The sequence below is a fragment of the Humulus lupulus genome, chromosome 2 (genome assembly GCF_963169125.1).
Source record: "Humulus lupulus chromosome 2, drHumLupu1.1, whole genome shotgun sequence".
Taxonomy (NCBI): Eukaryota; Viridiplantae; Streptophyta; class Magnoliopsida; order Rosales; family Cannabaceae; genus Humulus; species Humulus lupulus.
This window is the reverse complement of record NC_084794.1, coordinates 18,833,084-18,905,172: the sequence shown is the minus strand read 5'-3', so window position 1 is coordinate 18,905,172 and position 72,089 is coordinate 18,833,084. Positions and strand designations below refer to the sequence as shown.

Genomic DNA, 72,089 nt, shown 5'->3' with positions numbered 1-72,089 from the left:
CTATGATCGTTGTTGATATTATATCATGTTCTATTATGTTTTCTTGCTGGGCCTTGGCTCATGGGTGCTATGTGGTGCAGGTAAAGGAAAGGAAAAGCTTGGCCAGCCTTGAGTGGGGAGCTTGGGCGGTGTGATGTACATACAGGGCCGCTTGACCGCCACGGTCAAGGAGTTCTCAGAGGGACTAGGGGTTTACCCTATTTTTGCCGCTTAGGCCGGCGGAGTTTGTAAATTTGGAACTGTAGCGACTATTTTGTATTACAAACCACTTGTAAACATTTTGAAAGGCTCATGAGCAGTTTATTTACTCAATGAAATGTACCCTTTCCTTTTTACTGGTTTTCTACCTTAACCTGATAATAACACTTAGATCACGTTTTTAACCAAAGGACTCGGGTAGCAGGTCAAATTTCCGGTTCACCGTAACTGTTCTGGGGTAACCAGGGCGTTACATGTTTTGTCTCAGACAATAGATCATAATTATTAGATGCAAGCAGGATGTCGTCAACATACAATACTAGAAAAATAAAGTTGCTCCCACTGACCTTCATGTATATACATTGATCTACTACATTCTCATTGAAGACATTTGCAGTGACAATCATATCAAACTTGAGATACCACTGCCTTGATGTTTGTTTAAGCCCATAGATAGACTTCTTGAGCTTGCAAACCATGTGTTCTTTGCCAGACATCTCAAAACCAACAGGTTGAGTCATGTAAATATCTTTAGACATGTCCCCATTCAAGAAGGCGGTCCTCACATCCATTTGATTGAGTTTTAGATCAAAATGAGCCACTATAGCCATAATGATTCGCATGGAATCTTTGGTAGAAACAGGTGAAAAAGTTTCTTTGAAATCAATACCTTCTCTCTGGCTATAGCCTTTAGCCACAAGCCTAGCCTTATACCTTTCCACTTGGCCATTTGAGTCACGTTTGATATTATACACACATTTGCATCCAATGGGTCTGCAACCTGGTAGTTCAACCAACTCCTAAGCTTCATTTTGTGACATAGAACTCAATTCTTTTTTCATTGCATCATCCACAACACAGATTTAGGACTACTCATGGCTTCTTGATAAGTGATGGCTCAGAAGTGTCTCCCACATCAAACTCATGTTCTTGCATATAGATAAGGTAATCATCAGGAATAACAGACTTGTGGGTTCTCTGTGATCTTCTCACCATAACTTCATCATCCCCATCATCAATATTTTCACCTTGTTCTTGATTATGAGGTTCATCATGAGTTTCTACTGGCATCTATTCAATCATAGGGTCATCAATAGGATCAGAAGTGACATATACATGGATAAAAATGTGTTCTTCCCTGAAAACAATTTCTCTTGGCCCTTGACTTGAACCATATTCATCTTCAAAATAGACAGCTCTATCTGATTCTATAGCCACTAATGGTTTTTAGATCAAGTTTCTTAGATTGTGGATTGTAGGGCTTCTGCTTTGCAACCCCAAACATGAACATGACGCAAGCTTGGTTTTTAATTAGACCATAGCTCATAAGGCGTCTTTGGGACAAACTTGTTGGGTACTTGATTCAAGATATAAGTTGTAGTCTTTAATGCCTCACCCCATAGCAAACTAGAATGGATCAACATGCATCGCACCATGTCAAGAAGAATGTGATTTCTCCTTTCAGTAATTCCATCTTGTTGGGGTGTTCCTGGCATTGTATATTTTGCATCAATCCCACATTCCTGTAAGTAACTAGCGAAAGGCCCGGGGTTCCTTCCATTTTCATCATAACGCCCACATTCCTGTAAGTAACTAGCGAAAGGCCCGGGGTTCCTTCCATTTTCATCATACTCTCCACTTCTATCAGAATTAACTGCCTTGATCTTCTTCCCCTTTTGAAGCTCAAAATTTGTCTTAAAAATCTTAAATGCGACAAAAGATTCAAAATTTTCATGAATGAGCTCTACATGACCATACTAGAAAAATTCATCAATAAAGGTGATGGAGTATTTATAACCACCCATGGCAGGTGGAATGAATGGTCCACATATATCAATGTGAATCAACTCCAACAATCATGTGCACCTATCTGTTTTACTCTTTCTAACCTTGGTAGTTAACTTTCCTTTAATGCAATCAACACAGGTAGTGAAATCTGAAAAATCCAAATCTTGAAGTACCCCATCTTTGACCAACCTTTCCATTCAGCCTCTACAGATATGGCCTAAACATTTGTGCCACAACATAGAAGATTTCAAATCTAATCTTGCACGTTTAGAACCAACAACATCATTTAGAAAAGAAGTAGAAGCAACAAGAGCAACATCATGCAAAACAAGTTTATATACATTTCCTCATGAAGTTCCATTTCCAACCAAAAGAGAGTCACGATACAAAATAAGTTTTCCAGTTCCAAAAAGAAGACTACAACCTAGTCTATCCAAAATAGATGCAGAAATCAATTTCCTCCTAATAGAGGGAATGTATGCAACATCCTGTAACTCCAAAAAATGTCATGTATTCAACTGTAACCTAATTTTTCCCAAAAATTCAACTTGGATTTTTGTATCGTCTCCCATATACACATGCTGCTCCAAACTGCTCGGTCTTCTTCAATTTGTCACTGCCTGCAAGGAATTCGTAACATGAATTGTGGCTCTAGTATCTAACCACCAAGAATTTGAGGGCACATGAGTAATATTGGACTCTAAACAAACCATCACAAGGAAATTACCTTTCTTCTCTATGTGAGCTTTGAGCTTTCGAAAATCAGCTTTCTTGTGCCCAAAATTCTGGCAAAAGTTTCACTTCCCTTTGAAAAACTCATTCTTATGACCAGTTGAGGATGAGCCTAGCTGTCCATTCCCTTTAGGACTAAATTCTTTCTTCTTGGGAGGCTTTTGATCACTAGAGTTATTGGGAGTGACCTTTCTCTTGTGAGGATTGCTTGGATTGTTAGGATTTTTCACCATAAAGATGCTTCTTACCCTACCTTTTCTCATGTTCTCCTCTTCCATGGCAAGAATAGTAGCATCTCCCCAACAGTTCATTGCTCTTTCTTAGCATTGTAGCTTGATCTGATTTCATCAAAATGGGATGGAATGGTCTCCATCACCAACCATACCATGTAATCCTCACCAAGGTCCATACCCATAGCTTTAAGTTTGTGATAATAGCCCATGAGCTTGTGAATAAGAGCCCTGATGTCACTTGAACCATCATAAATGGTGTGATGAAGCACGCTCAAGTGTTCATTCTTCTCATTCTTTGAGAATTTCTTATACTTTTCATTAATGGCAGCAAGAAAATCCTTTGCATTTTCAGACTTATGAATACTATCACGAATGGATTCATCCATGTGACATCTCATGAGCATCAAGCAACAACGATTGGAGTGTACCCAATCCTCATAAAATTTCTTATCCTTCTCAGCAGGCTTAGATGGTGCATCAATTGTCAAGGCCAAGTCCACTTTCATGAAAGTCAAGTTCCTCGTGATAGATTCAACCCACTGCTTGTGGTTGGTTGCATTCAGTGTCCAGACAGCGGAGGCTCTAGGATAGCTTAGAGCTGAATGAGAAACAAGAGCAATAACTAATAAATGCATGTTATAAAAAAATCATGTCATTTGTGCTCTTTTCTCATAAATGATCGCAAGATAACAAATGATCATTATGTATGCTAGAGTTCTTAAATAAACAAAAGATAGAACTCATTCACAAGTAATAACAATATATTAAGAATTATAACCAAATACTTGAATTTACTATCTAGAGGATAGACAAATTGTGGTTCATAAAATTCAATAGATTTTCTTCACCATATTAAGCATCCTTACCAAGCAATTATTATCAACATGATAATTAATTATTCATTTGTCTTTTTAAATTTTGGAGGAAAAAAACACAAAATTTTAAAAAATAAATACTAAAATATTCCTCATCACTAAACAATTTACATGCTTACAAAAAGCAAGAAAATAAGCAATAATTGTTGTCAATAAATAATTGGATTTATGCCACAAAAGATTAAACACAAATAGAATTATAAAATAAAATTCATAGGTTAATCTTGTGCATAATCATATAGAAAAGATAGAGTATTAAAATTGAGTATAATGATGGAAAAAGGGTCTAAATAAGACCTTACACGCGCCCCGACATGCCTTAATTTATTTATTATTATTTTTCTTTGGTCCAGAAAACATGTCGTTTTACAAAAACGATGGGACCTCTCCCCATGGCAAACGACATGTTGTTTGCGCGAAGGTCACCCCTGACCTTGAACCGGGTGCGCGGGTCGACTAACTAAGTCGGCGAGACCGAATCAGAACCTACTGGGAATGATGCCTTCGACCACCATTTAAGCCGTCGTCGACTTGGTTTTCACCCTCTTACCATCGCCTATCACCCTACCATCTTTATTCTACTCATTTTAATCCAAAATAGCAAAACAACCATGAAACCCGAAAATGGGCTTCCTCCATTTTTGAGCTTCAAGAAAAGCTCGGTTTTCACATCAAAATACATGATTTTTTTTGTCCAAAGTATAGTTAAAACCCAACACTCATTATCAAACCCGATTTCCACATCAATATAGCATTATTTCGAAATTATTTCTGCCAAAAAATCAAAATTGAAAAAATGGGTTTATGTCAAAATTAAGCCCAAAAATCAAATAACCTGGATCTGATACCAATTGTTGGATTATAAACACAACATGAGCATCATAAATGCACAAAACAGATTCTACACAATCAATAGATGCTGACAATCAATCCAAGAATACATTCTATTTAGGGCATTTAGGCAATAATGATAACATACCTCCCATATTGTTCATCCCATCTTAAGCCATTTCCACACTTTGAAATCTTCCAAAATCACACACAATACACAAGATCAAGTGCAATGGTTTATAGAAGACCAATGGAGAACAACCCTTACGAAAATACCACCGTATTCCTAATTACCACTATATACACCATATATCTCATGCCCTCTTGCCCTAAAGGGTATTAGTGAGCTAATTGGGCTCATTGTGATAGAGGTGGTGGACTATAGTTTAATGGGTCAACACATATTCATTAGGGTGCCACCATGTGTCTTTAATGCAATTAGTAAGTGTGAACCATCCCATTATGGTTATTCACAATTAATAGGAACTTTAGTTAATGTTTGTGATCATATTAGTCCATATAATAATTCTAACAGAACATTTTTTATTTGTATCAAATGTTATATAAATACAAGGCATCAGCTCGGAAAACTTTTAGTTGAGAAAATCATTTTTACAGTATTTTTGTTTTTTCTTGCTCGCTATCAGAGCATTTTTAATGTGTGCCATAAATGTCTACTAAGGAAGCAACCAGTACAGCTTCCTTAGAAGGTAATGGTGTTCCTCCGCCCTTCACAGCTCCTAGTGCCGCTTCTGGCAGTGCTCTGTCTCTTTTCGCTCTTGGGTTCTTCTCTTCCTCTATTATGACAACTCATACACTACCATTTGTCCTCACGTTGGATCATAACAACTTCTCATTGTGGAAGACGATGGTCACGACCATTATTCGTGGTCATTGTCTTGATGGATACCTTCTCAGTACCTAACCCCGACCATCTGAATATTTTTCATTTGAATCTTCCACTCCGCTTCCCACCTCTAGTGTTTAGTCAAGTTTTATCTCCAGTGTTCAGTTAGTCAACCAAGCTTTTGAAACTTGGATCGTGCATGACCAGCTTCTCCTTGGATGGCTTTATGGGTCCATGACTGAAAGTTTTGCCACCAAAGTGATGGGTTGCGCCTCCTCAGATGGTCTCTGGCGTGCCTTGGAGGCTCTTTACGACGCCTATTCAAAGTCCAAGACGGATTAATTTTGTACTCAGATTCAGACGACACGGAAGGGAAGCTCCTCCATGGCTGATTATCTCTGTCAAAAGAAACAATGGGTCGATGTTCTTGCCCTAGCAGGTGACCCATATCCCAAATGTCATCTTGTTGCTAATTTCTTGCCTGGTTTAAATGCAGAATACTTTCCTATTATTGTGTTGATTGAGGCTCGTTCTTATACCTCTTGGGCTGAGCTACAAGACATCCTCCTTAGCTATGACAGTAAGATGGATAGACTCAATGCCCTCACTAGCACAAGCAAGCTCTTGAACACCACTCCCCTTCCTATAGAAAATTTTACTCATCGACCTTCATCTTCTGGCCCTAATCATGGCAGTGTTTCCTTTCATTTTGGTCACAACTCGCGCGACACTCATAATCCTTATTGTGGCCACCATAATCATTCTCATGGTGGTCGAACTGCTCAAGGAAATGCAAAGCCCATTTTCCAAGTTTGTGGGCGGTATGGACACTCCTCTGCTCATTGCTACAATTGTTTTGATGTTCCTACATGGGTTCCATTCCGTTTGTTGCTGCTGGCCAGAAAGGTTCTCAAAGCCCCACCAATAATTCTTGTGCCTCTGCCTTTGTTGCCACTCCATATATGGTTGATGATGCCACTTGGTATGTTGATAGTGGGGAAAGTAATCACCTCATAGCTGAAGTCAATAATCTAGCTCAGAAAATGCAGTATACTGGTGAGGACAAGTTGATTGTGGGAAATGGTACAAAGCTTTAGATTGCTAATGTTGATTTGGGTTCTCTCTTATCCAACAACCAAACACCTCTGTTTTTGAAAGACTTCTTCATGTACCTGAAATTACTAAGAATCTTATTAGTGTTTCACGTTTTACTCTTGATAACAATGTATTAATTGAATTTTTCCCTCAATGTTGTTTTGTGAAGGAATTGGAGAACAAATAGGTGGTGCTTCAAGGAATGCTTAAGGAAGGGCTCTATCAACTTCATCATGTGCATCCACCATCTCTCACTTGTGTCTCTAAACAACTGCTAAACACTCATTGTTTCTCTAGTGTCACAACTAAGTCTAAGTCTAATGAAAGCCAGCTTGTTGCTGAGCCCTCTTTTAATTCAATCAAAGATGTATGGCATAGGAGGTTAGGCCATCCTTCTAGCAAGGTCTTACAAAGAGTCTTGAGTCATATCAATGTCAACTCTTCAAAGAATGAAATAGAACACTTTTGTGAAGCTTTCCAATTTGGTAAATCTCATGCTTTGCCTTTTTATACTAATCCAACGAGTTTAGCATCCCTTAGACTTGATTCATATCGATGTGTGGGGACCTACCCCGGTCCTTTTTCACACCAATTTTCGGTTCTATATTCATTTTGTAGATGATTATAGTCATTATACATGGATATACCCCTTAAAAGCAAAATCAGATGTCTTGAATTCTTTCATTCAGTTTAAGCTTTTGGTGGAAAATAGGTTTGACGGGAAGATTGGGGTGGTGAGTTTTGGTTCTTTCCTGAAGTTTTTACCAAAAATGGGATAGATTTCCAACACTCTTGTCCACACACTTAAGCCCAAAATGGTCAAGCTGAATGTAAACATCGCCTCATTGTGGAGATGGGTCTCACTCTCCTAGCACAAGCCCATATGCCTCTTAATTTTTTGTGGGATTCCTTTCAAACCTCAGTTTACCTTATTAATTGTCTACCACAGGTAGGTGGCATATCTCAAGGCATGTCACAAAAACTTGTTGATCCCAAAAGAGGGTGTTTTAATATTTAAACTCGCAAGTGCACGAATCGTTTCAGAATATAATGTTCATGTAAGTACGAGGTCGAACCCATGGGAGTTGACTAACATCAAAAGAAACTATTTCAAACAAAGCAAGAAAATTCTAACCTAGTTCCAAATATTTGATGAGATTGTGTTTTAGAAAAATAAAAGACAAGTAATAAAAAGATTAATGATTAAATAGAAAAATGGTTTTCAAATGAGATATGTAAAATAAGATTATTAAGATATTAGAATCCACAAAATGCAAGTTCTAAGCATTAGTTGTGTTACAACCTAATGAAACTACAAAAAATCAAAGAGATTATGTTTAGGCAAAATATGATACTTATGCTCTAAGAATTAGATGTGAACAATTTAATGAAAAACATTTAATCAAAGAATATCATATTTTTGCATAATGAAGAACTAAGTGTAATATGCTTTAACAATCAATAATAGATGAAAAATGCATATCTTTGATAGAAAAATCCATAAACAATGTTGTACAAATGGGAAATCAACATACAACAAAAAATACTATCTAGTTACATTTTGCTTCATCATCATCTTAATAACCTTTGAAAAAGATTAAAAGCTCATAACTAGATAAAAATTACAAAATAACATATTTGACATGCTCTTCAAAAGATGAAAATGGTAGAGAGAAAGAAAAGAGAAAAATATGTGTATAAGATGTTGAAAAGATGAAGAAGAAGAGCTCCCCAAATGGTCTTACAAGACTTTATTTATAGGCAAAATATGGAGATTAAATTAATCAAATTAAAATAAATAAATTGATTAATTTAATTGTGTTGGGAAGTGGTAGGATAAATAGAGTAAGTGTAAGAGTATGGGAAAGATGAAATGTTTGGTTGGGTAAAATATTAGTGAAAAGTTAGGGTAAAAAAATGAATTAGGAATGTTTATTTAGGTAAGAAAAATAGGGAAGAGTGAATTGATATTTGAGTGAAAAATATTGGGAAGGAAAAAACATGATTTTTGGCATTTTTTTTGTGGCTGTGTTGGCATTTGGGGACAGCTAAGATGGTGTTGGGCCTGGGCCCAAATTGCTGGAGTGATTCGGTTGTGTAATGGAGTTGGCTGGAAATGGGTAGCCTTGGGCGTGAGGTGCTATATGCTGAGTTGGGGAGCTCCTTGGTGGCGACAGCTGGCGGGGGACTTGGGAGCATTTGACTAAAGCAAATGGCTGAAGGTAACGCCTGGGAGGATGCAAACGGCATTGATGAAGGCAGTGGCAAGTGCACGGCTGGGCTTGATGAGGAGCTGAAAGAGGCAGGCGTGGGCCTTGGACTGCTGGTGGGCCTTGGAGCTTGGGCCTTTAGCTTTTCAGAAATACCAAAATGTCTTCATTTCTTTCAGCTTTAACTCTTGAAAATACCACATTTCCTTCATTTTTCTTTCTTTTTAAGAGCATACATTCCCTACAAAATAAATATAAAATAAATCATAATACAATATTTTCAACTATAAAATAAATCGATTTAATTCTTTGAAAATATTAATTATAACTTAATTTATATTTTACATTTAAGTTCAATAATACAACATTTTTTTTACCACTAACTTAACAATAATAATTCTAAATAATTAAGCCATAACATTTTACAATAATATAACAATAAAAATACACAAAAATCTATAAAATTAAATTAAGCCTAATAAATTCAAAATTACTTAAAAACTTAATAAATCAATTAAAAACTCAAGAATTAAGCAACAATTAGCACATAAAAAGTGGTAAAATAACTCTATTTTGTAGAGTTATCACATGTCATTTTTAATGAAGCTGATTTTCCTTTTAAATCAGGTTTTCTTAATACTTCTCAACGTGAGCAACCTGTCACTGTTGTGGTTCCCTCATAGGTTTGCTCCTCTTCCTGTCCCAATGTCTCATTCTGCACGTGTTGATGATGCCCAGCCAACAGCTTCTCATGATCGCTCATCACCACCTGGGTCCTCCACTCCTCAGCCTGCTGAGGTAACCTCTTCTACTATTTCTCCTATCACTTCTAATTCACCTTGTGAGTATGTTTCTGTAACGCCCTACTTCCTTAGAGCCGTTACTAAGTGAGTTTTGAAGGCGAAATAGTGTGCAATGAACTCGCTAACCGAGGTTTTGAGCAAAAGTGTGACTAATTAAAAGTTAAGGCTGTAATCTTTGAAAATGCATCGTTTCATTAAAACTTCTATCATTAAACATTTGGGATCCCAAAATAAGGTTTGAAAACTGATTACATCTTGAAATAAGGTTACAGTTAAGAAATTATAAAATCATAGATTATTACAGCCATTTTCGAATAAACCCCCAACCAAAGCAGTCGGGCAGGCCAAACATGTACGCGCCGCTTCACGCTCTCCATACTCATGGTTGGTTGATTTAGTCATTGCCCTTACCTGCAACACAGAGCACCCGTGAGCCGAAGCCCAGCAAGAAAACTCATGCAGAACATAACATATGCAATGTATACAGTTTATCATAACAGATAATCCACAATAAACAAGTCAATCATTAGACTAAGCAAACACAGCCAAGCCGCCCCAGAGCCTTACCGAAGCCTGGGGTATCGGTTCTCACCGCGAGGATAACTCATGTATCCCTTGGGTCCCACCCTGAACATAGCATAACACATGTATCCACCGGGCCCCGCCCTGATTATAGCATCCCATGTGCTAGGTGTTACTTTCGGCCCACGGTCGCCCCGGCTTACGCCGTACTCGGCCCACGGCCGCCCCGGCTTACGCCGTACTCGGCCCACGGCCGCCCCGGCTTACGCCGTACTCGGCCCTTGCCGCTCATTTCATCATAATCACACATATAGTACATTTGAAATAATCATTCACACACATCATGATTCATTTAAGGTTAAACATTTGCACATAATACAATCTGGGGCCATGCCCTAACCTCGGGTGTTATAGTTTTCTTACCTGTATTCCGTGCTTCCCGATGCACCACGATCACGAGCACGGTCCACTAGCATGAGCCCCTCCGAAATCCTAGTCACAACACACATAAAACACTTTCAATACTAACCAAGCCTAGAACCACTTCCCGGGACCAATTCCGCACTCCTGGGACCTCTAAATCCATAAAGCGAAGTATCGGACCCATCCCCCGAGTCCCCGGGCAAAAGCCCTAAAAACCAGAATTTTGGGTGTCAAAATTGGCCTAGGGCCGCGGCACTCCATTCAAGGGCCGCGGCGCCCAGCGACTTGGCCTCCTCCTGATGCAACCTCGCGCCGCGGCGCCCAAGAACAGGGTCGCGGCGCTCATACGCGAACCCAGAAAATCTGGGTTTTCTCTTGCGTTTTTCCCGAACTTAAACCTTCCAAATCACACCAAACCAATACCCAAACCCCAAAATCAAATTAAAACTTCAAATGGACCATCTAACAACCCATAAACACTAGATTCAAGCTCAAAACACAATCACACTCACAAATCCACCCAATTGATTTCAACTTCAACAACTTAAACCCATAAGCCAAAAACACAAACCCAAGCTTGAAAAACCTAAACCATACCTCAAAATCTTAAACCACAACAGATAAAATTCTTAAAATTGCATAGAACCTTACCTTAAATGAAGAATCCAACCTTAAGCTTCCTTGGCTCATCCCCTAAGTCCTCAAGTTTTCAGCTCCCTTCTTCTTCTTCATGCCCTAGCTTTTTCCCTCTCCTTTTCCTTCTCTTCAAATATCAAAGCATCAAATGGCTAAGTCCCCAAACCGTGTACCCCTAAATCCCAGCTGCAAAATGCCTATAACCCTTGCCAAATGACCAATTTGCCCTTCCTTGCCTATCCTTTCCCAACTAAACCTCAAGGGCACTTAAGTCCTTTTACTTCTATTTCATTTCTACCATTTTTCTATCTAGAACTTGTTACTCCCAGCAGTAACTAATGGTTACCCAGGTTACTAAATCTCCAATAACCATTACCCGCTAAATCTCAACTTAACCATAAAATTCCCGAGGTACCCCTAGGCTCCTCCCGAGCCGGGTACAGAATCCCGTTGTGACTCTGAAGTTAACTAGCTCTCTAGGACCGTCTCGGCACGTGCATCACAATAATACAACCACACCCACGTGGTACAATTCACAGAATACAATTATCACATATATGCCCTCAGCGGGCTAAAATTACCAGTTTACCCCTATCATGCAAACGGGGTCCACATGCGTAATTATTTCACCTAACATGCATACTAACCACGTAGTCATGCATCTCAATGTTCAATTAGTCATATAACATGCTTTAAATCATAACCATGCATTTAACTCATAAAATCACACATAAATCCCATCGTGCCCTCCTGACATGCTAATCAAGGCCCTTAAGCCTTATTAGCGAATTTGGGGTCGTTACAGTTTCCATCCCTGGTTCATCTGCTCTTGCTGTTACTGCTATCTCGCCCACACCAGCACCTCCTTTCCATCCCATGGTTACCTGAAGCAAGGCTGGCATCTTTAAGAAGAAGGTATATGTTGGCCAATCTGAATGCACAACAGATTTCATCGAACCAACATCTGTTACTGAAGCTCTCAAGCATGCTGGTTGGAAGAAGGCTACGATGGATGAATTGCTAGCTCTTCAAAACAACCACACATGGACTTTGGTACCTTCTCGGTCAGGGATGAATATTGTTGGGAACCGCTGGGTTTTTAAGGCCAAAACAAATTCTGATGGCTCTTTCCAGCACTTCAAAGCTCACTTGGTGGCCAAAGATTTTAACCAGCGGCCTAATATTGATTTTGGTGAAACTTATAGTCCTGTTATTAAGGCTTCCACGGTCCGCATTGTGCTTTCTATTGCAGTAGCCTACTGTTGGGATGTTTGCCAGTTGGATATTCATAATACCTTTATAAATGGCACTCTTGAAGAAGATATTTTCATGTCTCAACCTCAAGGTTTTGAAGACCCACACCAACTTGATTATGTGTGTAAACTTGCTAAATCACTCTATGGCTTGAAACAAGCTCCAAGAGCTTGGTTTGATAAACTAAAGTCTACCTTGATCAGTCGAAGTTTCAAAATTCTAAGGCAGATTCTTCATTGTTCTTCTACAAGCACTCCAATACCATTATTCTTGTCCTCATCCACGTCGATGATATCATTGTTATCGGTAATAATACTTCACAGTTACAATATTTCATCATGAAACTCCATTAGTTTTTTGCTCTGAAAGATCTTGCACCCTTCAATTTTTTCTTGGGCATTGAAGTTCATAGAGATGATACTGGTATGTACCTCACCCCAAGCAAAATATGTTGTTGATCTCTTAGCTCTGCATAATATGCTTCATTTGAAACCATACCCCACACTGATGGTTGTTAGCAAGCCATTCTCCAATCTTGATGGTGAACGACTTGACAATCCTACTTCCTATAGAAGTCTTATTGGTGGCCTGTAATATCTTACTAACACAAGATCGGATCTATGCTTTTCCATTAACAAGCTTAGTCAATTTCTTTCAGCACCTACCACCACTCATTGGAGGGCAACCAAGTGTGTTCTAAGGTATCTTAAGGCACTTTACATCATGGTCTTCATATCAAATACTCAACTCGCCTCAATCTCACTGGTTTCTTGGATGTCGATTGGGCTTGTTGACCAGATGATCAAAAGTGTATCACTAGGTACTGTGTTTATCTTGGAGATACCTTAGTATCTTGGTCGTCAAAGAAACAAGTTGTTGTCTCTCGCACTAGTACTAAATCTGAGTATCACGCACGTGCTCACGTTGTTGTCAAAATCTCATGGATTGAGTCACTTCTCCAAGAACATGAGTTCCCATTGTCTAGCACTCATGTCGCATGGTGTGATAACTTAGGTGCTAATGCCCTTGCTGCCAATCTAGTCTATCACACCTGAACCAGGCATATTGAACTCGATGTTCATTTTGTTCGTGACAAAGTGCTCAAGAAACTGCTAGACATCCAATATATCCCTTCATATGATCAAGTTGTTGACTGTCTTACCAAAGGCCTTACTCGTTCTCGTTTTCAATTTATGGTAAAAAAACTAGGTGTGGTTGAGACCCCACTTAGTTTAAGGGGGAATGTTAAGAAATGACTTTCTAGTGTATGCCTCACTCAGGACCTTTTTAGCATCCTTGGTACAGGTGTCATTACACCTTAGTGATCCCTGGTAACAAATTCATCCCCTAGCATAATTCTCTTAGGATATTTTTTATTTTTTGCCTTTTCGTTATTTTGCTAATCATTATGTAAAAAGGCTGAGAGTAGAACATTCTTTATTTGTACCAAATGTTATATAAATACAAGGCGTCAGCTCAGAAAAACTTTGAGCTGAGAAAATCATTTTTATAGTATTTCTGTTTTTTCTTGCTATGAATCACTCGATAATTGAAAATTTGCAACCAATTAGTATTATTGTTAAAAAAAAGAACCAATAGAGCAAAGCACCAATATGTTCAATAACAAAGAACTAAATAATTGAAGAATTAGTAATCGGCTACTTATGTTGCTAGATTGGAAAGAATTAAAAATGCTAATTTGAACTCAAAATAAAAAAGAATCAGTAATTAAGAACTATTTAATTACTAAAAAATTACTAATATTTCTAAAAGAACAAAAGATTGTGCAACAAAGTAAAAAAAGAAGAGCAAGAAAATTTAGGTTCAACAACTAAGAACCACTTAGTAACTGCAAAATTAGTAATTAGTTATTAATATTGTTAAAAAGAACCAAAGAGTGTGTGACAAAGCAAAAAAACCAATAGAGCTAGTAACCCAAACCACTCATTAGTTGAAATACATTAGTAACTAATAACAATTGCTAATTAGAACTAAGGAGTGTGTAATAAAACAAAAAATCGAGTAAATTAGTAACTAGTTACTAAAATAGCAACCAATAACTACTTTGTAAATAAATCACAAGTAATAATCAGTTGGAAAATTGCTAAAAAACACAAAGGATATGCAATAAAAAGCCAACAACAAAAAATAGTGCAATCAGTAACCAATAATTAGTGATTAACTTAAATGGCTTGTTCAGTAATTATTATTAAAACAATTTTTCATTTCTTTAATTAAAAATCTGATAATAAATTTAGAAAGTTTGTTCAGTAAGTCTATTTTCATTTTTACTTTTTTAAATTTTCATTAAATTTTATCAAAATTTGAAAACACCTTTTTAATTTTCCTCTTCAACCAGATAACTTTGGGCTTCTTTCCTCTTCTGGCATCAATGACTTCCAAAAATATTTACCAATTATATAAGTTATCAAACACATTTTTTTTTTGTTTTTAAAAATAAAAAACAAAAGTAGTTACCATATACATTTTTATTTTTAAGAAATAAAAAAACAAAATGAAATATTTCTATTTTTATGTTTCAGAAAATAAAAAATAAAATTTTTACTAAATGCAACCAAAGTGAGTAACCAATAACTAAAGGAAAAAAAATTGAAATCACATTAATGGTGGCAAAATTTTGTGAGCAAAAGGGAAACTTAAGTTGAGGTATAAGTTTCTAAATATAATTAAGATATAAAAAAGGCAAGAACTAATCAAGGAAAAAATTTGAAAATACTTGCAAAATGTAGAGCCTGTTCGGTAATTATTAATTTACATCCTGTACAATTTTTATCAAATTATTTAAAAAAATAACGTGTATAAAAATATTTACATTTATACCATTTTTCTTATACAGTATATAAATTAAATTTGTCTTATACTCTCTCTATATATATACAAGTCTACGGTATATAAATTTAAAGTACCATTTTTTTTAAGTTTCTTTATTTCTCTCTTTTCTCCTTAACTTTAAAATTTTTTTTTCGGCCACACCGCTAGTCGGTTGGGCTCAAGAGTGGTACCATCACTGTCTACTCTTCAAGATGATCATTTTAATGTGTACAAAACATATGTTTTTTCTCCGTTGTCGGAGAAGATGACTAAAATAAAAAACAATCTTTTAGTTTCTTTTTCATATTTTATTAACCAAAAAGTAACTAAACTTTAAACTTAACCAAAATTTAGTATACCAAAATTTGTATTCTTATTTTATATTTAAAAGATATCATATGGTATTCTAAACAACTTTAAAGCTATTTTAAAAATATTTCAAGTAAATTTTTTAAAATATATTCTTTAGGATATTGTTTGGTAACTTTTAAATAGAACATAAGAAGACTATTTTTGGTAACTCACTAAGTTTATTGGTTGCTTTAAATTTGTGGCATACTAAACAATTTAGTCATATATTAAAAGGTAACCAATTTGTATCTTAAATGATTTTAAAAGCAACGAAAATGTAGCTTTTAAAAGTAACTATGCAGTATAGTAAATAATATCATTTTCTAATAAGCTATTCATGATAACTTGGAATTATAGGAGTAACTTTGTATACTATATAATAACTAATTAGTTTCTAAAATAGACTCAAAGGTAACATAAAAGTATCTTAAATAATAAAACATATAAATTACATGAGTAACTAAAAAAGTCTATTAAAAGTTACCGTGTAGTATACTAAATTAATTTTTATTAATAAACTATATGGTAACTTATTATACTAAATGACAACTCATTAGTTTCTGAAATAAGCTTAAATGTTACCAAAATGTATCTTAAATAATAAGATATCATAATATAACATAAAAATAACTAATTGGTATATTAAGATGTCTACAAATGAGTTTTAGAAGTAACCAAAAGGTAGTGAAATAATATGATCTAAAAATAAAACTTTTAATAAAAAAAATGACCAATTTATATCTTATCGATATCGTAAGCAACCAAAAGGTAACTTTTTACAATCCAGAAAAAACAAAAAAAAATCGGGAAGCGGGAAGCGGGATCTCCCAATTTTTTTTTTCAAAATCCGATATATATGCTATGCTAACATGACACCGATATTTGTGTAAATAATTTGGTTGAAGATATTTTTATAAATAGTTTAGATTCTATGTATATAATTGTAAAATTCTAAAATAAAACACAAAATTATGTTCGGTAACTTTATTTTTATTTTTTACTTTTTCTAAATTTAATTTAAATTTATTAAATTCTGAAAACTAAATATATTTTTTACTTTTCTTTCATATTAAACAGTGTTTTTTTCCTTCTTCACGTGATGATGAGCTCCTCTCTTCCTCTATGTGAGCTTCTTTTCCTTCTTGCCATCTCTATTTGTCTCACTCTAACTCTCTTTTTCTATCAACTTTGATTTCAATATCTCTTCTTCTAAAGGATTTTGCATTTTTACAAGAATTACATGACAAACGGATTAGGTTTTTAGAGTTAGATTAATATGCTATTTAGGTATATGGATGTTAATTATTTTTTAAAATTTATTTGGGTTTATGTGATAGGTATTTATGAATAATTTTAATTAGATCTCCATAGTTAAAGTATGATTTTAATTATTTTGTTTGTGTTGAGATGATTAGTAATGAAAAATGCATATTTATTGATTTTATTGGTCAAAATAAATTACGTTTAATTAATATTCATAGAATTAATATAATTTATTTTATAAATGAAAATATTTGATTATGATTTAATTTATTATTATTTTGTAGGAAATAAAGTTGCATTTTGGATAAAAAAAAGAAAGAAGAAAGAAAGAATCAAAACTGAAAAAAGAGTTGAAAAAATGGCATTTTTGAAAGGAATGAGGCCCAAAATGAGCCAAAACAAGCCCAAGCTTGCCACCACCAGGACATGTGGCGCGCCTCTATTGGCTGCACTTGGTCAACACTTTGAGTCACCTTTCAGCCCAATTGTTTTGAATTTTGGGTCTTGTACATTTCCATTTTGAGCTTTTAAGCTCATATTTTGTGGTGTTTTACAAAAATGGCAAAATGACCATTCACTAAAATAGCTAGGTTAATATTAATAATAAGATTTGATTTTTCAAAATCATATTTTATTATTAAATATTTCAAATTTATTTTGTAGACCCCATTTTGAATTTAATTTCATTTTAGTCATTTTCTCCTTCTATAAATAAAGACTCTTCTTTCACACTTGGTATGTAATTTTTAGAGTAAAGAAACTATAGCAAAATTTCTACTAACTTTCTTCTTAGAATTTTGTGAGAATCATGAGCATAATGGTATAATCTTCCTAGGAAGGTTAGGGATGATTCCATATGCTAGTGATGTTATTTTGCTACTTTGATTTACTATGTTCTTAATATAACGTATTTGAGTTATTTATGTTCTTTCATCCTCATCTCTATTTTGTTATATTTATTTACTTGTGCTAATAGTATATAGGATTAGTCATGCTCTTTCTATATGCTTCTGATTAGTAAGAGTAATATTGATACATAATTCTATGTCTAATTTTCTATTGCATTATTGCCCTTGGGTATTTTGTCATTTTTAGATTTTTCTTAAGATTAACATTGTGCTTTTAAAGTAAAGAACTTTATAACTCAAATGGACTTTTGTTATAAAAGAATATGGACTTTAATGTTAGATTTTCCAAGTAAATATTGAGATGTAAACTATTTACTTGTGCATTTTTGTAAATCAAGTAACTAAGTGACTAAACAAGCATATGGATGATTCTTGAAACCTTTCTATTTTTCAAACTCTTGATTACACCTTACTTTTATTTCACTTATCTCATTTTATCAATTCATAAAAAAGACAACACTAAAATCTCAAATCTCTTTTCATCTCTATTTTTATTTATTTCATGTTACTAATTTTTTGTGTTATTTTCTACTAATCTTTTGGTTTTAGGTTACATTCTTGTAGATCGACCGCCCGATTTTACTACAATTACCGCTTAGTGGTAGTCACATTTTGGGCGTTAAACAAATTTTGGCGCCGTTGCCGGGAGGTAGTTTTCAAAAGTTTTAGTGAAATTTTTACCAAAATGTATTGTAACTTTATTTGTATTTTTGTTATTATGAATATTGTGCTAGCATAGTGTTCTTGTATTTGTGGGTTGTATTCTTTTATTTACTAATTTTTAGTTAATTTGATTATTATTAAAAAAATCAAAACAATTTTTTTTTAGTTATTTATATATATATATTTCGTTTTCTTTCTTCCTTTTCTTTTTTCGGTAAAACAATTTTTTTATATATATAAATATTCATATATATATCTACGTAAAAAAAACAAAAAAAAAGAGTAGAGAAAAAATAACGTAAAAAAATATATATTTTTATTTTTTTTCCTTTCTTTTTTCTTTTGGTTACAAAAAGAGAATTATATATATATATAATTTTTTTCTTTTACTTAATTCTTATTTCATTTCTCATTCTTAATTTCTTTTGTATTTTTTTAGTTTAATAAATATTGAAAAAAAGGATCAAGCTTGCTATTTTATCTTCACTTCAATTTTTTTCTTTATTTTATTTTTGTATTGATTATTTTGTTGCTTTTGGTTCCTTAGTTTTAGGCTTTTCTTTTTCTTTGCCTTAGTTTTCCTTATAATTTAGGTTTTCCAAAAAAAAAAAAACATAAAATTGCATAAGATTGTTCATAAAATTTCAATCATAAAATGCTTAGTATTGGGAACAATTGTGTAATATTACAAATGGTAGAAACCGATATTGTTCTATCTAGAAATATTGGTTATTAAATAAGGTTTGTGATAGCGTTACCCCCACGCTTATCTGGGAATCCCGGGGAGTTCTATTTAGGCAAGTGTGTGTCTAAAGCGGTACCTTGACAACCTTCCCAATCGGCCTAGGAACAATTTGAGCATATACTTTTGCATTATTATATTGTTGAACTTATTACTATAAGAAAACCAAGCTTGTTCTATCAAAATAAGCAATTTCACTCTACTTAAAGGTTGTTTGGTCGAAAAGGTTAACTTGTGATCCACCATACTTACTCAGTAACCTTGGGGAGTTCTAGTAAGGCGTTGGAGATCACCCAAAAACCTCCAAATCTACCTGGGAACAATTTAACAAAAATAAAAAAAAAACAAACATAAAATAAATCTAATTCTGATTTCTGAGAGTAGATGAATCATCACGAAACTTCCGGTGACACTTCTTCCAATTCATCTGCCACTCCTTCCAGAACTCCTTCTACCAATCCTGCTTCTCTACAAATTTTAGTTGATAATAATCCATTCGCAATGGCTCGCAATGATGAAATCCAACCAAGAACTCTCAATGACTACATCCATCCTACTTGCACTTCCACGCCTTCATGCATTATCTTCCCTCCTAGTATGCCCGCATTAGACTTTAAACCTGACATGATTCAACTCTTGCCCACATTTCATGAAATGGAAAACGAAAGCCCATACGTGCATATTAGAGAATTCGAGGAGGTAGTAGCCACGTTCTATAACCGAGCCGAAAATGCCGATTCTATGCGATTGAAGTTCTTCCCTTTCTCCTTGAAGGACAAATCCAAAAGCTGGTTATACTATTTGAGACCTAGGTCTATTGGAACATGGGAGGAGATGACCAAATCCTTCTTTCTGAAACACTTCCCCAACCATAAGACTAACAATCTAAAATGACAGAGTTCCACATTTTCCCAAAAGGACAATGAAACGTTCTATCAAGTCTGGGAAAGATTCAAAGATATGTTGAATCAGTGCCTGCACCATGTTGATCCCAAAAGAGGGTGTTTTAATATTTAAACTCGCAAGTGCACGAATCGTTTCAGAATATAATGTTCATGTAAGTACGAGGTCGAACCCATGGGAGTTGACTAACATCAAAAGAAACTATTTCAAACAAAGCAATAATATTCTAACCTAGTTTCAAATATTTGATGAGATTTTGTTTTAGAAAAATAAAAGACAAGTAATAAAAAGATTTAAGATTAAATAGAAAAATGGTTTTCAAATGATATATGTAAAATAAGATTATTAAGATGTTAGAATCCACAAAATGCAAGTTCAATAGTATTTATATGTATATTGATTCCCAAGTTAGATATAGTTGAAATAAATCACACTATATTTTTTTTCAAAATATATTTTCTATTCAAGCATAAGTTACTTTAAAAAAAAATGTAGGATTTTTCTTCACTTATATAAGATATAATTTCTAAGCATTAGTTGTGTTACAACCTAATGAAACTACAAAAAAATCAAAGAGATTATGTTTAGGCAAAATATGATACTTATGCTCTAAGAATTAGATGTGAACAATTTAATGAAAAACATTTAATCAAAGAATATCATATTTTTTCATAATGAAGAACTAAGTGTAATATGCTTTAACACTCAATAATAGATGAAAAATGCATATCTTTGATAGAAAAATCCATAAACAATGTTGCACAAATGAGAAATCAACATACAACCAAAAATACTATCTAGTTACATTTTGCTTCATCATCATCTTAATAATCTTGAAAAAAGATTAGAAGCTCATAACTAGATTGAAATAAAAATTACAAAATAACATATTTGACATGCTCTTCAAAAGATGAAAATGGTAGATAGAAAATAGTGAAAAGAAGAGAGATATATGGAGTGTAGAAGAGGTTGAAAAAAAGATGAAGAAGAAGAGCCCCCCAAATGGTCTTACAAGACTCTATTTATAGGCAAAATATGGAGATTAAATTAATCAAATTAAAATAAATAAATTGATTAATTTAATTGTGTTGGGAAGTGGTAGGATAAATAGAGTAAGTGTAAGAGTATTGGAAAGATGAAATGTTTGGTTGGGTAAAATATTAGTGAAAAGCTAGGGTAAAAAAAATGAATTAGGAATGTTTATTTAGGTAAGAAAAATAGGGAAGAGTGAATTGATATTTGAGTGAAAAATATTGGGAATAAAAATGTGAGTTTTGGGTCTTTTTGTGGCTATCTTTTTGTGGCTGTTTTTGGAGGAAATGGCAGCAGCTGAATGTTGGGCCTTTTTGGAGTTGGGCCCAAGGAGCAATATATCCAAATGGCTGAAGATTGATGCAAATGGGACAGCTGGTGGATTTAGGCGTGAGGTGCTGATGGGCCTTGCTGGTTGATGGCTTGGGACTTGGTGGCATCAGGTGTGATGTTGAATGGAGGACAGTTGGTGTGGCATCAGGCGAAAGAAGAGGAGAGTGACCGTGGGGATGGCTTGGGTGATGCTGAAGGCTTTGGGCCGTACGGCAGGCAGCCTATTTGGGCCTAAGAAAAATGCCCTTTTTCTTGATACTTTCTTTCAAAACTACCACCTTTCCTTTGATTTCCTTGCTTTTCAAGAGCCAATATTCCCTACAAAATAAATATATCCAAATGGCTGAAGATTGATGCAAATGGGACAGCTGGTGGATTTAGGCGTGAGGTGCTGATGGGCCTTGCTGGTTGATGGCTTGGGACTTGGTGGCATCAGGTGTGATGTTGAATGGAGGACAGTTGGTGTGGCATCAGGCGAAAGAAGAGGAGAGTGACCGTGGGGATGGCTTGGGTGATGCTGAAGGCTTTGGGCCGTACGGCAGGCAGCCTATTTGGGCCTAAGAAAAATGCCCTTTTTCTTGATACTTTCTTTCAAAACTACCACCTTTCCTTTGATTTCCTTGCTTTTCAAGAGCCAATATTCCCTACAAAATAAATATAAAATAAATCATAATACAATATTTTCAACTCTAAAATAAATCAATTTAATTCTTTGAAAATATTAATTATAACTTAATTTATATTTTACATTTAAGTTCAATAATACAACATTTTTTTACCACTAACTTAACAATAATAATTCAAATAATTAACTACAACATTTTACAACAAAATACTTATAAAAACACACAAAAGTATATAAAATTATGATAAGACTACTAAATTCAAAATTACTTAAAAACTTAATAAATCAATTAAAAACTCAAGAATTAAGCAACAATTAGCACATAAGAAGTGGTAAAATAACTCTATTTTGTAGAGTTATCACACCATGGCTATGAGAACTGGCATTTGGTCAGTTACTTCTATGAAGGCCTCACGAGTCATGAGCGCCAATTTGTAGAAACGCCATGCAATGGTGAATTCCTCGAAAAAGAGCCAGATGGTGCTCTTGAATATCTCAAAGAAACTGCAAAAAAAATCTCACACCTGGACTGGTCCAAGTGCTACTGATAGCACCAACCGACACAAACCATCTGGGATCTATCAACTTCGAGAAGAGGATAGTGTTAAGGCCCAACTCGAAGCTTTGAAAAAGCAGTTTGAGGTCTTTATGACCAAAAATGGCCAAAAACCGCACATGATCGCTCAAGCAGAACCGCAAGAACCTTGCTTTGTTTGTGGAGGGACGGAGCATTTAGCTAAGGATTGATTAGTTTTTAATGAGATGAGAGGGGTTTATGAGGAGCAATGCAATGTCTTAGGGGCATATAACAAGCCATTCTCCCATATGTACAACCCTGGTTGGAGAAACCACCCAGATTTCAGTTGGAGAGATTCCAACCAAGCTCAATTGTCTTGAGGCCAATGGAGAAATAAGCAACAAGTTCAACCATCAAAGCCGTATTCTGCACCTCAATACAATGCTAATCCACAATGAAATTCTCTCGAGAATACTCTTCATGCATTCATAAAGGAACAATCCAAACTAAATTGTCATGGAAGAAATCAAGGAAATGAAATGTCAATTCTCAAAATTGACTGAATCCTTGGCCATTCCGGAAAAAGGCAAAGTTCCTTCCCAACCAAAATTCAATGTGCAAGGCCAACACTGGCCCAATCTTCAAATTCTAATGATAAAAAGTTAAGGAAGTAAATGCCATCACGACTAGAAGCGGTAAAACTTTGCAAGACCCACCCATAAAACCCAACTCTCCCAGTACTCCAAAAGTCATTTCCAAAAATCCACCACTCAATGTCTCTCTAAAAGTACCATTTCCCCAGGCTTTGAAACCCATTGGAAAACTTCCTGATAACCGAGCTAAAATCCTTGAGCACTTGACACAAGTGAAGATTAATCTTCCTTTGCTTCACATCATAAAATAAGTGCCCGCTTATGCCAAAATCATCAAGGATCTACGCACTGCAAAAAGGAAGCACCATGTTAAGAAGACTGCTTTCTTGACTGAGCAAGTGAGTGCAGTGATTGAACAAAAGACACCATCGGAATACAAAGATCCCGGTTGTCCCACCATTTCTTGCCAAATTAGGACCCATGAAGTCAGCCAAGCCTTACTTGATTTTGGCGCGAGTGTAAATCTCATGCCTTACTCTATATACTCGCAACTCGGTCTTGGAGAAATGAAGCCATCATCTTTTGTGCTACAACTTGCTGACCGCTCCACCAAAAAACCTAGGGGTATTGTTGAGGATGTTTTAGTTCAATTTAAAAAATTCTATTACCCCATGGATTTTCTTATTCTTGATACCCAATCTGTGGTAAACACGGAGTCTAAAATTCATATAATCCTCGGAAGACCATTCCTTGCTACTGCAAATGTTTTTATCAATTGTCGGAATGGTCTAATGAAGATATCGTTTGGAAACATGACTCTTGAAGTCAATATCTTCCACATCGGGAAACAATCCCTAGAAGATGATGAATGTTATCAAACACTCATGATTGACTCTTTATTTCTCGATGAGGTTCAATTGCGAAGCAACTTTGATAATCTTGATGAACTCCTCCTTCTATTTGACAGCGAAAGTCCCAGTTCTATTGAGTCTACTCTTGCAATATCAGATCACATAGACTCACACAATAGAAGGACTCAGTTTTGGCAACCACGCTTTGAAGAGCTACCTCGTGAGAGGGCACAACCAAAACTTCAGCTGAAGAGGCTCCAATTGTTCAATTGACCCAACTTCCCGAGGGTTTGAAACATGTCTTATTGGGAGACGATGAAACCTTTCCAGTTATCATCTCATCCAACCTTCAAAATTCTCAAGAATTGCAGTTACTCGAGCTATTGCGAACGCATAAATCTGCGATAGGTTGGACGTTTACTGATATCAAAGGTATTAGCCCTTTAATTTGCTCCCATCGAATCAATATGGAGGACGAGGCTATCCCTCGAAGAGACCCTCAAAGGCAACTGGACCCCACAATGAAAGAAGTTTTAAAAAATGGAGTTTTGTAATTGCTAAACATTGGTATTATTTACCCAGTAGCTGATAGAAAATGGGTTAGTCCAACTCAAGTCGTGCCCAAGAAATCTGGTGTCACCGTGATCCAAAACGAAAAGGGGTCCTTGTCCCCACAAAAATTGTGACAGGGTGGCGCATGTGCATTGATTATAGAAAATTAAATTCTGCCTCCCGCAAAGATCATTTTCCACTCCCATTCATTGATTAAATCCTTGAACGTGTAGCTGGTCATCTATTCTATTGCTTTCTTGATGGCTATTATGGCTATTATCAAATTGAGATTGCATTAGAGGATCAAGATAAGACCACTTTCACTTGTCCCTTTAGCACTTTTGCTTTCTGGCTTGTGTAATGCACCAGCTACTTTCCAAAGATGCATGATGAGCATCTTCAGTGACATGATTGAAAAATCAGGGGAAGTATTCATGGATGACCTAACCGTTTTTGGAAATTCCTTTGACACATGTCTTCTTCATCTTGAAGCTGTTTTAAAACGGTGTATTGAGAAAGGACTTGTGCTCACTTGGGAGAAATGCCACTTCATGGTATCTTCTGGCATAGTCTTAGGCCACATTGTTTCTAAAAAAGGAATTGAGGTTGATCAATCCAAAGTCGACCTTATCTCCAACCTGCCTACTCCTAAGACTGTCAAAGACGTTAGGTCATTCCTCAGTCATGCTGGCTTCTGTCGGCGGTTCATACAAAATTTTTCAATGATTGCTCATCCACTAAGCAACCTCCTAGCCAAAGATATCTCTTTTGAGTGGACACCTAAGTGTGAGGTATCATTCTGAACACTTGTAAATTCACTCACTTCAGCTCCCATCATTCAGTCACCTGATTGGAGTCTTCCTTTCGAGATCATGTGTGACGCTAGCAACTTTGATGTGGGAGTTGTGCTAGGAAAACAGAGGGAGGGGAAATCCTTTGTTGTCTATTATGCAAGTTGAACTCTTACTAGTGCTCAAATGAACTATTCCACGACTGAAAAAGAGTTGCTTGTCGTCGTCTTTGCCCTTGACAAATTCTAATCTTATTTGATTGGATCACCTATTACGATCTTCACAGATCACTCCGCCCTTAAGTATCTCCTTTCCAAAAGGTACGATTAATACAGTGAATCATTCTCTTGCAAGAATTTGATATAACGATAAAAGACAAGAAAGGTGTTGAAAATATCGTTGCGAACCACTTGTTCCGACTTGAATTTAGCGATCATGTTGATGGTCCACCTATTCATGATGATTTCCCCGATGAACAATTGCTTTCTGCTGCTAAGTTACCGTGGTATGCTCACAATGTGAATTACTTAGTAACAGGTGAACTCCCATCTGAATGGAGTTCACAAGACAAACGCAAATTTCTGGTCGAGGTGCGCAATTTCCTTTGGGATGAGCCTACTTATTCAAGTACTTCCCCAACCAAATCATGCGAAGATACATCCACGAAGATGAGGTGTCTAGTATGCTGAATTTTTTCCACAATGATGCTTGTGGTGGTCACTTCTCTGTGAGGAAAACCGTTGCAAAAATCTTACAATGCGGTCTTTACTGGCCCACTCTATTCAAAGACACCAATGATTTATGTCGTTCTTGTGTAAGGTGCCAAAAGTTAGGTTCCTTATCCCGTCGGCACATGACGCCCTTGAACCCAATTCTTGTTATCGAAATATTTGACTGTTGGGGGATAGACTCTATGGGACAATTTCAACCTTCTTTTGGCTACCTTTATATTCTTCTTGTTGTGGATTATGTTTCCAAATGAGTCGAGGTTGTACCTTGTCGAACCAATGATAACGCTACAGTTGTCAAATTTTTGAAAGAAAATGTATTATCAAGGTTTGGTACTCCTCGCGCTATCATCAGTGATCAAGGCACTCATTTTTGCAACAGATCTTTTGAAGCTCTTATGCGCAAGTATGGTGTACTTCATAAGGTTGCAAATGCCTATCATGCACAGACTAATGGTCAAGCTGAGTTAGCCAATAGGGAGATAAAACACATTCTGGAAAAGACGGTAAATCCTGACTGCAAAGATTGGTCTACATGTCTTCTAGACCCTCTTTGGGCATACTGCACTGCTTTCAAATCCCCTCTTGATGTCTCCCTATCGGCTTGTCTTTGGAAAAGCCTGTCATTTACCTGTCGAGCTCGAGCATACAGCTTATTGGGCCATCAAAGCCCTAAACTTTGATCTGAATGCTGCATGTATCAATCACAATCTCCAATAGTCCAAAATTGAGGAGTTGAGAAATGATGTATATGAAAATTCTAGGATTTATAAAGTGAAATTGAAAATCGCTCACGATAAACAAATCTTGTGAAAACACTTTGAGCCAAATCAGAAAGTGCATCTATATGATTCTTGCTTGCACTTGCACCCCGGTAAACTTCGATCACGAAGGACTTGTCCATTTGTAGTGAAGCAAGTATTTCCCAACGGTTTTGTTGAGGTCGAGGACCCAACCGATGGGAGAATTTTTCGAGTCAATGGCCAAAGACTGAAGCATTACATTGAGAGTCTGAGTCATGTTGAAGAGGTCCTTCTTAAGGACCCAATTTATACACTTTGAAGTTCTGAATTGTTTGTTTGTTTGTTCTTTTTGTTTTTATTTTTTATTATGATCTTTATTAATCTGTCTTTCTTTTATTTTTGTATGTTTTTCGTTTTTGTATTTTGTTTGTTTTGGGGTATTGTTATCAGGCTATTTACGCTCTCGCCTCATGGACATGGTCATCATCCATGTGTTCTTTTTCCCTACCTTTTTCATTGATTATTCATTTTGACATTGAGGACACCGTCTGATTTTTGGTTGGGGGTGGTGAGTATTCATTAGCATTCATTTGGAAAATCTTATTGTCGAGTTGAATTTTTGAGTCAATTTTTTTCAAAATTATCCAAGCATGAGTACAACTTGTTGGTTTGAGTCAGTTTTTTTTACTATGTTTAGCTATTAAGAAGTGATTTTCAGAGTTCTTTTGTGCACTTTCCAAACATGTGATAAATTGGTTGTTAATACAAATAGTTGAGAGAAATTTCAAGTTTAAAGTTTTTCATTTCTTGGTGAGTTGTGAGAGTTGAGAAAACAACTTTTTGAACTTTTATTGATCATTTGAGTTGGTACAATCACATCTTTGGAATTTAAAACATGACATTTACTAGAGGGATGTTTTTCACATAAGAATGAGTCTTTGTAATAAATTTTAAATTTGTGTTCTATTTATTTTATTTTATTTGTAATTTCCTTTTTATTTTTGTGTTGTCTCTTGTTAAAAAAAAAGAAGGAAAAAAAAAAGAAATTAAAAAAAGGGAAAAAAATGATGAAAAAAAGAAGAAGAAGAAAAAATAAATAAATGAAAAATGAAAAAAAAAAAGAACAAGAGCAACACTTTCCTTTATTCTTTTGTAGTTGTCGAATTTTTTTTTCTATTATTATTATTTTGTGTAATTGTTTTAAAGAAATTTATTATCATTATAGTTTCCTTTTCTTATTTACCATTGCTAGTAGTTGTCATTTTATTCTTTGAGTTTTCTCATGTAAATCACAAAAGTTGTTTGTCAATTGAATTCCAATAAGTCGATATGTCTATCTTGTGATCAATACTTGTTCAAATTGTTTGTCCTAAAAAGTTTGTCTTTTCTCATTTGAGCGTAAACTGTTATATTTCCAACTCCAAAAGTGGTATCCTTCCCATTAAAAATACTTTCAATGCCCGTGAGGAATTTGGAGTTGAGACCTTTATACTTTTGAGATTTTTTGATATTATTTGTACTATGACTTGCGATAAAAAGATTAACACAACTCTGGAATTGTAAATGAAGTAGCTTCGATAGTAATCTCTGACTTTTTGCTGATACTTTGAAAATGTTTAGATGATTTTGCGTTGGTTTGACTTTGATTATTCAACTTGAAAATTTTCTTTTTCTCTTAAATTGCTAGGGACTAGCAATAAGCTGATTGGAGGTTGTGATTAATGGTGAAAAATGCATATTTATTGATTTTAATGGTCAAAATAAATTAATTTTAATTAATATTTTCATGGAATTAATATAATTTATTTTATAAATGAAAATATTTGATTATGATTTAATTTATTGTTATTTTGTATGAATTAAAGTTGCATTTCGGTATAAAGAAAAAGAAAGAAGAAAGAAATAATCAAAACTGAAAAAAGAGTTGAAAAAGTGGCATTTTTGAAAGGAATTAGGCCCAAAATGAGCCAAAACAAGCCCAAGGCCAAGCTTGCCACCATCAGGACACACGTGGCGCGCCTCTATTGAATGTACTTGGTCAACACTTTCAGCCATGAGGTATTTTGCTAGTTTAATTTTGTTTTCCTTTGTGTTCAATACATTACATTCTAATCAACTTGTGAATTTTTTGATTGATTTAATTATGACCTTTAGACATGAATCATTATTTTACTTGTTGATTTTAGGAATTGTAATGAGAATATTCTCATTACTATGTACAATTAAATTTAGTGATATCTTCTTTTTTTTTTCTTCAAAATAATGAAAAAGTAAACGTAGTGGATCTCAAAAGTTAAATGCCTTTTAGGGTGAGCAAAATGTAGTTTCAACAATTATTAATATTTACACCATTTCTTACAAGCTTTCTTTATTAAGTTGGTTTAAAAAAATCTAAAGATATCATCTATTGAATTTGTGGATGAGTGACTTAACTTAAGATGTTGTTTTGCCTGTGTACACATATTTTGGATGCTGAAACATTGTTCCATCAATATTGAGATGTGTTTAAGATGTCATCACAATACTGGGCAACATTTTCTGCTGCTGGAATTTCCTTTTCTGTTATATTTATCAGTTATAATGATTCTAAAGTCGAAGGATCTTATGTCCTTAATTTGTTTCTATTATTTCCTTCGTAATAAATGGGGATCTAGAAGGTTGGAGAGAAAGGTACGAAGATAACAAGTTGGTTGGCTATGTGAGTTATGACTTTGTTGGTGATCTTGAAAAGAGAAGATCTATCACGTCGTATGTGTTTACATTGTCGTATGTGTTTACATTGTTTAGGTGTGTTATGTAACGTCTCAAATTTCTTAATGTGGCTTAGTACCTTGATTAGGAGGTTAGGAGGGCAATAATTGGTTTATTGTGTTATTATGTGATTATATGTATGATTATGTGAGTTGTATTAACATATGACTGTATTGACATGCAGGTGAGCCCGTTTCCTATAAGAAGGATATTTCGATAATTTTGGCCCGTTGATGGCATAACTGTATATGTGTAAATATATGTGATTTATGTGTGAGACTACATTATTATGTGAGTATATTTGAGATACTCAGCACGAGGCGATCCTAGGAAGCAACTTAGCAGTTTATTCATAACGGGGTCAAATATCGGGCACGGGGTGAGCCTAGGGGTAATTTGGTATTTAATACACTACCAGGATTGAGCGGGTAATGGGAGACTATTTGATAATTATTTGATGAAATTGGAAGTGACAGGAATTGTGAGACGTTAATTTTAATTAACGGGAAAAGTGGTAAAAGACTAAACTGCCCGTAGGAGGCTTTGAGAGAAAGATGTGGCCTTAGGGGTATAATGGTCATTTCCTAGCCTAAGGGAGGATATACTCAGAACCTAGTGGAATGAAACACTCAGAACCTTCAGCTCTCTTTCTCTCTCGATCATTCTTTCTCTCGGTTTCTCTCTCAATTGGGTTTGAGATTTTGGGGCAAGCTTGAGGATTCAAAGCTTGGAGTTTTAAAGCTTGAGGTTTAGGATTGAATTGCAGCAACTAAAAGGATTCATGTTTAACGCCCAAAATGTGATTATCACTAAGCGGTAGTTGTAGTAAGATTGGACGGTCGATCCACAAGGAGGTAATCTAAAATAAAAAAAATTAGTAGAAAATAACACAAAAAGTTAGTAACAAGAAATAAATAAAATTGTAAATGAAAAGAGGTTTGAGATTTTGGTATTGTCTTTTTGATAAAATGATAAAATGAGATAAGTGAAATAAAGGTAAGATGTAATCAAGAGTTTGAGAAAATGAAAGGTTTCAAGAATCATCCATATGCTTGTTTAGTTACTTGGTTACTTGATTTACAAAAATACACAAGTAAATAGTTCACATCCTAACATTTACTTGGAAAATCTAACATTAAAGTCCATATTCTTTTCTAACAAAAGTTCATTTGAGTTATAAAGTTCTTTACTTTAAAAGCACAATGTTAATCTTATGAAAAATATAAAAATGACAAAATACCCAAGGGCAATAATGTAATAGAAGATTAGACATAAAATTAGGTATCAATATTACTTTTACTAATTAGAAGTACATAGAAAGAGCATGACTAATCCTAACCAAGATTTTCGAAAACTATATTTATGAATATTTTTTAAGAGTAACGATAAGAAAAGTAGAAGGTTAACACGGGATTTTTACGTGGTTGGGGCGTTAATGAGCCTTAGTCCACGAGTCAGTAGTATTAGAGCTTGGACAGCCTTTTACAATGGAGTTTCTCTCTATATTTTGACAGAGTAACTGTATACTAGTCGAAGAGAGATCCTTTTTCCAGTGTTATATAGCCTGTATTTATAGGCTTATGGGAATACTGGGTCTGGGCCGGGTGTGACCCGGGCCCATCAGAGATATGGATACTCTTGACCTTTCTAGTGGGAGCCCAAGATAAAAGATAAAACATACATGAATTCCAGACCAGTTAAGGCCCAATAAGTTGGCCCAAGAGCTATATTTCACCCGACAAAACGGTGCTTTTGGTCTGGATACTTCGAGTTACGAGGCAGATTCAGGGGACAAGACCAGTCAGAGTACTAGGCAGCATAGATCTGAAACAATGGCGCGCAATCCTGAGGTGGCCTTTTCCGCAGGTGAAAAGTAGGGACAACGCCCATGCGGAGTGGGGCGGCTTCAGGGTCCTGGACGCTTGGTCCCACCAACCGGGGACGATGTGATCTGGGTCCATTTACCTTTGTCCCTCTTCATTTACCACAAGCCCGGACCGTTACTAGGGTCTGGGACCAGGACGCGTATGTCGTGGGGGGTTCGAACTGTCTGCACGTCTTCCGGATGACTGTCCCGGACGACCGGAGACGGATGATCATACCGGACCTCCTTGTGGGCCCAGAAGTGCACCCAGGCCCGTACCCCTCTTGGACATTCCCGTACCAAGAGGCCTTGGGCCGGGCCCACATTTTGAACAGCCCCTGACCATGAGCCTGGACGAATGTTTCCGGGTCCACGCAGGAAATGGGGATAACAATTAGCATAAGTAAATAAAGATAACAAAATAAAAATGGAGATGAAATAACATAAATAACTCAAATATTTTACATTAAGAACATAGTAAATCAAAGTAGCAAAATAACATCACTAGCATATGGAATCATCCCTAACCTTCCTAGGAAGATTAGGCCATTATGCTCATGATTCTCACAAAATTCTAAGAAGAAAGTGAGTATAAATTTTGCTATAGTTTCTTTACTCTAAAATTACATACTAAGTGTGAAGGAGTCCCTATTTATAGATGGAGAAAATGACTAAAAAGAAATTAAACAACAAAATGGGGTTTACAAAATAAATATGAAATATTAATAATAAAATATGATTTTAAAAAATTAAATCTTATTATTAATATTAACCTAGCTATTTTGGTGTATGGTCATTTTTCCATTTTTTAAAATACCAAAAAAACATGAGATTTAAAGCTCAAAATAGCAATTTTGCAAAGCCCAATGCCCACAAAATATGGCTTGAAGGTGGTTGATGGTACAAGAGGGTTTTGACCCACTCCCAGCCAATGGGGAGGCGACACGTGGACGACTGAAGGAGGCAAGCTGCTGGGCGCATTGGGCCGCTGGGCTTTTGCTGGAGGGGGTTGGCGCTGATGGAAGAGGAGGAGACCTAAATTGGGCCTGCTGGAGAGTTGAAGCTTCGGATTGGGCACGTTGGTCTTCAGATGTTGTTGAAAGAGGTTGAGCAATGAAAGGAGCTTGGCTGGGATGCGTGGCGGCTTCTGGTGATGACACCTGGCAGAGGAGAAAAAAATGGCAGTGGCCATATTTGGGCTTGGGCCAAATGGGCTGAGCTTCATTTCTTCAAAAATGCCACTTTCTTCATTTTGTTTTTCAGTTTTAACTATTTTTCTATTCTCTCTTTTTATTAGTGTCCAAATGCAATTTATTTCCTGAAAATTAAACATAAATTAAATTAAAATTAACATTTTCAATTATAAAATATATTACAATAAATTCATGAAAATATTGATTAAACTTAATTTATTTTACACTTTAAAATCAATGAATTTACATTTTTGAGCACTAATCAATTCAATTCACAGCTGAGGTAAGGATTATAAACTCTGTTTTTAATGGTATTTTTGATGTAGTTTTAGTTGTTCTTGAGCTTGAAAGTTCAAGGTTGTGGATTGAGTTTTTGGTGGTGTTTTGAGCATGTTAAAGCTAGGGTTTTGTTAATTAGTGCTAATGTTGTGTTGGGATTGAGGTGTGATTTTGGGATTGTTGGTAATGATTTTTGGTGAGTTTTTGGGCTGAGGAAAATAGGGATTCCTGGGTTCGCGGGGTCGTGCTGTGGCCCTGCTCTTGGGCGCTGCATCCTGTGCGAACCCCAGGGCTTATGAGGGGCTCTGTCTTGGAGGTGCGCCGCGGCCCTCAAGGGCATGCCGCGACCTGTGCTCTAATGCTAGACAGGGGGCTTTCTGTCTGGGAGGCGCGCCGCGGCCCTTAGGGGCAAGTCGCGACCCGCCTGGACATTTTTGGCCACCTTAGGTTTTAATGATGGGCTTTCAAACCTAAAGGCTCGGGAACGATTCTAATACCTAGTTTAGTAGAATTTGAGGTCTCGAAGGCTAGGACTTGGTCCGGAAGCCTTTATTTGCTCGTTATTGACGGGATTCTATATTATGGTTATGACTAGGTTACTGCTAGGGGGTTCAGGATAAGAATCGTGCTCGAGGGTCATTCTTATTGTACATTTTACTCGGACCTGAGGTAAGAAAAAATGCACCCATTATGTGATGTACATGATTAGGGCTTGGCCCGAATACTGAATATAGTCTTGATTGGGCATTGGCCCTGTAAATGCGCATGATTATGATTATGCTTATGAATTATTAATTAAGCATGCTGAATGCTTTGTATATGGATATTTGTTATATGATGAATGTCTATAAAAATTATATAATTGAGAAAAGTATTGAATTATCAGTCAAGGACGACAATAGCGCTGAGTGTTGGTCGAAAAGCATTGACTTATCAGTCAAGGACGACAATAGCGCTGAGCGCTAGTCGAAAAGTATTGACTTATGAGTCAAGGGCGACAATAGCACGCTGAGCGCTGGTCGATATGGTTAGATCTAATCAGGAGCGCATCATACGATTGTCCGACCCAATGGTCGTGGAAAAACTAAAGTGCTATGTAACGACCCGAATTTGCTAATCGGGCTTAGGGCCTTGATTAGTGTGCCTGGAGGGCTATAAATGATTTAATATGCTTTAATATGTTAATGGGTGAATTAATGTGAATATATGATAGTGATGCATGTTTAGTGAGTTAAATGTGCATGTGGGCCTCGTCTGGATATTAGGGGCATGAATGTCATAGATGTTATATATGTGATATGTCTGTGCAGCACGATCTTAGACAGTCCTGGGGAGCGCTTAGCCAGAGAGTCACAACGGGGTTGAGATTCGGACTCGGGGTGAGTCGAGGGGTAATTTAGGTACTAGGTGTGTTATGGGATTATCGGGACATGAAAATAAATATTTGGAGATATATTTGAGGATAGAATGTCTAGGCGGGAATACTGGGGAAATTTACCATTTTGCCCTCGGGGACGTTTTGGTACCCCGAGCCTTGAGGTAACCCTTTAGACTTAAGTCAAGTAAAACAAAATAGGAGAATGGTTTAGAAACTTTAGAAACCGACTCAAATTTCCTCCCAACTGAAGATAGTTCTTACTTCTCTCTCTCTTTCACTCTCTAAGGAAAACTCAAGGGAAACCTAAGGGAAATCAACTTAAAGCTAAAAGTTTTTAGCTGGGGAAATCTAAGGGAACTTGAAGTTTGAAGATTGAGGCATAGGGAGTACTGGTTCAGAAGCTTAATTCAGTAAGAGGTAAGTTCTAATTATTAAGATTTGGTCTTGAATTTCTACTGGTTTTGAGGATTGCATGTTGGTCAAGTTTGGTCTACTTTTGGGTGCCTTAGCTGAGTTTTGGAGTAGGATTCAATGGGGTTTTAGTGCTGTTATTCAGCTGGAATGATGGTGTTAATTATCTAGGATTGTCAGTCTAGTTTTGGTGAGGATTGGCTTGAAGAAAAGGTAGAAAACTGATGAGGAATTCTGGGTTCGAAGGTGAGAGCCGCGGCCCTAAGAGGGGTGCACCGCGGCCCGTGCGCGCGTGCGGCCATGGGAGGCTGAGAAGCTCATACGCGCCGCAGCGTCTGGTGGGCGCGCGGCGGCCCGTGTGGGGGTCAGTGAGATGCTAGCCTCTGTTTCGAGCCTAGCCGCGGCTCTTGTGGGTGGGGCCGTGGCCCTTTGTGCCAGTTTGAGTTTTAAGGGTATTTTAGGCTTGGGAACTCAAGGGGTAAGGCTCGGGATGGATTTTATCACCCGGATTGATAGAATTCAAGGACCCGGAGGTTAGGGTTATAGCTCTAACTTATCTATTGGATTAGAATTTGATGGATGGACATTGTTAATGTGTTGTGATTAGGGTTTCGGCGAGGCTCACGTTAGAGGACTGTGCTCGGGGCATCGGTGCTCAGAAAGCTCGGAACTCAGGTAAGAGAACCCTTGTTCCCATAGAGCTTGTGTGCAGGGCTGAGCCCAACGTGTTTGAATAGAATTGATATGCAGGGTCGAGCCTAATATGTTAGAACTGCGGGGCGTGGCCCTTTATCTGATTATGCTAGAATTTTATACTTGCTTGTGATGCTATGTATATTATGATGTGAATGGTTGGCTTGAGCCGGGAATGGTGCAGACTGAGAATGGCGAAGGGCCGGGAACGACATTGGGCATGTTGAGTGCAAGGCCGAGAACGACAAGGGGCCGGGAGCAGCATTGAGCACGTGGAGTGCGAGTTTCCAGGGCGAGTCCCTAGAAGGATACCTGGGATATCCTCACGGCGTGGTCCGCGAACCCAGGGCTTGGTAAACGCCTGGGACGGCTAGGCCGTATGTGTTTAGCCATTGGTGGGCTCTTTATATGCTTGATATATGTGTTGCATATGTTATCTGTTTGTGGGTTTTCTTGCTGGGCTTCGGCTCACAGATGCTCTGTGGTGCAGGAAAGGGTAAAGAGAATATCAACCAACCATGAGTACAGCAGGCGTGAGGCAGTGTGTACATGTTTGGCCAGCCTGGCTGCCACAGCCAGAGGATTTTGGGAGATGCTTGTAAATAAACCTAGATTTTGTCGTCTAGCCGACTTGGTTCAGTTTATATGTTGTAAATATATCTAAACTGTATTTTGGGATCCCAAGTGTAAAACTTTTATAATTTTCTATGGAAATTACTATTTCTCAAGTCTTTCCTTTGTTTATGGCTTAATTACACTGTTTGACTTAAAACCTTGATTAGCGAGTTGAAAGCACGTTTTTAAGCTCACTTAGTAACGGCTCTAAGGAAGTAGGGCGTTACATGCTAGGTACGCTGGGCCAGCTCCAATGCTGGTTATACAAATGATAGAGAAATGGGCCCCGGGGTGACTTGTAAGTCTCAGATCCTAGGGCGCTGAGCCCAAGTGTGATTTATTAATCATGTACTTGGGCAACAGGCCCCGATATGATTCAATTAATCATTTATCCAGGGAAATTGGCCCATATGATGCTGTAATCATTTATATGAATTGTAGCATGCATGAGTAGGGTTATTACTGATAGGCATTCTTATTATGATTTAATAATATGTACATATGCGGCCGCTTGACCACCACGGCTAATGTTTCTTAGAGAAACTAGGGTAAAACCCTATTTTTGCCGCTTAGGTTGGCGGATTGTAACTTTTGAGTTGTAATGACTATTTTGGAACTGTAAACAACTTTGTAAACATTTATTATGGGATCCCATGTACAGTTTAATATTTTAATGAAATACCCATTCCTTTTGATCGAAATTTTTAACCCTGGACCATTAATCACATTTAGATGCACGTTTATGGCCTAATGACTCGTTTATTAAGTTAAGCACTATTTAAAATACACAGTGTAATTGTCTTGGCTAACCAGAGTGTTACAAGTTGTTAGTTGGAAAGATTTATTACAACATGTTGTGGCCTTCTTAACAAGTAAGGCAAAGCAGTTAAAGAGGCAATTTGGTTTAATATGCTAACTAGTGAGCTCAAAGTGAATTAGGGAAAGGTAATGGTTTTCTATTATAATCGTAGCATAATATACTTGACCAAGAATCACATGTAACATGAAAGAAACATGTATATATATTAAGTTGATCTTGATTAGAGATGTTATATCTCAATGATTGGTGGCTGTTGAGATGATTCATATATATATATAAATATGTCGATATGATATTTTAAGTGCTAAGTCCAATCTATGCAAGTACACCACTACAAAAAAATTGGCCTAATTCATCTCACCAATCTCGACAGTTCGTGTGCGTTCGCCGAGATAGCCTCCAATCTCGTCGGTCACCCACGAGCCTGCCGAGATAGCTAAAGAAAAAGAAAAAGGAAAAAAATAAGTTAACTTTAGACCCAATTATTTGGCCCACTGAGATTGAGTACTTAAAATAACCTATCTCGGCTGGCCCATTGATTAGTGGTGAAAAATATACATTTATTGATTTTAATAGTCAAAATAAATTAAGTTTGAATTAATATTTTCATGGAATTAATATGATTTATTTTATAAATGAAAATATTTGATTGTGATTTAATTTATTGTTATTTTGTAGGAATTAAAGTTGTATTTTGGCACTTTGAAATGAAGAGAAAAAAAGAGAGCAAGAAGGGAAGAAGTACAACTGAAAATATAGTGGAATTGTGGCATTTTTGAAGTAATTTTGCCCAGGCCCATTTGGCCCAGGCCCAGCGAGCTCCCACTGCCAGCGCGCCAAGTGGTGCTTCCTCCTCGCGCCACACGTCCTTCAGCAAGCCCAACTGCCAGCTGTCTGAGCTCCTCGTGCGCCACCTGTTAGCTTCCTTCAGTAGCCTCTTGGCCCACATGCAAGCTGACCTCTTGATCCTCATCAACAACCGAAGGCCCTTCTCAGCATCCCAAATGCAAGCTCCCAAAGGTCCAAACGCAGCTTCCAGGCCCAAAGCCAGCTTCTCCCTTCCTTGCCTCCTTCAGCCGAAGGCCCAACTTGAGTCCAAGCCAAATGCACGCCCAAAGCACCAAGCCCACCAGACCTAACTTTCTCCTCTCCCAGCTAGTGCCTACGTGGCACCCCCTCATTGGCTTAGAATGGGTCAAAACCTACCTCTGCCACCAGCCACTTTCAACCCATATTTTTTGGGTATTGGGCCTTGCAAAATTGCCATTTTGAGCTTTAAAGCTCATTTTTTTGGTGCTTTAGAAAAATGGCATTTTGACCATACACCAAAATAACTAGGTTAATATTTATAATAAGATTTGATTTTTCAAAATCATATTTTATTATTAATATTTCATATTTATTTTGTAAATCCCAAATTGTTGTTTAATTTCTTTTTAGTCATTTTCTTCCTCTATAAATAGGGACTCTTTCTTCACAATTTCTATGTAATTTTTAGGTAGCAAAACTTTACCAAATTTTAGTCTCATTTCTCATATTTTTTCTCTAGAATTTCATGAGAATGTCTAGCATAATAGGCTAACCTTCTTAGGAAGGTTAGGATGATCCTATATGCATATGACTTTGTTTGGTATTTTTGATTCACCGCGTGCTTAAAGTTTATATATTTGAGTGATTTATTTTCTTTCATCTCTATTCCTTCATCTTGTTATCTATATTTATGTTTACTAATAGTATATAGATTTTGTCAAGCACTTTCTATGTATTATCAAATTAGTGAAATAATATAGATAATATCTTTATAATTTTCTCCATCTCATTCATATATATTTACTTTTGCTAAATCTATATAGAATTTGTCATGCTCTTTCTATGTATTTTATAAATAGTAAAAGTAATATTTGTGTTAGGTTTTATATCCAATCTTTTATTGCATTATGGCCAATGATATAATGTCATTTTTAGATTTTTTATAAGATTTATCTCATCTTTCCATGATAAAGAATAATAATCACTTGAATACATTTTTGTAAAACATATTTGTGCTTCAATGTTAAATCTTCCAAATGAATATTTCAGATGTCAACTTCTCATTTGTGTGACTTTTGTGAATCAAAGATCCAAATAAATAAGTATGCATATTGGTGACTCTTAATCCTTCCTACTTGTTACCTATTATTACATCACACTTTATTCTATCTTTATTTCTAATCTTTAAATTTAAAAACAACAAAAATATCACTTGTTCTATTTTCCTCATATTATTTATCTTTAAACTTTATTTATTGATTAACTTTATTTCTTTGCCTCCTTATGGAATCGACCGCCCGATCTATACTACAACCACCGCTTAGTGGATGCACGTTTTGGGTGTTAAAATTTTTTTGGCGCCGTTGCCGGGGAGGTAATAGTAAGTAAAGGTTCTCATTTAAAAAGGCAAAGAGGTAAGTAATTCTATCTTTTTTTTTGTTTCCTAAAAAAAATACAAAAAAAAATAATAATTGAAACTCGAAGTATGCTCCGAGGTTGCAGTTTTATCTGATCTTCCTCATCAGAAAATATTTCTTGAGATTACCATTCATCTTTTTTTTAGTCACTTATTTTATTCTAGTATTATTTTTTAAATTATGTTATATTATTAATTTTTTTTCATCTAAAAAAAAATAAAAAAATGAATGAAGAAGAGAAGAAACGTTTCGAGCTGTATTTTCCAATGTATTATCCTTCAGTTAGAAACAACCATAATTCTAGTGCTACTGAGGGTACTAGCTGTTTTAGGAGTGCATGCAAACTTAGTGTAAGAGAATACCGAGAACTTAAGGTCTTAGAAACTAAGTTTGAAAGAGAAAATTATGAGGTTCCCGAGGTAGATTATGATGAACGTTATTGTGACTTTGCAAGAATCGACCATAGGAATCATAATTCTAGTTTGACCAACCCTGTAGATTTTAGTTGGAAGCCTGAGTACAACTACCATGCACTGCCTCACATGAATTTTGAGCAAAATTTTCCTAACTTCCCACATGCACCTCCATATAATGTCTGGACTAATGCAAATTCCTTAGAGGACACATTACACACATTTATAGAGGAGCAAAGAGAATTCAATAGACAATTTGTGGAAGATTTTAGGGAAACTAGTACTCAACTTTCAGAATTGACCAATGCTATTATTTCACATAATTTAAGTCAATTTCCGTCCCAACCTGATGCCATAACACCATCCCCTACTCCCAGTTCTAAACCCGATGATGATGATATTGTTACCATTTGGAGTGACACTCTTTCCAATATCGAAATTCTTCCAACCACTCCAAAGAAAAATGGAAGCTATCATACTAATGTGATAGACTTAATCGTTGAGGAAATCATAAACATATTTTCCATGAAACATTCACCAAATTTCCTCCCTGATTTTGAACCCGAACATTTTCTTTATCCTGAAAATGTTACTAACGCTTCTATTTTTGAGATGCAGAATCAAAGAAAATTCATTTTTGATACAGAATAGTACACAAATATGCAGTTGGTAGACTTACATGAGAGCGATGCTTTTGTCTACCAAAGACTAATCAGGTTTTATCTTTCTTTTTAGTGTGCTTTATTTTATGTTGTGAATTTTACTTTTTGGGGTTTTGTTGTTTTTGTTGGTTATCATATTCCATTTTTCTCGCACAATGAGTTTAACGTTAGACATTGAGGACAATGTCTCATTTAAAGTTGGGGGTAGTATGCATATTCATGCGTTGAAATATATTTTAATTACCATTTTGAAATTTAAATTTTTGCAAAATTCATGACAACAAAAATCTGGGTGAGATAGTTTTTGCTATTTTTACTATTAGGAAGTAATTTTTTTAGAGTAATTTCATGCACAACCAAACATTGAAAAAAATTCACACATTCAATTAAGAATGAGATGTGAGAATGAGAAAACAACTTTGAAAACTTCTATTGATCATTTGAGTTGGTAAAATTAATTTTTGGGATTTAAAACATGACATTTACTAGAGAGATAGTTTTTTTTTTTTTTTTTAAGAGCCTTTGTTGTATTTTATTGTAATTTTCCTTTTAATTTCTTGTAATTTTTTTTATTTAATTCTTATGTTGTCTCTTGTCAAAACAAAAAAAATTATAGAAAAAAAGAAGAAAAAAATTATAAAAAAAAGGGAAAGAAAAAAAATATATAAAAAAATGAATGAATAAAAAAAAAACAAGAGAGAACAAGAGCAACATTTTTCATCTTCATCTTTTGTAGTTTTGTTGAAAAAAAATTGTAAAATAAAAAAATCAACATTACTACATTTGTTTTCAATTTATGTCATAAAAAAACAAAAAAAGAAAAAGAAAAAAGTTTATGTATTTTATTTTTGTTTTGTTCTTTATTTTGGTTCTTAATATCATTTTGAAAAATCTCGAAGGTTCTTATGTCATTTAGATTCCAATTAATTGATTAGCCTATTTTTTGATCAATATTCGTTAACATTGTTTGTTCTAAAATGATAACATCCCTTTTTGAGTGTGAATTGATAAATTTCCAACTCCAAAAGTATTAACCATCTCCCATAAAAACCCATTAGGCCTATCGAGATTGGCCTCACGAAAATAAATCCCAGCAGCCCTAAACCTTAGATGCCATTCCTTTTTTTTTTCTTTCCCTTTCTTCTCCAAGACCCCCTTCTCATACTAGCCCCAAAAATTTCCATTTTTATGTCTAAGTTCAATTTTTTTGCCACCATTTCATCAAACATTAATGATTGGCTTTGGGTATTTGCTATTTGTAAATTATTTAAATGTTTTTGCTTCAATTTCTTACTTTTTTTTTACTTTAAAAAAAGTACGTGAAAATTAACAAATTTTAGTTGTTTTTTGTATGTTATAGGTTCAAAATAGTTTTGGCAATCTTCATACAACACTAGAGGGGTTTGAAAAATTAATCTGAAGCTTTATTTTGGTAAATTTTCAAAAGTTTATTAATATTTTTTTGGCCAAAAATTACAAAATAAATACATGTGATTTTTTTAAAAAAAAGATACATATTCTATTGGTTGTAAATTTTTGGATTTGCTTCATATATTGGATATAATCAATGAAATATAGCAAGAAAAATAGAAAAAAAAAATTGTAAAATTATTTCTTTTCCTCTATATACATTACTCTATCTCGGCGAGCCTAGCCTGTCGAAATTGATGCCAATCTCGACCGGCTTGAACCACCGAGATAGACCCCCATTTTCAATATGGGCACTAAAATTATCGGCGGACTTAGCCCGTCGAGAAATGTCATTTTTTTCAATAGTGCATCCATGACATGTTTAGGCTAGCTACTGTGTCAAATTGAAGATTTAATGATATTTAGCTAAAATTTACTATGAAGACTTAATGAAAGCATCCCTTAAACTTGACTCACGGTAGAAATCTATGGACGAAAGACCGATGTTGTTGTATTGCAAATCTTGAGATATATGTTCTCGATGTTGAAACAGTATTCCGCCACTGTCATGTGTTTTAGATGTCACAACACTGGGCAACAATTAGGGGTGAGCATCGGTCGGTTTGGGCGATTTTTTCACAACAAAAAAATCCAGAATTCGGTTTTCGGTCCGGATTGGTGCAATCCAAAAACCGACCGAACCAAACCAGTTTAAAAAAAAACCGATCGTTTTGGACCGCGGTTTGGTCAGTTAAACCGATCAAACAGAATTGATTATTGTTTTTTTTTTAAAGTTTTAGTTAAAAAATTAAAAATTTTGGATTGTTGGAATCCATTTTTGTGCGTTTTTAAAACATAAATATATAGAACATAATTACATTTACAAATTTTAAAGTTTGAAACATAATTAAAAGTACAAATTTTAATAATTAATAATTATATAATATTATATTATTATTTTATTATGTTCAGTCGGTTTCGGTTTTATTGGTCGGTTCACCCAAAATTTCAAAACTGACTGAACAGTGGCGATTTGCACCGTCGGCGATTTTTTCAGTTTTTCGAATTTTATGCTCAGCCCTAGCAACAATTACTACAGCCATAATTTCATTTCCTTTTTTATGAGTTGTAGTAAATGACCGTATTTTCTTTATTGATTTCTGTTATTTCTTTTGTAATAAACAATTTCTGCTATTTCTTTTGTTTTCCCATTGTACATAGTTATGTATCTTTGCTAATTCCAAATGTAGGTTGTAATCTTGACTATTCATATAGTGGATTTGTTCAAACTGACGAACGAAAACCCACACATTAAATCAATATATTTTATAGCGCGATTTATTTATTTTTTTGTTGGTTTTTACTTGGTGTTTGTTGTCTATTGCTTATTGGTGTGTTATTATATTAGTCCTAATTTTATTTTCGCCTAACAAATTTTTTATGTCCAAAATTGTGTTTAAACAACATAATTTAAAATTTTGAGAATAGAGTGAAAAAAATGTCTCACTAATATAAATAAAATATGGGTGCATGTTTGGTGAAATAAACTTTTTTTTCTAAATATTATTTTGCAAAATGTTATTGTATTTAGGGATTTTACTCATTTGGTACCTTATGTTTTTGCAAAGTATCATTTTGATATCTTCTGTTTTTAATAATGCTTATATGATATCCTATATTTTAAAATTATACATATTTAATACCATAGACTCAAATTTGATAGATAAAATTTTGTCATTATGATCAAACTGTCATCAGTTATATGTAATTAAGTAATTAAATTTAAATTTAGAACTTACATAATTGACAACAGTTTGATTAAATTAGTAAAATTTTATTAATTAAATTTGAGTTTAGCGTACCAAATATGTACGATTTTAAAATACAGGGTACCATATGAATATTATTAAAAACAGATGGTACCAAAATAATACTTTGCAAAAACATAAGATACCAAACAGTTACCTACCCATTTATTTATAAGTCTTCGCATTTTAACTTTCTTGACACACTCAATACCATATATATGATATACACTCGATAGTTAAAAAAACAACTTTACAAGGGTTATTAGAAAAGAGACCATTTCACTAAATATACTCCACGTATGGATAACATACATATTTACATGAACTAGCTTTACGCCCATAGATAATAATAATAATAATAATCGATATGTGGCAAAATAACAAACACATGCACCTTATATTGTTAATTTGGTGATACATCTTGTTACATCTTAATTCATACCCAAACCTTATAATATATATATATATATATATATATATATATATATATAAAGAAAATAACCCAACACAACAGAACATTAACATAAGGAAATCAATAAACTTCTTGCATAAACTTTAATTATTTTAAGGGTAAACCTCAATGAGAGATCTAAGTCCCACAATTGGAGTAATCTTGTAGTGACTAAATCCAGCAGCCAAGAAAATGTTTTCCCATTCCTTTTTATTACGCTCTTTACCAGTGAGGTCGACCATCATTAACATATCAAAGCACAGTTGAGTTTCAGCTGACTTTTTTTCTAACTTTGGATTCTCATCAATAACCATATCTATCAGTATCACTTTTCCTCCTTTATCTTTACTCCAAATGGCTTCTCGACATTTCTTTAATATAGTCACAGCCTCTTCATCACTCCAGTCATGCAAAATCCACTAGTATATTTATATATATATAGACAAACATATATTATTATGTCATATATACATAGCAATTGTAAGACCTCAATTATTATTAAAAGCAAAAGAAAAATTAAGTCAATAATTGAAGACAAACCCTTAAAAAAATAATAAAAAGATAATTGTGGTCAACCTTTTAGTGACAAGTTCATTCACAAAAAAAAAATCTTTTAGTGACAAGATGGCTCCATTAAAACTATAGGAATAGTTGTTGCAAAAAGTAGTTCATGCATATCAACTCAAAATAATAATTAATATTTATTGAGACTACCTTCTCATGGCGGAGCCAGTTACCCACTCAATTTCTTCTTCTTCTTTCTTTTCAAATTATTTTTTAAATATAAATTTGTATAATAACTTGTAATTAAATATCATTTTAAAAGTTATATACAAATAATTAATATATATATTTTTAATTCTATTAGAAAAGAAGGTATATATATGATTTGAGAGTCCAAAATTTGAACCCTATATCTTATCTTTATCTTATAATCTGTTTGGACTATGTATTTTGACAAATTATTTTTTGGATCTTATGTTTTGTAAAATAGTTCAAATAGTCATAAACTCAATTTTGATAATAAAATTTTGAACTAAAATCATAAATAGTTTGCCAAACTTACAACCCAGGATAAAAGTACAGCCATTTTGCCAAATAATTGTGTTGTTATATTAATTTATTTTTATCAAAATCAAGTTTAAGAGTGTATTTGAATCATTTTACAAAACATATACTTAAAAAAAATATAAACCCTATATTTTATAAAACAAAATATATGGTGATTTTATGAATATTTATATTAATTGAAAAGCAAAAAAGAAGCATATTTGAAATTTAATATATTAAATTAAACTATGATAAAGTACTTAAAAAAATATGTGTTTATACATTTTTGGACTATTGTGTTTTGTTACATTATCTGTTTGGACCTTGTGTTTTGTAAAATAGTTCAAATAGATTCCTAAACTCAATTTTGGAAAGAAAAAAATTGAATATAACAACACAAGTATTATAAGATTAATTGTTGTGCTTTTGTGTTTTGAGTTGTTAGTTTGATGAATTATTTATGATTATAGTTCAAAAAAATTTGACCAAAATTGAGTTCGGATGTCTATTTGAATTATTTTACAAAATACAAGATCCAAAAAATAATTTGTCAAAATATAAAATCTAAACAGATAAAATAAAAAAAAAAAAAAAACAAAGTTAAAAAAAAATGAACCCAAAAAATATTCATTTATATGCGTTTTAGGAACTCGCAAATGTACAAGACTTGTAAATATGTTGGAAAAATAGATAATATTTTTGGTTTTTGGTATCTAGAATTTTTGACATATGCACACACTGAACTAAAATACTGGTTATTATATGCATGTGGGGTATAAAAATGAAGTTGGTTAGATCAATAATTAATTACCTTGAGTAAAACTGCATTTGCAGAAGGTATTTTCTTGAACATATCACCTTCAATAAAGTTCAAGTTGTGTGTTCCCTTCAAATCAGCAACAACATATGGAAGATCAAGCACAGTGCATTTAATATTAGGGAAGGCTTTGACTATGGCTTTGGCCATAATACCTGTGCCACCTCCCACATCCACCAATGAACTCAACCCTTCGAACACCTCTTTACCCTCTTCTACTACCACTTTCGACATTATACGAGAGTCATTGGCCATGGCTTCCGTAAACATGTGCTTGACCATTGGATCATCACCTACAAAATCCCAAAAGTTCATCCCATTCACCATCTCAAACGGCGTCGGATCATCCTCGCCTTTTTGAAACCAAGTGCTCAAGAAATGCCATGGGGTAAGCAAAAGCGGGTTGAGTTGGACAAGAAAAAATGTTGCAGCCCTAAAGGGACCATCTTTTAAGAGAAGCCTAGAAGCAAGTGTGAGAGAGTATGTCTCTTCTTCCTTTTTTTCTTCTTGTGGTTGTGTTGAGAAAAAGCCAAAATGAACAAGGATTCGCATAAGGCGATGAATGAAATGAGCTTTTGAAGGGTGGATAGGAAGGGAGGAAATGAGATTGGATAGTGTAATGGGTTGGCCGTGGTTGTGGATGATATCTGGGATACCTAAATCAATGGCACATTTTAATGACATGGGCTTTATGAAGCTGAGTGAACAGTTCCATACAAGCTCTTGAGCTTGAAGAAGCTCACTAGAGCTCACTTCCCCATCACCCATGATCAAGTTCATCTTTTGTTAGTTATAAATTGAGAGAGAGGCTTTGTTTTTTTCTACACTTGTATGTAAATAATCAAGTCATAGAGCTCAATTTATATAGAAGAAGAACTCGTTACAGGATAAGAATGCAGGACAAATATATACATGTTTTTCCTTTTTCTTTCTATTTTTTTACATAAAAAAAACATAGTTTTTCAATGAAGGGAGGTATCATATAAATAAAATTATTGTAAAAAGAAAAAAGTAGGACTGCAATTCAATCGGGTGGACAACTTTATTATTACATCATTGAAGAATTAATATAAATGTACAAGGACCGCAATATATTGATAAAGCATTATAAAAATAATAAGCTACAAATAAAGCTACACAATGTGGTATTGATAACCATAAAGATTAAAAATCACTACTTAGATTTATTTCAAATTTGATAATAAGCTACGAAGCCACACCTAATAGATAACGGTTAGGATTAAAGATTAGATTTATTTCAACTTGGCTTAAATATATATATATATTTATATATACATAAATACAGTACTAGTTGTGCTTGATATATAAATTTGTGTCTCATAAAAAATAATAAATTGCACAGTACGTACAACAAAGTTAAGTAGTGTAAATTTACGTCTTACAGCACTACTGAACCCACTGCCATCAATAGATCACCAAATTAACAAAGCAAATAATCAAAACAGAAAGTAACTCACAAAAGCACCGAAAACACGAAGCAATTTATACGAGCTAGTTCGATCAATGTGACCTACATCCAAATTGAGCATCTCCCAAAAGCTCTATATATCTTTCATGAAGAAGATTAATTACAATCTCCAAAAATGAGATGCAAAACAACCTTACAACACATTTGTGCAATTCAATCAATAATTCTCACAATGATAAAGCTAAGGAGACTGGAGGGCTTGTAGGTTATATTTCTTATCCTTTTTTTTCCTGACTTTTTACCAATGTTTGCAATCGATAAAAATATTTTTTTGGTATGGTGTTACTGCTCTATAATAAGCTATGATAATCTCAGAGTGCGTCCATGATGATGCCAAAGTATTTGTATTAAGAGCTATCGTTAATATGTGTCAACAAGTTTGCTTCCTTAAGTATGGGTCAATGAATTAGTACTTAATTTTGGATAAGCCTTTGTATGCTTAGTCTTCATTAGTCATTAGTGTCCTATCTTTTAGAGAAAAGACTTAAGAATTAGAAATAATAATTAATATTCCTACTATATTTTAAAGTCTCTGAATTGTCTGTGATAAAACAAGCTTATTCCAATCAAAATTGTTTGTGGTTTATTCTCGCCCCAAGTAGAACACTATTTGTATATAATCTATATTGATATATATTATACATATAATTACAAAGGAGTTTGGAGTGGGATTGATCTATCACACTTTGAGATTGTTTTTTGTTTACAGAAAACTAGGCTTATATATGGAATATATATATATATATATAGATAATACAAAAATTTAGGCATGGTTTTCCTTGCTATATTCCTTATTCTTATCTTTATTTTTTGATATTTCATTGGTATGTATATGTATGTGTGTCTATATATATATATATATATATATAATTGAGCATTTTGGAAGCAATAACATGACTTGGGGTAATAACATAATATGAAATATACATCTAACTTTTTTATTTTTTATAATGTTGATAATAATGTTTAGGTTAATATTTTGATTGGTCTTAAAGCATTGGATAGTAGTTAATTGCAAGAGGTATGTTGTATTTGATTTTTTTTTTAATTTTCAATATTTTACAATTTTGAATGATAATTGTATTACTTTAGTGGAGTTTAAATATCTTAGATATTCATCCGTAGTGAAGTAGGTTATGAGAATTCTATGTGCTGCGGTGATAACGGGAGATTGAGAACTTGCATGTCTTAGTGAAGTAGGTTCTGAGAATTTTGTGTGCTGCGGTGATATATGGATGAAAACCTGCGTGTTGTTTGATTTGTTTGACATGTTGGTGTTGAATGTGACAGATGGCTAGGCTAGTAAAATAGGGAATATGCTGTCTGATTTTCTATAGATGGAGACATGTTGGCTTTCACTACAACAAAAATTAGTATTATCGGCAGAGGATTCTGCCGGTAATAAATGGTGTGTCCGCCGCTAATAATCGGTCGGTATTAACACAATTACCGACCGACTGACACACTCGCCGGTATTGTATTAATACCGGTGGATTAATGGAGGGGGGACTCCGCCGGTAATGTGTAACGCTGTCAACCTCGTTTGACTCGTTTAATACAGCGGGTTCCGCCTCTATTAATCTGCCGGTAATAAAATACTAATATTAAAATATAATAATTAATTTTATTTTATTTCTTAATAAATATACATATAATACTTATTTAAAAATAATAATATTTAACATAAATTATAATTAATAACACAATTAATATTCATCAAACAAAAATTACATTATAATTAATCATAAAATTAATATAATAAAATATCAATTGTCTCATTTTAATTACATATGAACTAATTATAAAATAAACATAATAAAATTTCAATTGTCTTAATATAATTAAAAAACGTAATATAATTATTATTGTTTTGATCGGGCCAACTAGGTGTAAAATATTCATTAAGGTCAATATCTTGATCACTAGTATTAGGGCGCATCAATGGTGGTGAAGCAAACTGTGGTGCTTATGGAGAGTGCTGCTGTGAAGATGATCTAAATTGTCGAGTATGTGGTCGCGCCGAGGGAGACTGATGCAATAAACTCTCAAACTGACTATACCTCTGCTGCTGCGACGAACTCACAAATTGACCATACATCTGCTGTGGATGTTGCTGCTGCGATGAATCCCCGAAGTCACGACGCCTAGGATGTGATGTCTGAGATCCTGCAGGGACGTCGTGGTAATAAAAAGGAGGGGACTGGGAGGAGCGTCCATACATGTTTGGATAATTCTGTTGAGGTGGATACAAATGTTGTTGTTGTTGTGGCATCGACCAAGGAGGTGGACTTTGAGAAGATATACCACCTCCAGGTTGTGATGGTAAATATCGTTGCAGAAAGCTTTCAAACCGTAACTCAGTTTCTGTAATGGTATGCTGAGGATTACCAGATGGACCTTGTTGAGATTTCAACATCCGGATCTCTTCACGCATTGACTTCATCATTTCCGCCATAGTAGCCATGTCTTCCTGAGGTGTATGAGCAGGTTGGGCCTGTGACTAACTTTGACTTGTGGAGCTGGAAGCTGATTTTTTCCCTTTGCCTTTGCTGTAACCTACTCCTCTTTGAAAGTCAGACCTTTCCCCAAGTACTTTACTCATAATCTCGTACTGATCGATCGACGAGGAATCAGCAGCAGATCCAGTTTCAGATCCCTCCGTTGGTCCTTGAGACTGGCTTTGAAGTCGTGCCCTCTCAAGCTCTTCCGTCATTTTTTCCTGTTCATAAAAAGTGTTAGAAACACATCAGTAACATAGTTTAATGAAAATAATAACACAAAAGTTTAAACTTACAAAAGTTTCTTGAGTTGCGTCGTTGACAAAAACTTTTGTCGATTTTCTCAAATGGCTATCTTTCCAAGTATCAATAACATGTTCATCAGGGTTCGCCTATACAAATGTAGAGATAGGAAGTTAGAATGTAAAATTTTGTTAAATTAAATTAATAATTTTACTTACAAATTGGTGACGCTTAGCTGTCATCAATTTTGTGCCTTGCGTCGATGTATACTTCATTTCTTTTCTGTTTTTCTTGTTTTGGTTGGATCGCGCAATAAATTTTGGGCTAAAAAACAACTGAACAATATCTTTCCAACTCTCCTTGGAGCAATGGTCAGGTGGGCAACTAAAACACTCTGCAAATCTTCCGGATTAGAGTAATATTTTTTGAAGTGAGTATGTCTGATGTTCTTTCTCTCAGAATATCTTTTGCGCATCTCTGTGTAGATAGTTTTCATAACTCTCTCGGGTTCTGGAAGACCATCAACATTATAAAAATGCTACATTAAAAAATAACACGTTAGTTTAGTTTGTAAATGATTTTAATAAAAAATTTATACCACAAGACTTGTTCTAAATTTTTACCTTCATCTTTTGTACGACTTGTTCCTTAAATTGTTGAGGTACATCAACAAAATCCAAGTAATGTCCTAGCAACAACAAGGTGACTTGGAGGCCTATCTCGCAGACAAAAGCTTGGTCCTCCAAGCAACCACTTTGTCCGTCTTAGGATCAAGTTGAAGATCTAGTGGTTTCCTGGCAATTCGCCTTCGAATTGCAAGTGGTATGTTATTAATATATATTAAACATTCGTTGAGCTTGACTTTCAAGCTATGAGCAAAATTTGAAAATTATTATTAACCTGACTCGCAGGAAGAGGGTACTCTACTAAGATCTGGCGGGTCTAGACCTCCACCATCTCCGCCGTGAGAGGTAGCTATATCCGCTGACATTGTACTTAGGAACAAAAATTATTAGTTAGTATCAAATATCACCAATGGAAATGAACAAAATGATTACAAGTCTCATATATTATATTTTAAACAATTGTCTTTATTATAAAAATATAAAAACTATGTAGAATAATCACTATCACTTTCATCATTAATTAAATTAACATCAATCGGAGACACATGATTAACATCATCTTCACAAATATCAACTAGCAATTCATCTTCTTCATCGACTTCTTCTTTGCCTAAGTCGTCATTTATGAAATTATCATCCAATTGATCAGCAGGTGAATTTCATATAGTGCCAATATATGTTGCAGGTTCATGAGATTCCATAACCAACTGACTGAGATCCACGGTCAACACAAAATTTGATGAGCTTCTGTCATGTACAACATCAACATCTGCATCAGCTTCATCGTCCTTGATGTCCCAAATTTGACGATGATTGACATCCTCAACAATTTTCCAGTGTCGGCCTCTAAGTAGATCATCGAGATAGAATACTTGCTTAACTTGGCTAGCAAGTATATAAGGCTCATCTTTGTACCATTCGCTACTGATGTTTATACTGGTGATATTATTTTCAGTGATTGTTTTCTTCTTGCTTGGATCAGTGTTAAACCATTTACACCTAAACAATGCAACTGAATATGCACCAGTGAAAGATAAGACCAGTACTTCTTGAAGCGTGCCATAATAGTTAAAACCTTCAGTTCCCGCAACAGACACTCCACTATTTTGTGTGGTGCGCTTTTGATCTCGGTCATAAGCGATAAATCGGACACCGTTAACTATACAACCTTCGTAGTATGTTGCCAAGTGATCTGACCCAGATGCTAAAGCTAGCAACTCATCACCATTCTCTAAAGATCCATGTTTGTGCAAGTCATATATCTAAATAAATTAATAAACCTATATTAGAATGATAAAAATATCATTACAACAATAAAGGTTTAAAAATAATCTCAATTTTACCTTCTTATGAAACCACTGGCGAAAATTTTTCTTGTGTAAAAGATTATGATCACCATCTGGGTATTTCAGTTTGATCTCTACTAGGTGTTCGCTGTAAATTTGAATGCTTTGACTATATTAGATAAAATAATTTGGAATGAACATAAATTTCACTTTAAAGGGAATAAACTTACTATAAGTAATCCTGAATTTCAGGTGAATTGTCAATAATGAACCATTCAGCCATTTCACGAGTCGCAAGGTCGAGAGGCTTGGGAGTTCCCTTTGTCAGGGGACGACATTGAGATTGAAACACAGTAAGGTGTCGTGGGACATACACCTCATCTTCATTGCGATCAAGACGATTAAATTTTGTTTCAACCCCTTTGAAATACATCGAACAACATGTCATAGCCTCATCAGCGACATAGCCTTCAGCTATTGACCCTTCAGGACGAGCTTTATTTCCCACGTAGTTCTTCAATTTTTTCATGTACCTTTCAAAAGGATACATCCACATCATAAATACCGATCCACCCAAAATTGCTTCTTCAGGCAAATGTAAGACCAAGTGAATCATTATATCAAAAAAAGCCGAAGGAAAAATCAACTCCACCTTGCACAATATCAGAACAAGATCTTTTTGTGCTTCCTCCATATCTGTAACATTTATAGTCCTTGAACATACTTGCCTGAGAAAACTACATAGTTCAGAAATGGTGGTCGATATATCTTTTGGGAGAAACTTGCGAACACCCACTGACAATAATCGTTGCATTATAACATGACAACCGTGGGATTTCAACCCAATGATATTTGTTTCATTCTCGATTACTTTTTTCTTCAAATTTGAACAAAAGCCATTTGGAAATTTCACTTCTTTAATAAATTGACAAAATTGATGTCTCTGAGCAGGAGTTAACACGTAAGAAGCATGCGGCTTCATCAACTTCACACTCTCATCTTCATAAATCCACAATGATTCCCTTACTCCCATCTTCTTCAAATCATATCTTGCATTAGTGGTGTCCTTAGACTTATCATTGTCCAAGATTGTGCCGAGGAGACTATCACACACATTTTTTTTTACATGCATGACATCAATGTTATGTTTTAAAATGTTTGTACACCAATAATCAAGCTCATAGAAGATGCTTTTTTTCCTCCAATTTCTGTCTTCCGCAACTCTTCTACGTTTCACACCTTCAAACTGCAAGTGTTTTCCAGGAACTTGGGGTGGAAGGTTGTTCACTTGTTCTAATATTTCCTCACAAGTAAATCGTTTCGGAGGACGTCTTCTCTCAATTTGTCCATCGAACTCAGTGTCCCTTCTCATTCGATGTGTACTGGGCAAGAATCTTCTGTGACCAACATAAGATGTCTTACCGATCACTCGAATGGAAGGTGTGTCTTCATTACATGTGGGACAAGCTTTATTAGATAATGTTATTCAAATTAAAAAAAATTCATTCATTATTTTATTGTCAATACTTTAAACTTATCATTTCTGTGCCGATATCTCTATAATTGATGGTTGTAGTCACCAACCATCAATCACAAGCATACCGGGACAGAAAAAATAAATTATAATAAGATATGTAGTAATTTTAATTAATCATTATTAATTGTAAAAACTTTTATTAAATAAATTTTTTAATTTCTATATTAAAATAATTTAATAATAGTTAATATTATTAATTAGATAACATTAACTATTAAATTATATAATTAATAATATTAACTATTTAATTAATCATTATTAATTTTTAAGATTTGTATTAAATTAAATTAAATTATTCAATTAGATAATGTTATTTAATAAAAAATTAAATTAAATTATTTAATTAAATAATGTTGAATCAAACTTTTATTATTTAATTAATTAAAAAATTAAAAAATAAATTATTATAAGATATGTAGTAATTTTTAATTAATCATTATTAATTGTAAAAACTTTTATTAAATAAATTTTTTAATTTCTATATTAAAATAATTTAATAATAGTTAACATTATTAATTAGATAACATTAACTATTAAATTATATAATTAATAATATTAACTATCTAATTAATCATTATTAGTTTTTAAGATTTGTATTAAATTAAATTAAATTATTCAATTAGATAATGTTATTTAATAAAAAAATTAAATTAAATTAAATTATTTAATTAAATAATGTTGAATCAAACTTTTATTATTTAATTAATTAAAAAATTAAAAAATAAATTATTATAAGATATGTAGTAATTTTTAATTAATCATTATTAATTGTAAAAAAATTTATTAAATAAAATTTTCAATTTCTATATTCAAATAATTTAATATTAGTTAATATTATTAATTAGATAACATTAACTATTAAATTATATAATTAATAATATTAACTATTTAATTAATAATTATTAATTTTTAAGATTTGTATTAAATTAAATTATTCAATTAGATAATGTTATTTAATAAAAATTAAATTAAATTATTTAATTATATTAAATTATTTAATTAAATAATGTTGAATCAAACTTTTATTATTTAATTAATTAAAAAATAAAAAAAATAAATTATTATAAGATATGTAGTAATTTTTAATTAATCATTATTAATTGTATAAAAATTTATTAAATAAAATTTTCAATTTCTATATTCAAATAATTTATTATTAGATAATAATATTTAATAAACAAATTAAAATAATTTCTTAAAATAATTTATTATTTATTTAATTAATCATTGTGTGAAAATTGTACACATTGACATAAGCTAAACATCAATCAATTGCACTTTTAAGCAAAAATACAAACAAAGATATATCAATTAACACAATGCTCTTCATCTAAATCCAACAAAAATATTAATTCAATTATAGGGCACTAAAAAAAATTACTTTTCACAATTATATCCCATTCACTTTCAGAGAAAAAAAAAATCATAACCCAATAATATTATGGACTAAAAATATTCAGTTTTTTTCCTATAGAAAGGTCATTTTAAACACAATGGTTGAAAAGAGAAACATGTTTTGCCCCAAACTTACAGTAATATAACAAAGAAGACTCGTAAATGACTTTATTACTATATATTACCTCTCAAATTTGTAAGATATGATAAGCTGAAATTCCACTAAATCTGATCAAGTGGTCTTAGGCAATGAGCACAATCCTGCTCTCCCCATTACCTACACTCATGATCCTCGCATAGCAGTTGGGCATGCACTGCAGCAATAATAGGTGCCATTCAAATTTTAATGGGTTAAAGAAGAAGAAAACGAACAAGATATGAAAACCCATTTCAACAAAATGAGTTATTCTGGCTTAAAAGAAATTCAAGAAAAAGAGAATAATCCTTTCGTGCATACAATGAAAACTTACTGAATGGTTTATTAATCGTGCTATGTTCCCTTTATCTGTAGCATCCACTACTACTTCTTCACTGATCTTGAAGAGCTGCAGAGGAAGGAAATATAATATGCACTTTAAGACCACTTGCGCATACTACTAATAATACATGATCCCTTAACTCAATCATTAGTTTCTAATAACATTGAACAACGAAACATGAAGCAGTTTGTCATCACTGTAACCAATTCTTCACACAGACATTTTATCAAACACTACACATACATTTTATCGAATATTATCTATCTATCTATCTATCTATATAGATACATATATATATAACAACTACCACAATATTGAATACACAAAGCTATAAAATAGAGACAAGTTGAGCCTGCTCCGATAGAGAAATGAAAATGAGAGATTTTTACAGTGTGGTAGCTGAGTTGAGTTGAGGAGCGGAGAGTTGGTGCGTGAGGTGTAAGGAGGTCGACGATGACCGTGGGTGTAGCGTAGCCGCTGGTCGGGGCGGCGCGTTGATGAACAACGACGGAGGAGCGTTGAGCTTGAGGTGATCTCAGAAGATCAAAAGAGGTAAGAAGAAGAAGAACGAAGAGAGATCTGCGAAGGGAGGCTGAAGGCTCTCAAAAAAGAACATTATATAACATTATTACCGGCGGGTCCCGCCGCTATTAACCCGCCGGTAATACACTATTACCGGCGGGTCCCGCCGCTATCACCATAACCCGCCGGTAATATCCCCGTCGCTAATGTCATTACCGGCAGACTAAGACCCACCGCTAATAAATTTGAAACCGTTCCCGGGCATTGTATTAGCGGCGGACAATCCGCCGCTAATAATGGGAAAAGTCCGCCGCTAATAAAAAAAATTAATTTCTTATTTTGATTTCCCCATTTTTATCGGCAGACCCAGTACTCCGCCGCTAATATACTGTACATTACCGATTCGCCAGTAATATTTCTGCCTCTAAAAACGCTTTTTCTTGTAGTGTTTTCTATTTTTCTTCTATTTTTCAGTGCAAGATATGTATTTTACTATGTTTTAATTTTCATGTAATATGTTATTTTTTGTAACCTATTTTTTTGTTAAATTTCATGTAGTATATTTCTGTTAATTGATGTTGTGCTTTGCTTAGTCAGATTATGTTGTGTGATTATATCATTATAGCAATTTATGCATGTTCTACAATTTTCTTGCATAGCACATGTTTGATGAAAGTCCCAAGTTTTATCCTATAATCTCAATATTAGGCTCCAAAATCTAAAGGTTTAAGACACCTTTAAGCATGTTTTATATAGTCTATCGAAATGTTATATATTACATATAATTAAGGTCACCTCTCTACTTGGCAGACATTTATATAAACATTATTTGAATATAAAATAGACTATGTAACCACCATCATTTGTGTGGAGTCCAATGTTGTAGAAACTGATATTCTAACACGTTTGCCCATCTTTTTCTTCCTTTTGTGTTTAAGATGTTTCGTCCAAATTACTTAAAAGTTATTTTTGCATCATGCAATTTACAAGTAACAGTTACAAGAAACTTTTTATTAATTTTTCAGGTTTTTGTTCTCTTTTGCTTTGGTGATCATTATTCTTTAAGTTCTTACCACTGTTCTCTGATTAATTATTTGATGACAATTATTTCTTTATGAAGCTAGGTAGTTGACAGAATGGAACATTTGGTTTTGGAGCAAGAAAATCAATATCCATCTGGAGTAAGATGACAACTTTCAAAAGCACATGTATGTTTGCTTTGCTATGTAGCTTGTTAAATGTGTGTGTTGCATTTCTATAGATTATCTCTTATATAATAATCTTTATTCTCCTATAAATGTTTAGTATAATCGTCTCCCCGCTTTTGTTTGGGATTCTTTCTCTGAAATATGTCATGTTTTGTCGCTTGATATAGAAAATAGCATAGTGTGGCAAAAGCTAGAATTTGTCTTTGGTAAGGACTTTCAACACTAGTTTTTATGAAATTGCACTATTTTTTTTCTAGAGATGTGACACTCAAAGTTCTTTGGGATTTAAATGTTGGTTTGAAATTATTTCTTCATAGCATGTGGACTGTCTATAGGTTAATTACTATGTGTGAGTAACTAAATATCTCTCCAAACTCCAATACTAAATCTAGACATTGTGCATATTGACATCTATTTTTAACGTTTTGCACTTAAATTTCTTTTATATTGGATATATGTAATTGATCTTTTGATTAGTACATTATATCTTAAGTTTAAAACAATCATTTTTCAGTCTTAATTCAAATGAATTTGTATTTCTCTTAATAATTTATATCTAGTTGCATGAGGATTAAAATTTAATCATTAAAAAATGTTGAAATTTGTAAACAAATACAAGTGTGGCTAGCTCTCTTGAAACATATTTTTTATCCCAAATTCCTTGATACTTTGAACGTGCTTATTTTTTAAAGGTATATTTTTTTTATAAATACAATATTCTAATATCAATTATCAGCTTGCAATGGATTGATTGTTTCTAAGCAAACTTTTGAATAGTTTGATGAACCTAATAGTTAAAGAACTTTTTTATAATGTGCAGGTCTATATTGAGATGCATTTCTTTGGCGTAATACTAGACAACATTTCTTGTATACATTTCACTAACTTTAGAATAAAAAATATATTTCACTAACTTTGTATACATTTCTTGTGTTAATATCTGGTGATGATAGAATTTGACTGTAGTATAAACTATCATGTAATATGATTTTGTAAGCCGAGTAGACTAAATATTGAAATTATATTTTTGATTAATTAATAGAAAATTATTTTGTTGTATTTTCTTTTGAAAATTTAAGAAATCTAACATATATAATATATTTAGGACTCTCAAAGGGATATATATTTTTTTAAAATCAAAATGAAAATTGTAGCTGCATTTTTTTTAAAAAAAAATTTACTTTTAAGGGCATGCAAAGCGAGTCCTAAAATCTTAATTTAAAGACACTCAACGAGAACTTTTAGGACTTGCATTGCGAGTCCTAAAAAATTACTTAAAGGCACTCAACTCGATTCTTTAGGACTCGTACTTAAAGGCACTCAACAAGAGTTTTTAGGACTCGCTTTCTTTTAGGACTCTGAACACGAGTCCTAAAAAACCTCAATTTTTAAGGCTCTCAAATAGAGGACTCGCGCCCCGCAAGTCCTAAAAACTTTTTTAGGACTCGCAATGCTAGTCCTAAAAAGTCTTTTTTGTAGTAGTGCCTATTTTTTTTATAAAAAAACAAGTCTCACATATGTGTATAAATTTACATTGGCCTTCTTTAATTTTTTTTTTTTATAAAAAATCTATACATTAATATATAAAGCTTTAAGATTAAGTACGTGGGTTGGGGCTAGGGCCGAGGCCGTGGTCAGGGTTAGGGTCAAGGTCGGGGTCAGGGGTTGAGGTACAGAGTTATGAGACAGGGTTAGGGTAATATCACATATAATATCGTTTGAAAATATTTATTTTATTTAGTTTTAATTAATACAATACAATTACGTACCAACCATAATATAATTAATTTAATACAAGTCAATATCAAACATAGTGATGTATAAATAATATTATACAATATAATCTTATATAATTAATATAATACAATATCACCTACCACACCTGCCTTTAAATAGTAAAATTAACAAATTTGAGTGGGTGAAAATTGGTCAACCGACCAATACATATCATCGATGGACTGAAGTAGTGTGAAAACTATAATTATCAAATTTTATGTAAAATTAACTTTCCATTTATCCATCATCATTCCTTCAAATCTAGAACGAGTCCATCTTTTCCTGGGATCATTGCTCAAATGGGAACAGCTAACCACAATCAAAATCAACATTTGACAAGTCCAAAATGTTGGAACTCTTGCTAAATGTTTGTACTTTTATTCCATATCACCTGGGTTAACTGAGTTTTCTTCAATAGCAACCTTTTCCAACTCAAAAATCATCTACTTCAAGCTTTTCTCTAACTCAATTTAGTCTAACTTCACTATGTTTTAACTTCTCAGATTAAATTGGGTTCTCACATAGGTGTTTATATAACCGACTATTTGAACTCACTATTAAAATAAGTGTTTTTCATGTCACTTGTCACTTGTTAGTATCGGTCAAATTCCAATGAATGAGGCATCATTTTTTTTTGGTAGACACCTAAAATCTCCACTTTTTTTATTTTTTGGCATCGACTAAAAAGCAACACAAAATGTGGTTTAGTTGTACTTGTTATAGAAAATGTTTTGGCGTTGGCTAGTTCAAAAATAGTTTTTGCATATGCCTAAAGTGCTGACTATTTTTTTGAAAGCATTTTAGGTTGAATAGTTCTAGGCTTATAAACCTAACACACTCTCCTCCAATTAACGGTAACATTTTCTCATCTCCCTTTCTCTCTCCCTATCATCTCCATTTTGTTCTCATCTCCCTCTCATTCTCGACTCATTCACCCTTTAACTAGCTTGATTATTAGGCAAAAAATTGATTGACCGAATTCATAACATCAGTCGACAAAAATGTAGAAAACTTGATCTAATAGAATTAGCTTTCCAGATTAAGTAACAAAAGAAAGTTGATGATTAACTTATAATTGATAACAAATGCCTAAGCAATAATAATTTAGCAAGTGTTTGAAGTGCGTAATACTGTATTGTAAGGCCTATGCAACCACAAGGTGGTTGGTCGGAAGAGGAATTCAAAGGGATCTCTTGTGCGGCCCCATAAAAATCTTTTGCTGAGGTTAGGTTCATGCTTAGAGTCCCAATCTAAAAGGGCCCAAAAAAACAAAAATGATTTACAAAAATAACATTATATAAGGGGAATTTTACTTAAATATGTTAGTTTTTTTTTATTTAAAATTATATATAATCAAATTCATTAAATTCTATAGTGGATGTTAACTGCTCATGTAGGCAGAAAAGTTATACATACAGTCCCTAAGCGACAGGATGTTGAGTTCACAATGGGTGATCAAGTATTCCTGAGAGTGTCACCTATGAAAGGCATTCTATGTTCTATGTTTTAGAAAGAAGGGGAGGTTGAGTCTCTAGTACATAGGCCCATTTAAGATATTGGACAAAGTGAGGGCAAGTAGCCTATCTTTTGGCATTACCACCAGCTCTAGCCGAAACACATAATGTGTTCCATTTATCTATGTCGAGAAAATACATGTTAGACCATTCGACGTGCTTAATTAAAAACCACTGGGATTGAAGCAAGACTTGAGTTACGAAAATCAACCAGTGCAAATCATAGAAAGGGCAATCAAGGAGTTGGGATCCAAGAAGATTTCGCTAGTTAATATCTCGTGGAGAAGTTACTTACAACAACTACGTGGGAGTAGGAAGAGAACATGAGGAGGTGATACTTGGAATTGTTTGGTGAGTAAAATTTCGAGGACGGAATTTCTTTGAGGAGGGAAGGTTATAGTACTGGCCGATTGGTTTTTTAGTTTATTTTATTTGATTACTATTGAGCTTTGTTTTTTTGTTTGTTGGTATTATTAAGTTTGAGAGTGAAGTGATTAGATAGAAATTCAGCCAAAGGGAAAAGAGTGCAGTGTAAATTTACTCCCCCTCATTTTAATGCTTTTGAAGATCCTTTAATCGACACATTATGATCTTATGTACCATCTTCTCGAACGTTGATGTCGGTAATGACTTTGTAAATAAGTCTGCAAGATTGTTTCTTGATCAAATTTGATGAACATCAAATCACCACTCTTTTGAAGATCATGTGTGAAGAAGAACTGTGGTGAAATGTATCTAAATCTATCTCCTTTATGGTATTATCCTTTTAGTTGAGCAGTACATGCATCATTATCTTTATAGAGAATTATTGGTATTTCTTTTTCGGGTGATAAGCAACATGTTCCTCAAATATATTGTTTTGTTGATCTCAATCACACATTTTCCCCTTGCCTTATGAATTGCAAGTATCTTAACATGATTTAAAGTTGCCTCGTTAAAAACCCAATGGGACAAAATCTGAACTAAAGGAAAAATAGTGCAACACATATATATCTCATATGATTTTCATTGTAATTATAAATCACCACAATTTTTCTATGATCGCATATTTACTATAACTCTTCTAGAGCATATATGTAGAATGAAATATGAATATTTATCCAATATTTTAAATCAATCATGTATATAACATTATTCATTATCATATCATATCAACAAATTTATAATATGCATCATATGTGTGGATATTCATTAACTATGACTATGTTCAATCCAAAATTTGAAATTTAAATATGATCACATGAATGAATATCTTCGATAATATCAATTTTTATTTGCAATGAAGATGGTACTTCGAGACCATATATTCGTTGCATTATCGTTACCTGTTCTTTAATTTCTACATCAAGTGATCATATACACTATGATTCTTTATGCATACGAAGTTCTTTGAGACTTCTCTATTAATTTATAAACAAAGAATATATTTAATAACTCCCAATCTACAAGATGAAATAAGAAATCATTCTTCAATAGTTTATAAAATAATCAGGAGCTCTTCTAGAGCTTTTTACAACGTGTTGACCCTCGTTTTGGTCAACGACACGGAGTCAAGAAAACGACAAAAATAATATAAATCTTGAGAAAACAATCTAATGGAAAATAAAGAACACAAAGAATTATAGTGGTTCGGCCCCAATGATTGGTAATAACATACGTCCACTTGATACTATTATTAGTATTGAGCTCCAAAGGTGTGATCAAAGAACTAGGGTTCCTGAGTTTCACAGACCTTAGAAGAAGAAAACAATACAAACGATGGATAATAGTAATATAATTTGGAAAAAGAGAAAAAAGATCCCCCTCCTTGAGCTATTTCTTGTGTATTTATAGGCTCAAGAAGGGTTACATGAGTCCAGTAATAATATCTTCCCTTAATAAACGGATCTTCAGGTCATAATGAAGAGATATTCTCGGATATCATTACAACTGTACATATATTTACATAAATGAACGGAGTATACGACCAGTCTGGTCGTATATAAAACTTGATCTCCGCATGTAGAAATATTTCTGGTCGATAGGCGAGCAGTATCTCTGCTACGTGTTGGCCACGTGTCCAAATTTATTGTCACGTCATCAACATCTGTTTTTTGGATAAACATTTGCCCCCCAAGTTTATTTATTGCGACCAGCAATAAGTAAACTTAGAAAACTCACGTTTCGTATGCCCCACGAAATCTGTCAGAGCCTCTCGTGCGTTCTCAAAAACTGTGACCCAATCACGTCCAATCATGCCTTTTCGGTTTCCAAGTAACCTTTCCGACGACTATTACACTCCCCCATGCCTTGAAAAAGGTAACTCATGATTACCTCTTTTTTAACACATCTCAGCTTCTATAAATAATCCTCACATTCACCTTTTGACTTTTTACTCGCCATTTTTCTTGCCAATAACTCTCAAGAACTCCATTTCAGAGCTCAAAACTTCGAAGGTCTTCCGTCGCTGTTCTAAGGATCCTTTGTTTGCACGCCCAAAGTCGTTCCATTTCAGAACCTCCAACCTTCATCTAGGTAAATTTCTTCAACTTTTAAACCCTTTGAGATGCCATGCATACTGCTTTTGAGTTCTGAAACATTTTGTGTTCTTGGGTAAAAATTCGTGAGGATTTTATGTATACAGTTTGATGCTTGGTAGGGTAATGTAGTTTCGCTCTGTAGGAGTTAGGAACCAATTTGATAGTCAGGATCATAGGTTTAGGGCGTAAAATCGAAGTAAAAATTTGATTTTTAGGCTAGCTGAAAAACTGGGTTTTTCCCGCCCCATTGGAGTTGAAAAAGCTTTTTCCAAAAAAACTTTTTACTTTCACTTTTTGATCCGTTTTTCAAACTGTTCGCATAAAACTTAGTGTTTCTCATACCATTTTCTCATACCAATCCAAACACTTCCCCTGCCTTGACTCAAAATATGGCTCGCACCAAAACCAAAGCCCAGAAAAGGAGAACCTCCGATCCTTCTCATCAGCCTGCTCCTTTGGCTGATGCTCCCTCGACCAGTGGTCGAGATGAAAATGCTCCTGACTTTAACATCCAAAGACGCGCTCGACCTCGACACGCCATTCAACCAAGTGTTGAGTGGCACTTAGTTCCTGGGAGCAGAGTGACGATCAGAATGATCGCCAATTATATAAGGAAGTACGGTCTCACAAGGGTGACCCTAGTCAGACCCAACCAAGACCAAAGGGCGAATCTGCTTGGAGGCGCCTTCAGCACCTGGTCGAGGTTTCATATCGAGGCAGGGGCTACCTTGCCTCTTCACTCATTTTTCTAGGGGGTGGCCAACTATTTTGGAGTTGCCCCCTTTCAAATAACCCCAAACGGATATAGGATGCTCGCTGCACTCTATATCCTGTACAGCCACAAGAAATGGCCTGTGCCAATGCCTCATGAGGTCAACTACCTGTTCGACCTCAAATCCAACCCCAACCAAGAAGGCATGAGGTTTTTTCACTTCTGTCATCAGGAAACCGGGCGCACCTTCCTGACTGACACCACCCACATCTCAAATGTGGGGAGGTACTATCAGGAGTACTTCCTCACAACTGACATGATCGCAGACAACCTGGCCTTCGCACAAGGAGGTAAAACTTTCGTATCACTGGCTATTACTTCTTCACTTAGTGTTCCCCTCCACATTTTCTTAAACTGTTAATGTCTTCCAGGCCCATGGCTGCGACCAGACCCAACTCCGGACATGGAGTTGAGATTGGTGCTCCTAGCCAGCATGACTGACGCAGAAAAGAGCATCAAGCATCTGGTTACGGAGGCTAACCTTAGGTTGGTTGGCCTCTTGGCCCCTCAACCGGACACGAGGGCGCCTTCAGCAGGGAGTGCCTTTGCCGAGGAGGAACCCGAGCAGTAACCTCCAGCGTCACCTCCACGAAGGAGACCGACTGGGGTCATGATCAGGGAACCTGCTAGCACTCCCCCAACAGAGAGGCCCTCGGCCTCCTTGGGGAATGAAAAAAAGTAGGCCACCGAGCCTGTCGAACTCTTTGACGATTTGTCGGATGATAATGGTACAGTTATTTCGCTTTTAGACAATTTGCCAATTCCCTGTCATCTATTCGACAGAGACGACAATTTTAAATATGCTCCACATTTAGGTCCAGACTTTTTCATGTCAAAGAGTGAGTATAGGACTTGTAGAGTCTATAGGATAGTGACCAGTAATAATAGCTCGGGTATTTGACTTTGCAATCCTTTTTTGCTTCTTTTTCTGATGTGATGTACTTGGTCATTCATACTATCTCACTGTTCAACTTTGTTCTTCTTTTTCAGACATGGAATCTGTTAATGTGTTCGACATCTATAGCACTCCTGAGGCTGCCGTAGCTCCCTCGAGCAAGAAGAAAACCAGCAAGAGACACCACGAGGAGAGCAGCAAAGCGCCTCAGGCGAAGAAGGCTCGAAACACAGGCCCTTCGGAGGATAGGCCCTCCGCCACCACAACTCCATCTTCTCCCCATGAGCAGCAGACTCCTTCTACTCCGGCCGGATCGACTCCTCCTCCTGCGGCCCCGACCGACCAAACTCAGCAGGCCGATCCTGCTTCAACCGGAGGCGATATGGTTGGTCGCGCCTTTAAACTGGTCAAGGAGAGGATTGCCAAGATTGCAAAGCACGACCGCTGCCGAGAGGCAATGGCTGCTACAGAGACGATGGGAGTTGACCTGATCCTGAACCGTGCCCTAAACGAGTCCACCAGTGTAAGTCATCTCTTTCTGTGAAAACAAGTCTTCTTTAGTTTATTGTTTGTCTAACTTCTATTCTGACTGCAGGCCATGCTGACCCTCACTGCTGGCCGAATCCGCTTGGGTGCTGTCACCGAGCAGGCTAGAACTTCGGAGTAACGACACGAGGATGAACTTAAAGCTGCTGAGGCCAAACATGCTGAACAGCTGGCAGTGGTGGTTGAGGAAAAGGCCCAACTGGCTAAGGAGTTGGAGGAGAAGCAGAGGTCTCTGGAGAAAGTTCGCGAGCAGAGGGACCAATTTAAGGAGTCCAACCGCTTTAACTTCCGGACAGCCAACAGCTCGAGGTGGACTTGATCGTGAGTAGGCAGGAGACCACTACTCTGGAGGGCCGGATTGAGGAGTTGGAGAAGGCCAACACTGACAACTTGGAAAGGTACAAGAATGCAACTCTTCGATGCTTCTATGATTTCTGGAAGTACAATCAGGGTGTCAACTTCGACTACCTTCCCGAGAATGCGAGAGATGCAGAGCTTGCTCATTGCGCTGCACAGCTGGCTGAGGAAGAAAGATCAAGGGTTCCCGCTTCCCCTGAAATCTCGCTGGCCGTTGGGATGGACGGGGCAGACAGCGAGGCTGTGGGCGTTGTCGACCAGAACCTTCCCCAAGATCCTCCGGCTCCTCAAAATCCTTGAGCTCCTTAGTCTTTTTTGTTTATGTTTCTTCTTTTTAACTACACGACCTATGGGTCGTGATGTAAAAATAATATAATTTTGTTTGCTGCATGGGCAGCTTTTACTTTTACTTGAACAATTGCATCCGAGCAGTTACTGCTCATGGTGTAAAAGGATTCATTTTGATATTATAATATATTTGCATATTATTATAACATCTGTTCGCATGACCAAACTTAGCATAGCACTTTGATTTGATTTAACAAAATAACAAAATTTTGAAAAATACTCTAAGTGCCCTAGCATGCTTTCACTTATTTTGCTCATGTGTTTACATACCTTTTAATGATATGCTTTGCTTACTTGTACCTTGTATGCCCCCCAAGTGATCGGGGAGCTTTAGGTCCTTGGTCACTTGCCTTGACTAGAACCTGCTCGAACATTACTGCTCGGAGCAATATGATTAGCATTATAATACAGCAAAACAACACACATAATGAGCAAATACTTGTAATAAATACAATAGTTGGCAAGAAATGAATGGCTGAGCACAGTCCCTTTTATTTCTTGTAATAAATGGACTAAACATGTCTTTACAAGTGATCAATAAGATCTTACACTTTTCCGAAACTTGTAAAAAGTAAAATTTATACAAGCCAATTCTTTAAGAAGAATTGTTCATTGGTAATACTTGCACAGGTGTTCTCCATTCCAATAGCGAGGAACGAGATCTCCGTTTAAGTGGGCAAGTTTATAAGTGCCTGGGTGAAGGACTTCATCAATCTGGTAAGTGTTAGGAGTGTGATGTAAAAGACATTTTTTTTTCTGTGAATAAATAAATACAATGGTTTATTATTATTGTTATATTTAGATTGTTAAATTATTGCTTGAATAATTTTGTAAATATCAGAAAAATTCCATATTCATTATTGATGATGTGATCTTGTATTAGTACAAGAGAATTCACATGAATGAATAAAAATAGTCAACAACAACAAATTAAAGTTATGGAATTCTTTAATTAGATTTGTAAGTACGGTTTACTGAGTATCATAATGATACAAATAATCTAGATTCTAGATTTGGATTATTGATGTAGAAAGAAATCTCGGTAAATGTGCTTTATATAATATGATTATATATGACATGGACCGATATGAATTAAAGTCTTTATCCAAAAACCATTTAACAATAAAGACTTGTAATTCATATCATAACTGATGATCATTTATAGATCAACCTAAATCCTGAGTGTTCATGAACTCCTGTTCATATTTATTAAATCTTTTGATTCATTCATTAAGGTCTATTCAAAGAATGATGCTAATGACTTTTGTTTTGGAGATTTAATATCATGGATGGCTGAGAACATGTATCAACAATACAGAATCTAATCTTTCCTAACAGATCGTATATTAGTTCCCTTAAGGGTTAATTCTAGAACTGAATGATTTTGAGCTCAAATCTATAATTAGATTATAGATTAACTATTCACTAGTGAATTAATGATACTTAAGGAATAAGAAGTAAATTAGAAAGGTAAAATGGTAATTCTTCCATTCTAATTTATGAACTAATTAATTAGAGGGTTGAACTATTGTAAGATGGTTATATCAATGGACGACTTAAGAAAAGATTTCTGTAAAAGTATATTTATAACATAAAGAGTGCAATTCTGAATTTATTGTGGAGTAATATCAGAATTAATAAATTAACTATTATAATTAAAGAGTTTAATTATTTAGTTTATTTATTGGAGCTTAATGTTATAGGTCCATGGTCCCCGGAATGGCTCAAACAATCACTAACAAAGGTAAATACAAAAATGGGCAAAAAAGACTTATGTGATAAGTAAAATATTTTTCTATGTATCAAACATAATTATTGTTTAATTATGTGTGATTAATTAATTATTTGATTTAAAAAAAATATAATTAACTTTGAATTAATTTATTTTTGGGATTTTTGGTATTTAAATAATAATAAAATTGGGAAAAATCACATGCCATCATTGGCATGTGGTACACGTGTAGCACACTGCACAATCACTGTGCTACACGTATAAGAGAGTGTAATCAATTTCTAGGTTCCACAATTTTAGTTATTTAAATATTAAATAAATAATGAGATATTGTAATTTGATTAAAATATTATTATTTAAACAAAAATATGATAACTGATTAGTTATTTTCAAATTGTTTAAAATAACTAAGATTTTATTTTAATATATTGGATATATTAAATATAGGATATCAGTTTTTTCATAACGTAACTTTTTCAGAGATAGAAAAATATCTAGAAATCTCTCTTAGAGAAAGAGAACAGTGATACAAACAAAAGTCACTGTTCTTCACAAAACCTAGGTCCAAACTTTATCAGATCTCATGTGTTGAGAACATCTGATAAATAGTTTTTTGCCTATTGTTTGTATAGCGAGCCCACACTCGTTCTTTGTGTGCTGAGAACATTTTGGAAGATCTTGGTGTGAGATCTCAAGGATTTAGCCATACAAAAAGATAGCAGCAAGGAAGGACCTGATTAGAGGTGACAAATGCACTTTTATTGATCTTAAATGACAAAATAAATTAAGTTTTGATTATTATTTTCATTTAATTAATATGATATATTTTATAAATGAAAATATTTGATTATGATTTAATTTATTGTTATTTTGTAGAAATTAAAGTGTATTTTGGCACTTTGAAATGAAGAAGAAAGAAACAATTAAATATGAAAAAGGAAAGAAAAAAAATGGCATTTTTCTTCAAACAAAGGCCCAAAATCTGAAGGCCCTTCCCAGCCCGAGCCGAGCCGAGCCGCCGAGCCGAGCCAAGCGAGCCTGCCATTTGCCTTGCCTCCCAGCTGCCACCTGTCCGCATCTCCTCCTCCAAGCCAGCGTACTGCCAAGACCCCAATATGCATATATGCATATTTGCATATTCCCTCATTTCCTCCAGCATGATAGTCCCTCCAACGGACTGCCAGGCCCAAAGGTCCAAAAGCCCAAATGCCCAAATGCATATGAAAGCCCAACACATGAAGCCCCTTCAGCAAGCTCCCAGGCCCATTTGAAGCAGCCTAATTCTTCAGCCAAGGCTGCCTACGTGACACTCTCTCATTGGTTGAAAATGGGTCAAAACCCTCTTGTGTCACCAGCCATGTTTTGTGGGTATTGGGCTTTGTAAATTGCTATTTTGAGCTTTATAGATCATGTTTTTGTGGTATTTTAGAAAAAGAGCATTTTGACTATACACAAAAATAGCTAGGGTAATATTAATAATAAGATTTGATTTTTCAAAATCATATTTTATTATTAATATTTCAGATTTATTTTGTAAACCCCATTTTGTTTTTTAATTTCTTTTTAGTCCTTTTCCCCATCTATAAATAGGGACACTTTCTTCACATTTGGTATGTAATTTTTAGAGTAGAGAAACTATAGCAAAATTTCCACTCACTTTCTTCTCATATTTTCTTCTTAGAATTTTGTGAGAATCATGAGCATAATGGCCTAATCTTCCTAGGAAGGTTAGGGATGATTCCATATGCAAGTGATGTTATTTTGCTACTTTGATTTACTATGTTCTTAATGTAATATATTTGAGTTATTTATGTTCTTTCATCTCTATCTTTATTTTGTTATCTCTATTTACTTATGCTAATAGTATATAGGATTAGTCATGCTCTTTCTATGTGCTTCTAATTAGTAAAAGTAATATTGATACATAATTTTATGTCTAATCTTCTATTGCATTATTGCCCTTGGGTATTTTGTCATTTTTAGATTTTTCATAAGATTAACATTGTGCTTTTAAAGTAAAGAACTTTATGACTCAAATGAACTTTTGTTAGAAAAACTATGGACTTTAATGTTAGATTTTCCAAGTAAATGTTGGGATGTGAACTATTTACTTGTGTATTTTTGTAAATCAAGTAACCAAGTAACTAAACAAGCATATGGATGATTCTTGAAACCTTTCATTTTCTCAAACTCTTGATTACATCTTACCTTTATTTCACTTATCTCATTTCATCACTTTATCAAAATACAATACCAAAATCTCAAACCTCTTTCCATTTACAATTTTATTTACTTCTTGTTACTAACTTTTTGTGTTATTTTCTACTAACCTTTTGATTTTAGGTTACCTCCTTGTGGATCGACCGCCCGATTATACTACAACCACCGCTTAGTGGTTGTCACATTTTGGGCGTTAAACATGACCTAAGGTAATTTTTCTATTCATGTCTTTGATTCAATATATATATATATATTTATATGCATGTGAAGAAGTAGATTTAGAAATCTTATGGGATTAAATTAACAATTTGATTGTTGTTCCGCTGCGTATAATCTCTGATTTGATCAATAAAAACCAACAGTAAGGCCTTTCCCAATTTGGCCCAAGTACTCTAGTAGCTTGGTCGCGGGTGTTAAGGAAAACTCTTCGGAGTATAAGGTCTCCAACATTGAATTTTCTTTCTCGCACTTTAGAGTTGAAATACCAGGCGACCTTCTGCTGGTATGCAGCTACTCGGAGCTGGGCTTGTTCATGCCTTTCATCAATCTAGTCCAAGGATTCCATCAGTAGCTAGCTGTTAGAATCTTGGTCATATGTTAATCTGCGGTGCGAGGGTGGATCTAACTCGACAGGAAACATAGCTTCATACCCATATGCCAAGGAAAACGGGGTATGACCTGTTGCTATTCGATGGGAAGTTCTGTACGACCAAAGGACTTCAGGAAACTGTTCTGGCCATGCTCCTTTAGCTTCTTCAAGTATTTTCTTTAGGGTATCCTTCATCATTTTGTTAATTGCTTCGACTTGCCCATTCGCCTGGGGATGAGAGACTGAAGAAAAGCTTTTGATAATATGATGACGTTTGCAGAAGTCCGTGAATAGATCACTGTCAAACTGGGTGCCGTTATCTGAGACTATCTTCTTTGGTAATCCATAGCGACAGATGATGTTTTTGACTACGAAGTCAAGCACTTTCTTGGTCGTTATGGTTGCGAGTGGCTCAGCTTCGGCCCATTTGGTGAAGTAGTCGACGGTAACCACTGCATACTTTACACCACTTTTTCCTGTAGGCAAAGATCCGATTAGATCTATTCCCCAAACAGTGAAGGGCCATGGACTCTGCATCTGCTTTAACTCGTTGGGAGCTACTCATGGGATTTTAGAAAATCTCTGACACTTGTCACATCTTTGCACGAACTCTATTGAGTCTTCATTCATGGTTGGCCAGAAATATCCCTGCCTTAGGATCTTTTTTGACAGGCTTTGCCCCCCAGCGTGGTCCTCGCAAAAACCTTCGTGTTCTTTCATTAACCCTTTGGCTTTCTCCTTTGTAACACATCTGAGAAGTGGCAGTGAGTATCCCCTTCGGTACAGGACAGTACATGACTCCATCGACCAGGATATACCTAGCAGCTTGCCGCTGAAGGGTCCTAGCTTTGTTTCTGTCCGCTGGTAGCACGCCGCTTGACAGATACTCTACATATGGTGCCATCCATGTATCCGCCATCTGGATGACTAGAGTGGTTTCTACTGCTTATATTCTTGGTATTGATAGTCGCTCGACTGGCACTATGTTCAGAGTATCAACATCTTTTGCACTTGCCAACTTCGCCAAAGCGTCCGCGTTGGAATTCTGATCGCGAGGTACTTGCTGGAGACTGTATCTGTCAAACTGGGCTAACAGATCCTTTACTTTGTTCAGATAGGTGACCATCTTCAAACCTCGCGCCTGATAGTCTCCCAAGACTTGGTTCACCACCAGTTGAGAATCACTATAGATGTCAAGCGCTTTTATGTTCATATCCTTGGCTAATCGCAGTCCACTGAGTAATGCTTCATATTCAGCCTCATTGTTAGAAGCGGTGAAGTCAAATCTAATTGTACAGTGAAGTCGATGCCCTTCCGGCGTTATCAATATCACTCCTACTCCTACGTGGGATTCGTTAGATGAATTTTCAGTGAACAATTTCCACGAGGGTGCTTGGATTTGACATTCAGGCTCGCTGGGCTCCTCAATCTGCCTGTCACCCGTGGGCTCTGTGAATTTGGCGATGAAGTCAACTAAGGCTTATCCTTTTATCGCTGATCGTGGCAGGTAAGATATGTTGAACTGCTCGAGTTCGACTTCCCACTTTAGTAACCTTCCGGCAGCCTCTGGCTTTTGCAGGACTTGCCAAAGAGGCTGGTCTG

General features: G+C 34.8%; 1 protein-coding gene and 1 non-coding gene across 2 annotated transcripts; both read right to left on the bottom strand.

Annotated features, from left to right (window-relative positions):
* Positions 1–20,088: 20,088 nt before the first annotated feature.
* On the bottom strand, positions 20,089–20,197 carry LOC133820283 (small nucleolar RNA R71). The gene has a single exon (XR_009886704.1). It is a non-coding gene; the product is annotated as a small nucleolar RNA R71 (small nucleolar RNA).
* A 23,725-nt stretch (positions 20,198–43,922) lies between these two features.
* LOC133817416 (trans-resveratrol di-O-methyltransferase-like) lies at positions 43,923–46,810 on the bottom strand. Its single transcript, XM_062249926.1, has 2 exons — positions 45,931–46,810; positions 43,923–44,488 (listed from the first exon to the last, which is right to left on the bottom strand). Exons 1-2 carry the CDS (start codon positions 46,714–46,716, stop codon positions 44,183–44,185), a joined length of 1,092 nt encoding a protein of 363 aa, XP_062105910.1. The 5' UTR covers positions 46,717–46,810; the 3' UTR covers positions 43,923–44,182.
* Between the last annotated feature and the right edge of the window lie 25,279 nt (positions 46,811–72,089).

Coding starts and splice junctions, on each gene's coding strand:
- LOC133817416 (XM_062249926.1), bottom strand. CDS start 46,716: ATGAACTTGATCATGGGTGATGGGGAAGTGAGCTCTAGTGAGCTTCTT. Junction 44,489..45,930: donor CAAATGCAGTTTTACTCAAG/GTAATTAATTAT, acceptor TAAATATACTAG/TGGATTTTGCATGACTGGAG.